At 58.9% G+C, this 68,645-nt stretch overlaps 2 protein-coding genes across 7 annotated transcripts; both read right to left on the minus strand.

The window, feature by feature from the left end:
* Positions 1-9,059: 9,059 nt before the first annotated feature.
* Positions 9,060-28,031, minus strand: MFNG (MFNG O-fucosylpeptide 3-beta-N-acetylglucosaminyltransferase). 3 transcript variants are annotated; one of them, XR_009188360.2, is made up of 9 exons: positions 27,594-28,030; positions 19,272-19,320; positions 18,826-18,928; positions 18,222-18,375; positions 15,914-15,999; positions 14,159-14,324; positions 12,348-12,433; positions 9,761-9,900; positions 9,060-9,179 (listed from the first exon to the last, which is right to left on the minus strand). XR_009188360.2 is itself a non-coding variant. In XM_071219051.1 (9 exons), exons 1-8 carry the CDS (start codon positions 27,846-27,848, stop codon positions 9,828-9,830), a joined length of 972 nt encoding a protein of 323 aa, XP_071075152.1. In that variant the 5' UTR covers positions 27,849-28,031; the 3' UTR covers positions 9,060-9,179; positions 9,806-9,827. The 3 variants fall into 3 exon arrangements, 2 of the variants coding, with proteins under 2 accessions (XP_071075152.1, XP_004481159.2); XM_071219051.1 differs by having other exon boundaries at positions 9,806-9,900; positions 27,594-28,031; XM_004481102.5 differs by having other exon boundaries at positions 9,060-9,900; positions 27,594-28,029.
* Positions 28,032-31,467: 3,436 nt separating this feature from the next.
* CARD10 (caspase recruitment domain family member 10) lies at positions 31,468-55,990 on the minus strand. Of its 4 annotated transcripts, none has more exons than XM_071219054.1 (22): positions 55,843-55,990; positions 55,476-55,727; positions 54,522-54,659; positions 52,901-53,226; positions 49,145-49,336; positions 48,292-48,447; positions 47,456-47,581; positions 46,182-46,373; positions 44,980-45,114; positions 44,871-44,894; positions 44,558-44,673; positions 43,526-43,554; positions 42,763-42,886; positions 37,061-37,220; positions 36,529-36,640; positions 35,813-36,056; positions 35,602-35,671; positions 34,631-34,733; positions 33,488-33,646; positions 33,292-33,407; positions 32,692-32,804; positions 32,120-32,495 (listed from the first exon to the last, which is right to left on the minus strand). In XM_071219054.1, the coding sequence occupies exons 1-22, from the start codon at positions 55,979-55,981 to the stop codon at positions 32,267-32,269; spliced, it is 3,255 nt and encodes a 1,084-aa protein (XP_071075155.1). In that variant the 5' UTR covers positions 55,982-55,990; the 3' UTR covers positions 32,120-32,266. The 4 variants fall into 4 exon arrangements, with proteins under 4 accessions (XP_058164771.1, XP_071075154.1, XP_071075155.1 ...); XM_071219052.1 differs by having other exon boundaries at positions 42,763-42,928; XM_058308788.2 differs by lacking the exon at positions 44,871-44,894 and having other exon boundaries at positions 31,468-32,495.
* Between the last annotated feature and the right edge of the window lie 12,655 nt (positions 55,991-68,645).

The raw sequence follows: 68,645 nt of genomic DNA on the forward strand, positions 1-68,645 counted from the left end.
GGACAGAGGGAGAAGGGGCCAGGCAGCTCATGGGTCATCTTTGTAGACCAGCAGGTCCCAAATTTGGATGCACGTTGGAATCACCTCGGGAGCTTTACAGAATATCTCAGTGTGAGTGTGTGAGACTGGCCCGGGTGGATTGGGCCTTCTGCACCTGTCCTTCCCCAGTCCCCTGGGCCTCAGTTTCCCCTTCTGTAAAATGAGCCTGGGGAGGAAGCCAGAGGAGGGGGAAGCCACAGGCACCCAATCTGGGTTCCAGATAAGGAGCAGCCTGGCTTCACTGCCTTTTGAGCCGGTGATACGCCCATCACTGGAGGAGGCGAGTAGCTCCTGGGTGCCCTGAGATGCCGGACTGGGTGAGCGGCTGAACAAGAGTCCAAGGCTTCATGCTAGGAAAGAGAAGAGAGCTAATATTTTTGTAAACTAGCTCCTAAACTGAGACACAGTGTCAAGTTAATGTGTATTTACTATGGTTTTAACATACCGATTAAGCATTTCTTGTTTATTAACCCTGCATATCATGTTTTATTTGGCGTATGTCTTTATTATCTCATATAAATATTACATTAGTACTGTGAAGAGCATATAGAATTTTCTGTCCTGAGTTTATTTACAGTTCTTCATTTATGTGCATTTTCTCTCCTAAAATAATTTCCTTTGTTGAAAATCGTGACCGATTAAGTTAATTATGAACATATATTAATATAATGTAATTAATGTGGCTATAATCTGTTGATCTATTTTAATGGGTAGAATTTTCCCGATTCTCAGTTACCTTCTCGACTAAGTTGGAGGAATGAGTGGTTTGAGGTAGGCTTTGTTAAAAGCTGCTATTTGCTTGTAAGTCCACCTACGTGTGTAAGACCACTTGTAAGGGTGCAGGTTGAGTTAATATTTGATGTGTGAGATGTTCTGGTCCCTTGTTAATGCTAACGATGAGAGAAAAAGAATTTCCAGTCATAAATTTTCATGACTATACTTCTGGGAAAGAGTTGAGAAAAAAAAATTTTTTATACTGTTTGGAAGGATTGGCATACACGTTGAGATTGGGTGTGATTTCTGATATTAGTTTAATGGTAGTCAAATAGCAGGGCGGGGGGGGGCTCTTTTTTCCTGCTTTAAGTGGATTTTGAAAACATGAATAGATTTGTCATAGCACAGGGTAAAAATTCGTTCTGTTGATGGCAAGTTACTCAATATCAATTCTGTTTTATGAACAAATGCAATTAAGTTGCAAATCCCTCAACAGAGTCCAGTGTTAGGCCAATGTTTTAATCAGTATTAAGAAATGACAGATTAGCATCCCTAAGGAAGAAGAAATCTCTGGCACAATGCCAAAAACATGTGTTGGTTTTAAAGCTGTACCTTCCTCTAACACAGCTGGTGCCAGTATAAATCGGTAGAGCCACTCTCAAGAGCAATTGGAGAGTATGGACTTGAGATGAGTGCACCTTCTCTCTAACCCATCAGTCCCACTGCTAGGACTCTGTGCTCCCAAATACTCACAGGTGTGCATCACACGTAAGAGGCAATTTGGTGTAGCATTGTTTGAACAGCACATGATTAGAAACAACCTGATTTTTTAAAATGTACAACTATTTATTGAAATGTTATGTGGCTGTAAAAAAAGGAATGAGGACGCTCCTTACCTAATGATATGAAACAATCCACTGAAAAGTGGAAAGAGAAAAATGCAGAGTAATATTAATAAAATGCAAAATATTGAGTAAAACAAAAGATGAGTGTGTGCGCGTGTGCGTATGTGTGTGAGTGTCTGCGTTTGCTTGTATATGCATAAGACTGTCCGGAAGTCAGTACAAGGACTTCTTTTAGCCCTGGTTGCCTTTGGAAAGGTGAACCCCAGGGTGGGAGAAGGCCTCCCTGCACTTTAGGGTCTTTTGAACCTTGAGCAGTATGAAGGTGATGGTTTTAAAACATGTCCACAGATTCCTTGGCACTGCCCACATCAAAAGGGAGTCTAAATTCCCTCCCCTTTATGTGGGCCAGTCTTGGAGACTGGCTCCTCATGGAGTGATGGTGCTCCTTCCAAGGCCAGGTCATGAGAGAGGCAGAGCGTCCTGCCAGCCCTCTCGGGAGCCCTGAGCCAGCCTTAAGAAGTCCCGCTCCCTGCACCGCCTACTGGGGAGAGTTCCTGTAGATAGGGAAAGATGCCCGGGAGCCCTAACTGTTTCCCACGTGGGCAGCAGACATAGGAGCAAGTGGACCTTCGGATGACCCTGGCCCCCCGGCCTCAAGCGGCCCCAGCTGACACAGAGTGGAGCAGAGACGGGCTGTCCCCCTGATCCCTGCCCAAACTGCAGGCTTGAGAGCAAAATAAGTCTTGTTGCTGTTTTCAGTCACTAAGTTTGGGGGTAGTTTGTTTTACAGCCATACATAACTGGAATAATCAACCTATTACTTGTGTATTAGAATTTATTTCAAATTAATTTAAAAGTAATTGATATGAATAAAACAGATTTGGACTTCATAAATGTCTCTTGGAAACTGGTAAATTGAATGGTTGTCATTCTCATGTCTCTATAAAGCCAGAAAAGGGTGCAAAGATGCTTTCACCTGACTACTCCAAGAAGCTGTGAGCCGGGGGCTGGAGAGGAGGGGGACGTGGCTCCACCTGGAGGGTTCTTTACCTGTAAGACAAGATGCGGGCAGGAAGGAGGAAGGTCGCTGGGGCTACACAACACAAAGGGACAGGTTCCAACCCGCAGGGCCAAGGGAAGACCAACTCGGTCAGCAGGTCCTTGAAAGAAAATCCAGAATGTGGAGGAGTTGTATGGGCATGGGATGATTTTAAGAGTCTTGAGGAAGAAGTTAAATGGCAAAGCAAGAGAATTTCAGACCAGCGCCATCAAGGAGCTTAGGGTTTATTAGTTAAGCTTAGAGGAATTTAAAAACAAACCCATGACGGCGGACTTGGCCCAGTGGTTAGGGCGTCCGTCTACCACATGGGAGGTATGTGGTTCAAACCCCGGGCCTCCTTGACCCGTGTGGAGCTGGCCCACGCGCAGTGCTGACGCACGCAAGGACTGCCCTGCCACGCAGGGGTGTCCCCCGCGTAGGGGAGCCCCACGCACAAGGAGTGCACCCCATAAGGAGAGCCGCCCAGTGCGGAAGAAAGTTCAGCCTGCCCAGGAATGGCACCGCACACATGAACAGCTGACACAACAAGATGACGCAACAAAGAGAAACACAGATTCCCGTGCCACTGACAACAGAAGCGAACAAAGAAGACACAGCAAATAGACACAGAGAACAGACAACCGGGGTGGGTGGGGGGAAGGGAGAGAAAGAAAGAAAGAAAGAAATCTTTTTTAAAAAGTTATAAAAAAATAAAATAAAAACAAACCCACGGTATCATTCTATTTCCTTCATTGCCCCATCACTCTCTGAAACTCTTGTGTATTTGTTGACTTGTCTATCTTCCTGTATTAGTCAGGGCAGGCTCAGCGCTGTAACAAACACCCAACACCCGGGGGCTCAGCTCTGCACAAGTTCCTCTCTTCTATTTGGTGAATAGACTTCCACGTGGAGACCCTGGGAGTGGCCGTGCTGCACCTGCAGACCTGGCCTGTGGAAGGCTCCCGGACGAGAGGATCTCTGTCCTCGCCGCTGGTTGATGAAGAGGCCTTTGAGACTAAAGGGGGGCAGAGTACAAAGAGTGGAGCACATCGGCCACATGGTCAAGCCCTGTGAGGGAGGCTGGAAACGTGGTCTAGCTGGGAGCCCCAGAAGAAGGGGGGAGGAGCATCTCGGCCCCACTCCCCCAGTGCAAAGGGGAGCTCCCCTGTGCCAGCCCTCATCCGTCTTGTCACGGAGCCCAGTGCCATGCCTGGTGTACAGTGGACCTGCAGAGTCTGTGAGTGGACGGTGCCTGGGCTGGATCCTGGGCACAGGGCTGAGTGGGCTCTTGCCTCACAGATGTCCTGGGTGAAGGGGCATGTTGTCACTTTCATGCCTCAGATGAGCAGCCAAGGCTCTGTGAGCTAAGCAGCAGGCAGGAGGCCCCAGGACTAACCGGGGCAGGCCCAGGGCTCGCCTCTACTGCCCGATGTCTGATCCCCGCACTCCCCTGACCGCCTCTCCAGCGTGTGCCCTCGCTGGCTCAGGGCCTGGTTATCTTCAAGGCCTCTCTCCTGTCAAACCATGAGCCCATGTTTTGACAAGCTGTGGGTTCCTTGGGGCAGCAGCTCTATCTCACTCACCCTACGTGTCCCTTGCCCACCAACACACCTCTGAACACAGTAGGTGCTCAAACCATGTTTAGGAGATTATTTTGCTCACACCAGCTCAGGTTTCATGCCTTTCTCATGCAAGGTATGAGGTTGCTTACAATTTATAAAAGAAATTGAGGGGTATTTATTCTACGGTCCCTTCCCATGTGGAGCTGGAGCTGTCTCCCCCAGCAGGCCCAGTGCCACCCTGAAGCACACTCTTGAAAGAGGAGGATCTCACGTGGGGCAAGGCTGTAGGTGTCACCCATCAGGGTGGGACTGAGAACACACCCGCGCACTTACAGAGAGCCCCCTTGCCCCACCTAGCCCCCGGAAGGAGAGTTGATGGACGCCCCAGGGGCTCTGTCCGTGGTGCTGAACCATGCTGCATCCCGCCTCGTTCTCTAACGCAGCAGCCACTTAGAACCTCCTGGGGAGCCCTTTCTTTGGACACTTGGATTCAGAGGGTCTCGGATGGGGTCCTGGAATTTGTGTGCCAAGCATCGACAAGCACCTATGGTCCTAACACAGCCAGCCTGATACTGGCCCAAGGTAGAATCACTAATTTAAATTATCAGTTGGTCGTCTCAGAGTGCCTGCTCTGTGCCCGGCACTGACCCAGAAATGGTGAGACACAGAGATGCATGGAGCAGGGGTCTGCTCTGGGCAGCAACTTAGAGTCATCCAGGAGGAGAGGAAAGAGGGCGGGAGGAGGGTACCCTCCTGTTGTGTGGATGCTGTGCTGGAAACATACCTCAGCTCTATCCTGCAAGATGTGATAAGTAGGCTGTGAAAACTCATAACCAGAACTCAGGTTTGTCTCCTTAGAGGCCTCCCAGCCAGGTCTGCATCCTGCTCCAGGACCTCCTCATCATTCAAAACCCAGGTGTTGGGAAGTGGATTTGGCTCAACGGATAGAGCATCTGCCTACCACATGGAAGGTCCAGGGTTCAAACCCAGGGCCTCCTGACCTGTGTGGTGAGCTGGCCCACACACAGTGCTGATGCATGCAAGGAGTCCCATGCCATGCAGGGGTGTCTCCCACAGAGGGGAGCCCCACGCGCAAGGAGTGCGCCCCGTAAAGAGAGCCATCCTGTGCAAAGAAAGTTCAGCCTGCCCAGGAATGGCGCTGAACACAGAGAGCTGACAAAGTAAGATGATGCAACAAAAAGAGACACGGATTCCCAGTGCCACTGACAAGAATCCAAGGAGACACAGAACACACAGCGAATGGACACAGAGAGCAGACAACGGGGTGGGGGGGAGAGAAAAATTTAAAAAGTAAAAAATAAAAATAAATAAGAATCTTTAAAACAAAACAAAACAAAACCCAGGTGTTGGATCCCTTGCACATCAAGTCTTCCTGACTCCTGCTGCCCTGACAGAATTCAGTTCCCCCTCCCTGGGTCCCAGAGCTGTGTTTGGCCCTTGTCATACGATAGAAGGTGCTGGGCCACGAGTGCCCCCTCGAGCGCAGGGCTGCGCCTGAGCGCCGTGTGTAGCATCAGACACCAGGACTGCCCCCCGAGGAGGGGCGTGGTGAACGCTCATCCCACCGTACCTACCAGGTACACGGTGTGGGGAGCGGGGAGTGGTGATGGAATACGCCCGATAAATGTGCACAGGGAGAGTGCTACCTGTCACAGAGCAGCTGGGACAAGCGCTCAGAAGCAGCAAACACCAGGGTGGCCCTGGGGAAACCAGGCAACGGGCCAAATGCAAACCAGTCAGGGGCCAGCTTCCAGTCAAGGTCTGCGTCTCCTTCTCTGGGTGTCCAGGGAGAGCAGGAACGGGCATCAGGACAGCTGTGCGTGATGAAAACAGATGTTTTCTGCCTGGATGTGGAGCATGGAGGAGGTGGGGGGGGGGGGGGAGAAGAAGGGAGGGGAAGGGCCAGAGGGTGAAAGAGAGTATCCTCAGCCCCTCTTTTATTCTTTAGTTTTACTTTTTATTGTGGAACTGTTCAAATATGTGCAAAGCGTAGATAGACTAACTTAATGGGTCCCCACCCAGCTTCCACAGCCATCCATATTTTGCCATTCTTATTTCATCCCTCTCCCCAAACACCTCTTTAAAGAAAATTCCAGACTTCATTTCATTTTGCCCACAAATATTTCAGAGTGTACTCTCACAGATGAAACCCTCTGGAAAATAACCCCATACCAGCATCATAGCTAATAAAATCAACCGTTCCTTAATATCCTCCTGCCGAAGGACACAGACCCGGAGAGGCCGAGGAGGGTGGAGTCCAAGCCTGGCGAGCCTCTTCGACCCTCCAAAGTTGCCCCACACGGAAATGACCGCTCTGGAGCCAGGCCGCCTTGACCCTGGCTCTGGCACCTAAAGCCCCACGACTGGAGCAAGGGCCTTCTCCCCCTTGGTGCCTCAGTTTATTTAATCTGTGAAATGGGAATAACAATAATAACTTCCTCAAATGGGTGTGGAGGAAATGAGCTAATTTGTGGAAAAAGTTTGAAACAGTGCCCAACGCCAGGCTTGTGCTTAATGACATACATTTGCATTTATAACTAAATTGGCACGCCTAGCCACAGCAGGGTGATGTTGAGAAGCTAGGTCTCCAGCCTCCCCGCACGCTACCAACTTGTTCCTGGACCACACAAGGCCTGGCTCACGGCAGGTGCGGACGCATCGGTTAAGGGGTTGCTGGGAGGAGACTCACCCTGGGCCCCCTGCCCATTCCTTGCTGGAGGTGGGGTCTAGATGGGACAGAGACAGGCCCCTGCAGAGTGTCTCCAGGCTCCTCGTTCCCAGGCCAGGGCTCCCACCTCTCAGCCATTCTCTGCCCCACCCCCTTAGCACAGGGTCTCCCCTCAGCTGCGCAGCCCAAAGGTCAGTAGCCACCTAGTAACCCTTGTGCCATGCCTTGACCACATCCACAAACAGCCTGACGTGGGCAGGCTCGCAAGCCCCAGGCTGCAGAAGCGAGGGGCAGCCACTCATCCAGGGGTACGGCAAGGCCAAGACAGGTGGGCAACCTTGCCCCCACCTCGACTCCTAGCCCCCGCCTGGGGCCCAGGGGGCTCAGGGCCCGGCTTCAGAACCTCCCACATACACACAAAGGGTTAACCGCAGGCCTTTCCCCCCCCAACCCCCTTCCCCCATCCCTTTCTGGTCCTTACTGGCTCAGCTCCACCCCTCTCCCTCTCCCAGGCTATTCTGGGACAATGGAGGCAGCAGATGGCCCAGTCCTGCTCCCTCCACCCGACCCTGGGGATCTGGGAACCACTGCAAATCGGCTGCAGTTTCTAAAAGCGGGAGGCTGGCAGCCTTCCACAGGCGGGGGCGGGGCGGCCTGGGAGCCGAGTGGCGAGTCCCTCCCCCACCAGGCTGGGGGACCGGGGGTGCCCCCGCCGGGCCAGCATCCCACTGCCCAGCGTTCGTGAGTCCGGGGTGGAAGGTGGCTTTGGAAGAACCCAGGCAGCTGGGCGCTGCACCCGTAGCTGCGTGACCACAGGCAGATAGGTCCAGCTCCGGGCCTCAGGCTCCTCCTTGGAAAGCACTCGGTGGTGCCAGGTGGCCCAGGTGCTGCCAGGACAAGGCCTCCTTCAGGAGCTGGAGAAGGGGCTCTGAAGGGGGCCCCTGGCTGCCCGGGTCACAGCCCCCAGCCCTCAAAGGGCTCTCCTCCCTCCTCCCCCTCCCCCAAGCCCCACTGGGACGCCAGCTCCCACATCCCTGAGCCTCCCCCTACCTGTGCTCCACCAGGCCTGAAGTTTCACCGTTATCACTTCCCTTCATTCATCCAACCCCTTAGGGACTCAAAATCCTACTGACACTTGCATTTGCACAGCAGCTCCCTTGGCTCTCAAATCACCCCTTGTCCTGCGCCTGAGACTGAAGCCCTCAGCTCAGAGTCTCCAGACTGCCTTCTCGGATTCTCTGCCCGGCCCCCAATTCAGGCCCCAAGGTCAGAGGGAAAAAAGGAGCAACTCCCAGCCCACCAGTGCCCCATGGCACACACATGCTCACACTTGTGTCCACCATGCACACACGTGTGGTGCTTAGACACAAATGCACACATGCTGCACCCTGTCCTTGTGCACATGCGTGTGTAGAAAGATCCATATCACACACACACACACGAACATCCTCACACACCCTGACACGCCACGACACACACACACTAATAGTGGTTGCCATTCACTGAGCGCCTCCTTTCTCCCTGCCAGGCTCTGCACTGTGCCCTTGACAAACACTAAATCATTCCACCCATATTTCAATGTGTGAGGGCAAAATTGGCAGACAGGCCAGAGAGGTCAAGTGGCTTGCCCAAGGTCACCTAGCCAGTGAGGGCAGTCAAGCTCCAGGACCCACATCAGTGCCACCAACAGTATCTCAAAGTCCATTCCACAAAAGGGCCACTGTGACAGACAGATCAAAGACCCTATCCCAGGGAGGTAGACTTGGCCCAGTGGTTAGGGCATCCATCTGCCACGTGGTTCGGGCCCCGGGCCTTCTTGACCCGTGTGGAGCTGGCCTGTGCGCAGTGCTGATGCACGCAAGGAGTGCCATACCGCACAGGGGGGTGCGCCCCTTGGGGGGAGCCGCCAAGCGCGGGGGAGGGTGCAGCCTGCCTAGGAGTGGTGCCGCCCGAGTGGAGGGCTGGCGCAGAGGGATGACACGGCTGGGGGAAGCACAGGTTCCCGGGCCCCTGATAGCAACAGAAGCGGACAGGGAGGATGACGCGGCGTGTGTACGCAGAGGACGGACGAACGGGGGGTGGGGAATCGATGGATAAATAAATCTTTAAAAAAAAAAAAGACCCTATCCCAGTCAGGGCTGTATGGAACAGAAAACCTGACCCAGAGAGGCTTAAACAAATAAGGATTTAATTTTCTTACAGATCTAGAAACTGGAGGAGACAATTGTGAATGATTGTCTTGTCCTTTCTTCATGGTAGCAAGGTGGCTGCCTCAGATCCAACCACTGCATCTACATTCAAAGCAGGATGATGGGCTATGAGGCTACAAAACCTTTCCAGAAGCCTCTCTATTGACTTTGCTTAGCTCACTCTGACCAAGCTGGGTCACATGGTAGCCCCTAACAGCAAAGGAAGCTGGGAAAGTGAGCAAAAGTATCACCACTATGGGCAGGGACCCATGATGATCCATCAGCTGGGTCTGGGCCTGCCGAGTTGCCAGACAAACTTGAGCTCTGTCTGCAAGGGCGTGGGGAGAGGGGAGGGAGCAGGACACTGGCTTAGCAGCAGCAATATCTGCTGCAGACCCTGCATCTTGCCTTTGTTCCTTGGGGGTCCCTTCAGTGGTCAGGGATCTGGCCAAGGGAGGCAGGGGCGCATGGCCCAGGGCCTCAGCTCCAGGGGAACAGCTGGGACCTTTCCTCCTCAAAAGTTAGGAACCCTGGGCCCCAGCCCGGCTCAGCCTTTGTCCAGCTCAGCCACTCAAGGCCAATGGGAGCCCCGGCCCTCACCTGCTCCACTGGCAGGTCCCCGGGCTGCCCAGCCCACCTCCCCGAGCTTCCACCCAGAACCCGGATGCCCAGCCAGGGACCACCTGCCCCAGAGCACGGCCAGGGGCCTCAGGACTGCCTCGGACCACCTTCGCCCAGCAGGTCAGCAGGTCAGGGTTCACTGGGCCACAGCTGCGGACACCAGGGCGTGTCGGGGTAGAGGAGACAATGGAGAGAACGAAACCTGCGGAAAGACCAGAAATGGTCGAGAGTCACCCTCCCCCAGCCTCAGCCCGCTGCGCGCCCTGGATTCACCCCAGGAGAAGCGCGGGTCCCAGAGACTTTCGGAGCAGGTTTCGCAGCCTCGCTGCTGTTGAATCGGGGCTGGCCTGTGCATTGTGGGATGGAGCAGCGTCCCTGGCCTCTGCCACTAGATGCCAGTAGCACTCCTCTCCCAAGATGTGACAATCTAAAAGGTCTCTAGATCTTGCTGAATGTCCCCTGGGGGGCAAATTGCCCCCAGCTGAGTGTCACTCGTTTTGAGAGCTTTCCGAGGCCAGAAAAGCCCCTAAGGATGCTCAGTCTTAGCCGGGCTGCCTGACCACAACTACCTGAGTCTCCAGGTGCTCCAGTCCCACCTGTGGATTCTAGAATCTTCAGCCTGGAGAGACTTCAGTACCAATTCTTAAGGCTCATGTGGGGACAGCCATGGCTTGCATACCTCCACTGACAGGAAGCTCACACCACCAGAAGGCAGCTCCTTTCATCGTGGGATTTTGACTTTTTTTTCTATTGAACCTCAACTCCGTTCCTGATAATGCCCAAGATGTTCCACGCAGCCCTCGGCCCCAGGACCCTGGAGCAGTGGTGAGCCTCTGCCCCACCGCCGACAGCCCCCCCGAGTCAGAGCCAAGGGTCCCAGCCCCCCCAAGAGGTGCCACACTTCATGCAAATCCAAAGGTCAGGCAGAGGCTCCCACCAACCCAGATGCCAGCCTGCCCCTCTCCTCTGCACTGTGGGCACCCCGGCCTCCTCGGCTTCCTGGGCCGGGCATCCTTCCCTCCTGCCGCCGGGATTTGCACCTGCTGTTCCAGCTGCCTGACCCTCCTCCTGCCCGCCCTGCAGGCCGCGACCTACATGCCACCTCCTCAGAGAGCCTTCCCCAACCAACCTCCAGACCCCGGTAAAAGTTAGGGCTCTCTTTTGGGGTTTTTTGTGTTTTTTTGTTGTTTTTTCATTTTTTTTCTCTGCCCTCCCTCTTGCCCCCCTCCCGCCCCTGTTGTCTGCTCTCTGTGTCCATTCACTGTGCGTTCTTCTGTGTCCACTTGCATTCTTGTCAGCAGCACCGGGAATCTGCGTCTTTTTTTGTTGTGTCATCTTGCTGCGTCAGCTCTCCGTGTGTGTGGCACCACACCTGGGCAGGCTGTGCTTTTTCGTGCTGGACGGCTCTCCTTACGGGGTGCACTCCTTGCACATGGGGCTCCCCTATGCGGGGGACACCCCTGAGTGGCAGGGCACTCCTTGCGTGCATCAGCACTGCACGTGAGCCAGCTCATCACACAGGCCAGGAGGCCCTGGGTTTGAACCCTGGACCTCCCGTGTGGGAGGCGGACGCCCTATCCGTTGAGTCGGGCTCTCTCTCATACTTCCCTGAGTGCCCACACTCCCCCTTCACTGCACATGTCCCCTGGAATCGCATCCCGTCTCCCTGTCATGGCAGCATCCTGGACCCCTCATCCCCTAGCACCCACTCTGACAAGTCGCTGTCCCTCAGGGGGGCCCAGAGCGCACCCCACCCCATCCTGACCACCCCGAGCCCCTGCTCATCCTCCCTAAGGAGGCTCCCAGCTCCCAGGTCCTCCACATGCCACTGGCCAGGGGCAGGAACAAGAGCAGAGGGGAGCTGCCGTGGGAGGGAGGAGCTCCCCGTGGGTGGAGGCATGCAAGCTGAAGCCAGCCTGCCGCTTGGCAGGGACGCTGGGAGGGGATCAAGCATCATTCCAGAGCTGGAGTGTTGGGCCCAGAGTCTGTGTCCTCCCCACTCCTCCAACCCCGCCCTCCAACCCCAGGAGCACAAGCCACGGTCGGCCTGCGGGGGCGGGGGGACCCGCACATCCCAGGCGGCGCTGGAAGACTGCTCCAGGCCAGCGGGGGCTGAGTTGAGGAGCGCAGATCTCCCCGTGACCTGTCTCGGGGCAGAACTGGAGGTGCCTGCATGGCACTTAAGCCCCCCTTCCAGCCCCTACCCACCTAGGAGAACCACTGAAGAGTACCAAGCAGCACAGAGGCTTGAAAAAGACCAAAGAACAACCCCCACCAGGGTCTGAAGTTCCACCCTCCTCTGAGCATCCTCCTTTGCTCGGGGAAGACATTTCAGTCTTCCAGGGGCTTCCAAGAACCCCCAAGAAGCAGGGCTGGGGAGCCCCTCATCCCTGATGTCCAGCCTCCTTATATTACAAAAGGGGTACTGAGGCCAAGAGAGGGCAAGGCACTAGCCCAAGGTCACACAGCAAGCCAGCAACAAGGCGGGACTGGAAAGCCCCCTCTCGCCACTCCCAGCTCTGCACTTGACATCAGCCCCAGGGACCCCGCCCACTCCCCTCCCCCCCATCCCTCCTCCCCCCCATCTTCGGATGCCTGGACTCGGCCCCCACTCCCCTCCCATCCCACAGTGTCAGACCCCAGACCCACCTGGACGGGTCCTCCTCGGGGGAGAAGGGGCCCTGCAGCTTAATGACATTGAGTTTCCCCTCAAAGACTCCGTAGCTGAGGGTGACCTGGGAGAGAGAAGAGCCGAGCGACGGAGCGTTAGGGTGCCCCGCTGCGGATCGCCACAAGGGGGCAGCCTTCGCGCACGCAGAGAAGGCACAGACAGCTCCCTCCCCGCCCGCCCACCTCTGCACCCGCCCCCCCGAGTGGTGGGCGCTTCACTGAGGAGCCCACCCCCCTCCCCAGTGGCACCTGCAGCCTGTAGGGCTCCCCCCGGAGTTCATTTCACCTGGGAGGCTAGGATGACACCTTCCTGCTACAGAAAGGAAACTGAGGCTGAAGAGGGGAAGTCACCTTCCCAGCCAGCTGCACACCTAGACGAGAACTGAGGTTTCCTAGGACTCGCTTTCGGGCCCTGGGAAATCCCTCCCACCCCGAGCCTCGCGTTCTGCTCCGCAGTGCGGAGGGGAGATGACCCTCAGCAGAGCAAAGGGGGTGGAGACTGTGGGCTTAGGGCCCCCCAGCCAGGGTGCAAGGCCCTCTGCCCTGTCATGTCCACGGGCCGCAGCTAGTTCTGCTCTCTGGGCCTCAGTTTCCCCTCTAAAATGAGGACAATGACTACATGTCAATATTGGGGAACCAGAGAGTGGAAGAGCCCCACCCCCCCGTGGTGCCTGGCACAGTGGGTGCTCAGGGACGACCTGCGAGGGTGCTCTGGTTTTGGCTGCCCCCTGCCCTTTCCTGGCTCCGGCCCCTCCCCTCTCGGGCCCCGTGGTCCTAATGGGACTCGACCCGCACCCCAGCTCCAGGCTAGCCCATCGATTCAGCTGGCGGAGGGCAGGCCAGTGACCTGAGCAGGCCAGCGGGCTCCAGCCTGGGCCCTGGGGGAAGAGAGCCCTGCGGAATCCTGGGGCAGCCAGCTCCCCAGCGTGGGGGTGAGCCTGCCTGAGGATGAGGCCAGCGAGGAGGGGGACGAGCGGGAAGACAGTGTCCCCGGAACCATCTGCGTGGCTAGACCCAGCCAGTCCTGCAAGCCGAGGCCTCAGCGTCTCCTGATGAGCCCGCGCTCTGTCTTTTTTAAGACCGTCCGGGTTGATTTTCTGTCACTTGCAGCCAAAAGAGGTCTGACTCACAGGTGGGCAGAAGTTTCCAGGGACCTGGCCAGCCAGGACCCTCCACGGGGCTGGGAACCCCTGGGTCGATGGGTGGCAGCTGTGAGCCACGCCAGCCTCACCCGGGAGCAGGTCCTTACCTGCCCAGGGTGATGGGGTCCCACTCCTCCCCCAGCCAAGCATTACGCCCAAGGGTCCCATTAAAGACCCGTTCCTTCCAGGTCACATCTGGGTTCGAATGACAAGCGGTGAGCAGGGGACAGGCAAGCTCAGACGTTGGAGAGGAGGCCTATGGGAAGTTCAGAAGGGCGAGCCTTTGGGGGCTGGCCTGGAGGGAGGAGGGGGTGGCCGGCTGGAGAGGGCAGGCAGTGAGCAGGCCGGAGGGAGCTTGAAGACAGCTTCGTCTTGTCCGTGCAGGTGCTTCAGGTGGCATTTGGGGACCATATCAAAAAACTTTAGCAAACACTGGAAGGGGCTGAGTCACTGAGGGCCTTTATGGGGTCCTTCACCACCTGAGCCTCGGTTTCCCCACTGGTAGGGGTTGGTCCAGGACCCACAATGGAGAGCCCCAGTTGGATGTCAATTACCGGGGACAGGGGCAGGCGAGACGCCGTGTTCTCCCAGCCTCACCGTCTCCCCCACGCCTTTCCCTTCCCACCCACCCAGCCACGGCCGACTCGCCTGCTGTGGGAGCTGGGCCGCGCCCAGCAGCTGCAGGGTCTCCAGGTGCGAGTGGAAGAGGGGGCTGGAGCGCAGGCGGCCGCCCAGCTTACACTCGACGATGTAGCCCACGGTGCAGTCGTCCGGCAGCCGGATGAGGGCGGATGTGTCCACGAAGCGAGGGCCGCTGGGGGACAGAGGTGTGCTGTGGCCAGTGGCCCAGGCCCTGGTCACCCAGAGCCCTCCCCGTCTCCCAGGACGCCTCTCCCAGGCCTCTCGCATGAGCACCGTGTGACCCCAGGCAAGCCGGGGACCCGGCCTCAGTGTCATCGTCTGTGAAATGGGGATGCTAATGGCCTCACCCCCACAGGCTGCTGTGGGGATCAAAGGGAGGAACAGTGGAGCTAAGCCCCTTATAAATTCATCCTTTCCTTCACTCCCTTTCTTTTCATTCATTCATTCATTCATTCATTCATTCACTGCTGAGCATCTACTGGGTAGTAGATCTGTGCAGGGGTGAGGCTGCAAAGAGAAGAAAGAAACACTTCCTGCCCTCCGCAGCAGCGCCTCTTCAGGGGAGAGCCAGACAGACGGGCAGACCGAGCAGGAGGGCTGGCCCTAAATCAGGGAAATGCTTCTTTCTGAGGGAGGAACTGAGTCCCAGACAAGGGAAGCTGCCTGCACACACCCATCCGTGCCCCTGGGAGCAGGGCTGCCTGGGACGGCTGGGCAGGTTGCCCCCTGCACAGGGTGCCTGGCCGAGGGGTGAGTGGGTGTGGAAACCCAGGCTGTGTGCCCGCGGGCCGCACCTGCCCAGAGGGCATGCCTTTCACGAATTCTCGAGTAGGAGGGCAGGAGCCCTGGTGGGGACACCCAGGCACAGGAATGACCTCTGGTCGCGTGGACAGGCCTGCTGGGGACACGCTCCCCACTCTGCAGTGAACCCCTCCCCGTGCAGGGCAGGGCAGGATGGCGTCGTTGCTAAGCTCACAGGCCTTGGAGCCAAACCCAGCGGCTAGGTGACCTTGACCCAGTCACACACTTGACCTTGTAGAAACACGCTCCCCTGTGCTGTGATGCTCTTGGTGAAGCATAAGGCCTGGCTCAGGGTCAACCCTCAATACCAGGCAGTGACCACAGAGGTCATTACGATAATAACAGCCCATCGGCAGCAGGCCAGGCCTTTGCTGCTGCTTTTCCAGAACGCCGGCATCCCCCACCCTCATTCTGCATTCCCAGGGCTCCCACTGCCTCCAGACCCCCCTCATCTGGGGCCCTCTAGAACAGAAGCTCAGTGCTCTTCCAGTTCAAAAGCCACCTCTTCCAGGAAGTCTTCCCTCCCTCCCCAACAGATGACCTTCTCCCTCCCCTGAGTGCCCCCACACTTGGCCTGCCCCTCCCCTGTGGCTCCGGCAGGGTCAGAAGGGGCCGGGCTGTGAACAGGAGCTCAGGCTGGCTTGCTCAGCACCCACCAAAGGCCAGCCCAGACATTTTCTCATGTAATCCTTACAACCACCACTGGCTGTCCTAGGATCAGGCCCATTTAACAGATGAGGGGACCGAGGCCCCTGCAGGCCACGTGACTTGTGTTCCTGAGGGTGAGCTTCCCGAGGGCAGGGTGGCAGGCGCTTGCTCACCACTAACCCCGGTGCCTGGCTCGGATGCCGCGAATGAGGGGCAGTTTCTCCCGAGCCGGCTCGCAAGCCCTCCCGCTGCAAAGGCCCCACGCACACCAGCAGCCGCCCACCCCCTGCCCACCTGTGGGTCTCTGCTCACCTGGCCCACGGGACCATCTTCAAAGCCAGTTTGCGGTTGATGCAGAAGCCGGCGCCCCCAGTAGCGAACCAGAACTGTACCAGCCTCTAGGGGAGAGGCCCAGGGGGTGGGTGAGACTGGGGAGTCAGGGGCAACGGCCAGGCCAGCCCTCACCCCCAACTAGGTGGCTTAAAAGCTCATTTCACACCTCTCTAGCGCCTTGCCACAGCCTGGCATAACTATGCCCATTGTACGGATAAGGAAACGGAGGCCCAGCATCACATAGGGATTAAGAACGGTGGGACGCCCATCAGCCCTGAGGCTGTCTGGTTTCCAGTTAAAGGGAACTGTGTTGCATTTGCCCATACTGTCCCCGTTCCCTGGAGAAACGCCTCTGACCCTCTCCCTGTAGTTCTGGAGCAGCTGCCAAACCCAGCACCCGCTCTCCCAGGCCCCAGGGGTGGGTGCCCAGGCACAGTCCATCGCGAAGCCCCGCCCCCAGCCTGTGATTGGCTCACGATGGGCGCGTGGCTCGGGCCAGCCTGGGTCCTTCCTGAGCTCACGCTGCAGACTCTGGGAAGAGGCGCTCCCCAAGGTGGCAAGGCGGGGGCTGCCGTCCAGCCCCCCGCACCTGCCCACACCTGAGGATGCTCTTCTGCAAAAGGAGAGAATGAGGGTCTCCAGGAGCAGAGACAGGCAGGCCTGGGAGCCCCCAGCCTGCCACGTGGCAGTCCCTGGTCTAAACCAGTTTCTGGCCCTGCCAAACATCACCTCCGGCCAAAGCCCCTCCCCTCCTCGGAGAGGCCCCGGAATTCACACGTGAATTCTCTAAGGCTGGGGGGAAACGCCTTATCCTTTCGGCTGCCCTATCTCTGGGTCTAATGAATGCATATGGCTGCCACCTCCCAAGGACGCAGTCGGTGCTTAATCAATGCGTGATGCGCTGGGCTGAGTTATCCGCCATGATGCAGGCTGGAGCTGCGCCCTCTGGGGGAAGGAAGCCTCAGCCTCCTCTGGAAGCCGAGGAACCTCTCCGGGCCTCAAAGTTGCCACCAGTGAGCACAAAGGTCTGCTCCAGTCCTGAAACCCGGTGGCCCTCCAGCCCAGAGGTGGCCCCTGCCCAAGGCCCCGCTTAGCTTACTTCTGCAAACACTGCCCTTCGAGCGAAAGGCCAGGGCTCGACAAGGCAGAATCAGCAGGTTCCCGGAGGACCTGACCCGCGGCAGGTGCCCAGTGAAGGAACTACTGTGCGGGCAGCCCGGCTCCCCGGTGACTACAGCAACGACGACAGCGGTAACAGGACATGCACCCACACCGGGCACTGCCGGAGCCCAGCCCCAAGCCCAGAGCCGAGGGCCATGCCCACCTCCTCTCCCCCAGTCCTTCCGGCACCGGGTCCCACACAGACGCTGCAATGCTGAGCTGGTCCCCCTTTGCAGGCAGGTGACCGAGGCTCAGAAGTGAAGTCACTCGTCCAAGCCCCAGCTGGATCTCAAGCCAGCGCTCTTGCTCCCCTGGCTGTCCCAGCCTCGAGGACACTTTTGGGTTCTGATACACTCCAGGACAGAGTCCTGGGGTTCCGCTGGGAGTGCACCAAGAAGGGCGTTCGTCCACATCATGGGGGCGGGGCTGGGCTCAGCAGGCCGCTGGACGTGCAGGGGACGGACACGGCTCGGAGACGAAGGCTGCACCGAGGGGGACACCGACCACCTCCCCTCACCGCGTCTCATGTGCCAGGTCCCGTTGCAAATACTGGAGAGGTGACTTCATTTAATTCTTCCATCAACTACTCTATGACATGGGGACTGTGTCGCCTCTGTTTGACATATGGAAATTGAGGCACAGGGAGGCTAGATGACCTCATCACAGGTCATGAAGCCAAGAGATGGCAGTCCCAATTTATCAAGCGCTGAGCCTCAGCCTCAGGCAAGCTGCGTGCGCAGCGGCGAGGGACCAGGGCCATGTGGGGACCTGGGAAGCCCTTGGCTCACCTAGAACCAGCTGGCACCCACCTCTAGGCCCCACGGCTGCTGGCCCAGGACCCAGAAGCACGTTAATTAGGCTCAGAGGCCGATCCGCTTCCAAAAAGTAAGCACTTGTGTTTTCTGCTCTTTTTCCCTAATGAAGCGGGTGGCAGACTGCAGGGGAAGCGCCCACAGTGCACCCCGCTTCTGCTCTAGGTGCCTCTGGAGAGGGGACCCTGACCCGTCACTTCCCTGGGGCTAGGGGGCCTGGGCCACCCCAACACCGGGAGCCCTGTGGGTCCTAAGGGCAGGCCGCCTGCCCCACCACCCGGTGGCCGAGCGCCCAGGGGGAAGCAGGGACCCACCGTGCGGTTGCGGGGCTGCGGCTCCGCTGCGTGGATCGGCCGGTTCAGGCTGGGCCTGCCCACGTAGACGTCCCGGGCCGGCGGGAGGGTGGCCAGCAGCCGCAGCAGCGCCCGCGGGTTCACGTAGTTGTCGTCGTCCACGTGACAGAACCACCTGCACGTGGGGTTGAGGAGTCTGGAGGGTTCCCGGGGCCAAGGGCGCTCACCCCAGAACCCCACCCCGCACAAGGCTGCCAGTCCCAGCTTTGACCATGCCCCACGGCGTACAAACGGCCACGGGAGGGGGCGAGGCAGGGCTGACATTTAGAGGCGTCTTCTGCAAGCGAGGGAGGAAGTTATAAGCAGGCGAAGCCCGAGACTCAGAGATGTTAAGACATTCATCCAAGGTCACACAGCCAGCACATGGCAGGGTCTGAATCCAATGGTCTGGCAGCCCACGGCACAGTGCCTGCCCGGGGGCTGGGTGGGTGCACCCAGGCCCCGGGAGGCCCGGCTTGGTCACATTCCCTGCCCAGACCACTTCACTCTTTTGACCTGACATCCTTCGCAGGAGCTGGCCTGAGGCAAAGGCCACTCCTGTCCCCAGAGACCTGGGCACACTCACTTCAGCCCGCTGGCCAAAAAGGCATCGAACTCAGCAGCCATCTTGCAGGACAGGGCCGGGTGGCTGTGCTCTGCCGAGCAGTTGGTGACCACCAGGTGGGGCCCTGGAGAAGGGAGGAGGGGTCAGGGGCGCCAGCCAGAGCCTCCCACCGCCCTGCACCCTCTGGGAACAGAGAGCAGGGCCAGGCCTCAGAGCACCTGGAGCGGCCCAGCCACCACCAGTTTACAGACGGGGAAACTGAGACCCAGGGGCCGACCTGCCCAGGACCACCGAGCCAACTGACAGTAGACTGCGCCTCGTCCAGCGCAGCCCCTCCCCACACCCCGTTTCCAGGGAAGAAGCTGCTCTCTCCTGGACAAAGGGGGCTCCCCAAGCCAGGGGGCAGCCACCCCTGTTTTTCCTGGCAACAGCTGTGCCCCCACCCCACCCAGGCCAGGTCGCGTTACCCAGTCTCTCCTGGAGGCTGTCATCCGGGCTGTCGGTGAAGATGAAGGTCTGGGGAGGAGACAGGGTGTCAGGGCCCAGCCAAGCCCCCCTGGACTGCCCGTCCCCTCTCAGCGATGCACACACGCCCTCTAGCACACCCCTTTAGGACCAGAGGCCTTTCTCAGCCGCCCACCCCCCACAGGGCAGTGCCGCATCTACCCCAGCCCGCCACGTCCCACACTCGTCCCCTTTACACGCTGGCACCCACTGGCCCATATGACACACTCCTGGCAGAATCACACCCGCCGCCTCCCCGTTCCCCGCCACACGCACACTCCAAACCTTCGCAGTCACGCCTGGCCCCTCCGCGGCCACACCCCGGCACCCCACACCGCTTAGGCCGACGGCCCCACTCAAGCTGCACGAAGCGCCCGGGCGAGTGCAGAGGTCCCGGAGCCTCTGGGAAATGTCCCCTCCTTCCAGGCCCCGCGCTCCTCCTTAGAGGCAGAGAGGCCTGAGGAGCAGCGAGCTCGGGGCCTGGCGCCTCCCTGCCCCGCCTGGCCCCCGGCGGCCCTCGCCAACCCTGAGGCAGGGGTTGCAATCTGTCCCCTTCACAGGTGACTGCACTGGGCCTCAGGGACAAAACGAGTCAATCCAAGTGCCAGGCCGTCACTGGAACCCGGGGGCCTTGAACTTCCCCCTGCCACCTCCCAGGCGGGAGAAGCCACTCGAGCCCTAAATAAGCCGACCGCACGCTCCGGACGAGCGCAGACACGGGGCAGATCCCCCAGGGCAGCGCGTGGGCAAGACGAGGCCGGGGTGCGCCGCGCAGCCCCGTCCCCGCTGCCTTCCCAGCATGCTTTGCTTTGGCAGATCTGCGGCCGGAAGGTGAAGTCGCCGTTGGCAGACACCAGGCGTCACCGGGCGTCTGTCGTCCTACTTGCCCCCTTCGTTTCCCTTAGTCAGGGGGGAAGTTCCTTTGGAGCAAGGGGACCGTGGCAGGGCCAGACTCACGCCAACAGCAAGGGCAGCCCTGCGGCCGGGGACCTCCGCCCTCCGCGAGCTGGAGCCCGACTCCCGCCCCTTGCACCGCGGGCATCCGGCCTTCCCCCACCGACCTGACTTCGCTTCCCTCTCCACCCCCCGCCACACAGGGGCCAGAGTGGGTGACCGGGCCCTCCCTGGCTCCATGCCCCACCCGGCCGTGTACCCGCCCCTCCCCACGTGCTCAAGTCCTCCCTGACACCCCCTCTCCCCCCAGGGCTTGCCACCTGCTGCCCCGTGGCCAGAGGGTCTCCTCTCCTGCTCCAGCAAGCCTTCCCCCTGCTTCAGTGCTCCCAAAGCTTTCCCCAGCCGCCCACTGCCCCTCACAGCCCCTCCTCTCCTTAGAGGAGCCAGGGGTGCTGGCTGCCCCCCTGCTAGGAGGTGACAGCCACGGAGCACGCGTAACCATCTGTCAAACTACTACGTTCGATGAATGAATGAGCGATGAATGAACCAGCACACATAAATGTAGTGGTTATTCAGTACAAGTTGTAATGGGATTTACCTAACTGGAACCTAGGTCCTTGGAATCTGAATTCCACCTGTTCATATCCCCGAAGTGAGGTCATACAGCCCGTAAGGCTGGAAATGTCACCCACAAACGCATTTTAATTCAAACAATCTCTTTATGTTATTGAGGCTGAGAGAAATAAGCCATGGGATAAAATTTGTCTTGACAGTTGAACCAGTGAGTAGCTTTAAGGAAAAATAACAATAGCAGCTAGGTAATGAGTCTTCTGGTCTACCAGGCTCAGGGCTGAGGGCTTCTACATGCTGCAGATATTATTGTTTGCCTCATGTCACAGCTGAGGAAAGAGAGGCCAAGGAGGTTAAGTGACTCACCGAGCTAGTGAGTAGCGGAGCTGGGATTTGAACCGAGGCTGTCCAGCCCCAAAGCCCTGCTCTCAACTGGCTCGGCCTGCTATGGGGTGACAGTATAGCACAGGAGGTGTAAGGAAATGGCAAAAGTCAGGTCATGTCAGTGACAGCACTTGGGAAACTCAGCTTTACCTCTCACAGGGGAGGCCTGGTGGTCAAGAGGGAGCGCAGGAGAGAAAGAGGAGAGACACAGACAGAAGTGGCCAGCCGGGGCCGGGGCTAACACCCGTCCAGCCTGACCCAGCGTGTGCCAAGCCTCTGGGCAGTCCAAGCAGGTCCTCCTATCCATCAGGCATCCCGAGGGCCTCCCGTCATCTAGACTGCCCTGCCCAGGGCTGGGGACAACTCTGACCCCTTCCCAGTGAGGAGCCAAGAGGAGACAGCCTCCCCGGACCCCCAGCCACCACTCAGGCCACACCCACGGCCCACCCCTCTCCTCCCTCCAGCTGCAATCTGCCCATCAGCTCGGCCACAAAGCTTTCCCTCCTTTCCAGGAATCAGCCCTTCAGATCACAGCAGTCCCTGCCTTGAGCCTCAGTTTACCCACCTGCAAAATGGGGGTTAGAGGCAGCTGTGAAAATAAAGCAAGATAATGTGTGTGAAAGAACAAGGAAGAGTTGGGCAGTGAAGCTTGGCTCAGCTCCTTGTAACTCAGGGGAAACTGAGGCTCAGGAGGCCAGAAGGAAAGACACCAGGGTTGGGCGCGGGGGGGGGGGGGGGGGAGGGACCAGGCCTTCTTCTAAGCCACTGTCACCTCTCGCTGGACATGGCAGCATTACCTTATTGCCAGAACACTGCCTTGCGCCCTAAAGCCTGTCTTCAGATAACACTAACACCTTCTGTGCTCCCCACTGTCCCTGGGGTAAAGGTCAGCCTCCTAAGTGTGGCCGAGAGAGCCATCATGCTCCCCGCCCCTGCTCAGCCTCATCTCATCATTTCCGGCCCCACCCTGGGGCTTCTCAGCCTGAAGGGCTTTCAGTTCCCCAAACATGCCCTCAACTTCCCCCTCTGGGCCTTTGTCTGTGCTGTGCCCTCTTCCTGGAACGCTGCCTCCCTGCCCTCTGACTCCCAGCTAGGTATCACCTCCTCCAGGAAGTCTTCCTGTCACCCGTCCACCTGCCATTCGCTCCCCAGCCTCCTGTTCCTATGTGGGAGCAACCACGCGCCACAGAGATGATCTCTTGGTCTCCCCCGCCATGGGGCCGGTCCGACTGGTCTCCTTGCCCTGGAACTTGGCTTCCATCAGGGGGCCTGGGCAGTGCCCGCTCTTCTTGATCTGCCTCCCACTGTCACATGCAGCTGACGCTGGGGTCCCTGGATTGCCTGGGGGGAAATGTTGGCAGGCCCGAGCCCAGGCCCCCTTCTCCATCCACCCATTTCCTTGGCGACGCCCTCAGCCTCTCAGCTCTAAACACCATCAATAAGCTAGAAGCTCCCATTCACACTTTTCTCATTAGCCGGTTCTCGCCTGAACGCCCAGCTCCCAATCCCGCTGCAGCAGGACGGTCTCTGGCACCATGGACTGAGTTCCTACCTCCATGGCACGTGGCAGCTCCCCCTTCCCTCCTGCCAGGTCCCAAAACCTGGGAGTTGCCGGTGGCTTGTCTCTTTCTCAAGCCCCACGGACAGCCTGCCTGCCAAGGCGGTCAACCCAACTTTCCAATTTTCGGGATGCTACCTCTCCCTCCACCCCCGCGGCCATTCAACCCCCCCATCGTCACCTCCCACCTGCTCCTCCGCAGTCACCTCCTCCCCGCCCTGCTCCACCCCCCACCCCAAGTCTGTTTCCAACACAGCCCCTAAGGGATCCTATAGAATCTAAGTCAGGCCTTCCCTGTCCAGCTCCCGGCACCTAACAACTAGCAAATAGTGGAACCCTCTCGAGTTTAGAGCCTGGGCCAAATAGGGAAACAATTCAGGGAGTTTGTTGATGAAAACCAGTTCAGAGCTACTCTATATGCTGCTGGGTCCAGTTCTATGACATGCTGGAAAAGACAAAACCACAGGGACAGAGAAAAGAGCTGAAGTTAGCACGGCTTCTGGGGGGAGAGGGAAAGCATGAGTAGGCGGAGCACAGAGCACATCTAAGGCAGTGAAACTATTGTGTGGTACTGTAACAGCAAGTACATGACATTTGTCAAAACCCACAGAACCGGGGAGCACAAGTAGCTCGGGAGCTGAGCGCCTGCTCCCCGTGAATGAGGTCCCAGGTTCAATCCCTGGTACCTCCTAAAAAAAATTTTTTTAAGCCCACAGAACTGAACAATGCAGTGAACCCTAACGCGTTAGTTAATAATAATTCATCAATATTGGTTCATCAACCTTGAAGACATCGTGTTGAGTGCATAAGCCAGACACAAAAGTACAAATATTTTATGATTTATATGAAATAATTAGAATATGAAAATTCATAGAGGGAAGCAGATTTAGCTCAACTGACAAAGTGTCTGCCTACCACATGGAAGGTCCAGGGTTCAAATCCAAGGCCTCCTGGCCCGTGTGGTAAACTAGCCCACACACAGTGCTGACGCGCACAAGGAGTGCCGTGCCTCGCAGGGGTGTCCCCCACGTAGGGGAGCCCCACGCGCAAGAAGTGTGCCCTCAAGGAGAGCCGCCCCACACGAAGAAAGTACAGCCTGCCCAGGAGTTGTGCTGCACACAAGGAGAGCTGATGCAGCAAGACGACGCAACAAAAAGAGACACGGATTCCTGGTGCCGCTGACAAGGATGTAAGCGGACACAGAAGAACACACAGCAAATGGACACAGAGAGCAGACGACTGGGGGTGGGGGGAGGGAAGGGGAGAGAAATAAAAATAAATAAATAAATAAATAAATAAATCTAAAAACAAAGAATTCATAGAGTCAGAAACTAGCACACAGGTTAGCAGGGGCGGTTAGTGGGGAATGGGGAGGCAATGCTGAATGGGCTCAGAGCTTCTGTCTGGGTGATGGAAGAGTTTCAGGAGTGGACAGTGGTGATGGGAGCACAACATTGCACAGGTAATGACCAGCACCAGGGTGTATACTTGAAAGTGGGTGAAATGGGAAATTTTATGGTGTGTCTGTTACAATACAAATTTCTGAAAAACCCATAGAACTGTACAGTACAAAGAGTGAACCTAAATGCAAATTATGGACTTTAGCTAATAATATAATTATAATAATATTGGTTCATCAGTTATAACAAAGGTGCCATACTAATGCAAAATGTTCAGAACAGGGAAAGCTCTGTGCGAGAGGGGGTGGCTGTACGGAAACCCCGAACTTTCTGCATGATTTTTCTATAAATCTACAATGGCACTAAAAAATAAATAATTTTTTAAATGAGAAAAAAGTGCTGGTTCATCAACTGTAACAAAGATGGGAATCCTGTATTTTCTATACAATTTTTCTGTAAACATAAAACTTCTCTTCTAAAAGTCTATTAAGGGGGAGCAGAGGTGGCTCAAGTGGTTGAGCACCTGCCTTCCACACAGGAGGTCCCGGGTTCAGTTCCCAGCACCTCCTGAAAAAAAACAAAAACGAGGGAAGTGGACTGGCTCAATTGATAGAGCATCCGCCTACCATATGGAAGGTCCAGGGTTTGATAACCAGGGCCTCCTGACCTGTGTGGTAAGCTGGCCCACACGCAGTGCTGCCGCGCACAAGGAGTGCCATGCCACGCAAGGGCGCCCCCACATAGGGGTGCCCCACGTGTAAGGAGCGTGCCCTGCAAGGAGAGCCACCCCATGTGAAAAAAGCACAGCCTGCCCAGGAGTGTCACTGCACCCACAGAGAGCTGATGCAGCAAGATGACACAACAAAAAAGAGACGCAGTTTCCCAATGCAATGCAATGCAAGCAGACACAGAAGAACACACAGAGAGCAGACAACGGCGGGGGCGGGGGCAGGCAGGAAGAGAAATAAATAAAATAAATCTTAAAAAACAACAACAACAAAGAACAAGATAAAAAAATGAAAAACCAACTCAGGGAAGTCAGTGTGGCTCAGTGGTTGAGCACCGGCTTCCAATACGTGAGGTCCCAGGTCCAATCCCCGGCCCCCAGTACCTCAAAAAAAAAGTCTATTAATTGATTTGATTTTTAAAAAGTCTATTAAACGAAAAAGCAAAACAAAACTAGTTAGAAAAAAATAGGAATAAATGAGCATGTGGTGGTGGTGTGGGGAGGAGGGGCTGGTGGCTGGGAGGAAAAGGCGGGGAGGGCCCCTTCTGGGGAGCCCTGGCCCGGGGGTCCCTGAGGCTGGTGGCTTCTGTCCCTGAGAAGCCTCAGGCTGGCACAGACGGGGGCAGAGCATGCCTCTGAGCTGAGGGCTGGATTTGGTTTGCTTAAGGAGGGGTCCGACAATGGTTAAAACCTCACAGGCCTCAGTAAAACAAAGGGAGACGCAGAGGGGAGGGGGGCCGGGGCAGCAGGGGAGGGGGCAGGGGACCATCTGCTGCAGAGGAGGGGAGCTGTGGGCCCCGTCACCCCGAGGGCCCTGGGGAGGAGAAAGGCTCCCCTCGAGCAGAAAACACACCGCCCCCAGCCCACCCCCCCAGCCAGGGACAAAGGCCAGGGCACGAGCCCCAGCCTGCCACAAAGGCCCACCTGCCACCAGCCGTCCTTAACCAGCCGGGGCGGGCGCCCAGCGCGGAGTTAACCAGCTCGGGTCCGCTCCCGCCAGCAGAGCGCCACGAGGCCCCAAGGCCCCGGGAGACCCTTTTGTCCTTCATGCACATGGGGAATCTAGGGTGGAAAGGGGGCAGGACCCAGCCGTGGGTCCAAAGGGTGGCGGGCGGTGGGGACCCAGATGGGGGTGGCAAGAGTGGGTCTCCAAGCTTCCTCATCTGAGCATCCTCTCTTTCAACTCTGCCTTACAAGACAGGGTTTCTAGGCTCTGCCCTTTGCACTGGGGTGTAACGCTGACTTCATCTTCTGCCTCTGCTGGACCGTGCCCAGCCTCAGTTTCCTGGCCTGTAAAATGGGGCTGTTGACACCTCCCGCTCGGGGTGCATGCGAGGGTTAAATAGAGTGATCTGCGGCCCCCTAGAAGCTGAGCAGCCAGCAGGTGGTCCCTGGCTGCCCGCTGGCCCCTGGGATGGAGCTCTAACTGCACCCCTGTTCCCAGCCCAGCTGGACGTGGGGAGACAGGGCAGGAGGAGTGACAGGGCGAGGGGCACAGGATGCAGAAGGGCCTCTCCCCTACTTGCCTGGCCCTGCCTCCACCCAGGCTGGCAGCCCGAGGACCCCGCCCGGGGCCTGTCACCCACTGGGCCTCAGGGCGATGCTGGCGAGTGCTTCCTCCTCTCGGCCTTGGTTTCCTCATCCGGGGCAAGGGCACCAAGCGGTGATCAGAGACGAGACAGGAAAGGCCTCGGCCACATGCTCGAGGCCATAAACAGGAAGGACTGCGGGGAGGGCCGGCCTCCGCAGCTTCCGCGGAGGCACCAGGATCTCCCCAGACGGGCGGCTCTGCAGGGCCCTTGGGGAAGCACCTGGGGTGCTGGGGTGCTGGGGCCGGCTGGGCAAGGGTGGATCCCGGGTGGGACAGGTTCAGCGCCAGGAACTGGGGAAGGGGACCCCATCCCCGGGAGGCCCTGGCCTTGTCCTTGGTCTTCCAGGAGCCCCCTCCAAAGCCTCGCGTCCTTCCCCCGAGCCTGCCCCGCCACCCCTCTGCCCGCCCCAGGGGTGGTCCCCACCATCCCGAATCACGGGCAGTGCCTGAGGGCCCGGGGTGCAGGGAGGGGGAGAGTGGTGCACCTCCCGTCACCTCTCTCCTCTGGTGGACACATCTGACGTGGACACTGGCTCCGTGCACGGGGGTCCCTCACCCCACCCCCACCCCCACCTCTTGCCCACCACTGCCTCAGCCACCACCAGCACGGCACACACCCCTCCCTCCCTGGAATCAGCCCCACAGGAAACCAGCGCGGGAGATGCACCACCAGGGCAGCCGAGCACGGGGCAGGGGTGCCAGGAAGCCCACAAGGGCACTCGCCCTGGGCCCCCTGCCCGTGCAGCCCCACTAGCCCCTCCTCCGCCGGGAGCTGCCAGCCTCCCCCCCCCCAGTTCTCCACCCTCCGGGCGGGGGCAGACACGCGGCATGTGGCACCTGGGATGGGGACCGCTGGGCCCCGGAGCCTGCCAGGGTCAGGGCCTCCCGGAGACGTCTGTCCCAGCTGCCCAGCGCCCACCACTGCCCCCAGTGCCAGGCTGGGCAGGGGTGAGCAGGAGGGAAGCCTCCGAAAGAGGCAGAGGATACAGAAGCCCCCGGGGAGGGGACCGGGAGGAAGGGGGAGCGGGCAGCTGAGCCCAGGCTGGGCAGGGGGCAGGCGGCTTCTCCCTCCAGCGCCAGGGACCCCAGCCCAGGGGAAAGGCCACCGGGGGCCCCCAAGCCAGGGGCCACGCCCAGGGCCGGCGGTGGCTCGCTCGTCACCTGCTCCTTGGTCCTGGAGACCCACGTGTCCAGCAGCAGCTCCAGGCGCGAGTGGTGGAAGGCGCGGGTGGTCTTGACCGCGATGAAGACGTCGCGCAGCTGCGGCGCGGGCGGCCCGGGGCTCGGCAGGCTCGGCTCCGGGGTCTCGCGCAGCCCCCCGGCGGCGGGGCTCCAGCGGTAGCGCAGGGACAGCAGCCCCGTGCACAGCAGCGTGAGGAGGGCGCCGGCCAGGCCGCGGAGCAGCCGGCACTGCATCGGCCCTGGGACCCCAGAGAGCTCAGCCCCCAGCTCCCAAACGGACGGGGAGGGGGAGCCGCTCGGGCGGGGGCGCCCGCCGCGGCATCGGGGGCGGCGGGGCGGGAGCGGAGGGAGGTGGCGCTGCAGCCCGGGGGCCCGGCCTCCACCTGCTCCGCGGCCTCCCCGCCTGCCGTCTGGGGGCCGCCCGGCCCCGCCCCGCCTCCAGCGCAGCCCGAGGGGTGGGGCCAGGCCAGGGAGCCCCAGAGGTGGCTGGGGAAGAGGCCCCGGCTGGAGGGGCAGCGCCTGCCCTGCCAGCTGCTGCGGTGGGCGGTGGAACAGCAAATCCTCGGGGCGGGACGGAAGGGAGGGGCACTAGCCTTCCCGCTCCCCGAGACCTGTCAGCTTGGCACCGCGCAACCCCCCTTCTCTTCCCCAGCCCTGCTCTAGCCAGCCTCCCAGCTTTTGTTCACTCGCATCTCCTCCTGGGTGCTCTTCCCCGCGCCCCGCTGTGCTCACACGTTCCCTCCACCAGGCTTAATTCTACTTGGAATAAACTCTATTAAGGCTCGGATTAGGGTTTCCCTCCTCCAGGAAGGCTTCCTTGATGCTCATCCCTCCCCATCCCCCAACCTCTGGGGCTCCCACAGTAGATAATTCGGTTCCTTTAGGCTTTCCAACAGAGCTGGGATATTGTTCCCAGTTTACAGCAAAGGTGCAAAACGATCTCAGATGATCCAGCAACCCTGCCACGGGGTCTCTGGCCCCTCCCCTGGCCCACAGAAGGCTCTCTGAGGACACTTGTTTGGCTGTGGGCCTCCTCATGTCCCAGCCAGGCCAAGAGAGAAAGGGCCTTCTCCAGCCACCAGCTACCTCGCTGGGCTCACGGCCAGGCAGGTCTCGTCCCTCTGCTCAAACCCTGCATTGTCTCCCGTCTCTCTCAGAGCAAAGGCCAAAGGTGCAACACCAGCTGCCACCCCCAGCCCCATCTCCTCCCCTTGCTCCCTCCATGCCACACCCACCACAGGACCTTTGCACTGGCTGTGCCCCCTCTACCTGGAGAGATCTTTCCCCAAGGACCCACATGCCTTGATCCTTCTCCTCTTCTTGGTCTTTACACAAATGCCGCCCTCTCTTTAAGGCCCTCCCTGACCACTTTATCTAACTTGCAACCCCTTGCCCCCTCCTTCCAGCCCCCCAGGCATGTCCCTCCTGACCCCCTTCTCTGCTGTGTTTTTCTCCATAGCACTTTTCATCTTCCAGCATCCTGTGTGTTTTACTTATTGTCTGTTCTTCTCATGACAATGTCAAGGCAGGGCTTTCTTCTTTTCAAATCAATGAAACCCCAGTGCCTAGAACTGTGTCTGGTACACAGTAGGCGCTCAATAAATATCTGTTCATTAAATGCACGAAAGTACCAAATGGCTGCCCTGCATTAGGACTGGGGGGAGGGAAGGAAGCGCAGCCCTTGTGACTCCCGGGCCAGGCCCCTCTCAACCCATCTCTGGGCAGTGTCACCAAGGGACGAGCCCAGGCCTCCTGCCTTACAGGCTAGGGTCCAATTCCGACCAGGAACTCCCTGCTGTGTGACTCTGGGCAAGTTATTTCATCTCTCTGTGCTCTGCATTTATCGTCTTTAAAATGGGGACAAATATGACGGGACGAGGATTATAAAATTAGTGTGGGCTTCTCTGTGCCTTTGGAAAGGCGGGTACCTCACAGGGACCAGACGAAGGTGGTGAGCGGCTTGGCTTAGCATCTTCACTGGACCCACCTGTCCACAGGCCAGACACAGGACCAGGTCCCCGGGGGAGGCTGTTGCCCAAACGAGCAAAGCCTGGTCCCCACCCGGGGACCCCACGGCCCTCCCCGGAGACGGCTGCACAGACACCATCCTGCAAGAGGCACAGCCCAGGAGCAGTCCCTAATGCTGGCAGAACCAGGTGGGCTTCATGGAGGTAGTGTGTGAACAAGCCATCAAAGAACAGATAAGATTTAGGTGGGAAGAGCTGCTCAGCTGGGGCAGGAGAGTCTACACCCAAGAAGTCCCAGGGCAGCAAGGGAGGGAGATTAGCCTGACTCCTGGACAGCGGGCTTCACCCATCCCCAGGGAGCACCCTTGTCACTAGGGTGCAACTACCCAGGCGCCGCCCCACCCTGGGCTTGGGCTGGGGGTGGCCTCCGGCCCCCAGCCCAGGCCCCTCCACTTTCCCTGCTGTTCCCCCGGAAGAGCTGAGGTTCCCTGAGCGGTGGCTGTGTCCGGGCCACTCGCCCCGCCTGGCTGCTCCCCCAGCCAGCACCAGCTCCCACTCCCAACGTCACGCACCTCCACTGCGCTGGGGAGGGTCCTGGGGAGGGGCTGGGGTCCTGCAGGTCCCACGATGGCAAGCGGGGAGGCTGGGGCCGACTCCAGAGGGTCCTTCCACCCAAGCACACGGCCCGCCGCACCCCACACCCCATCCCTGGGAAAGAAGATGCTTCCCTTGGCCTCTGTGACGCATGCACCCTCCCTCCACCCGGGTGGCTCCCGCTGCCCTCCCAGGCGCCCTCATCCCCGTGGCCCCGCCTCTCTCACAGGGCCCTTCACCCACCTCCTTCCACTCCACCCCCTCCTGTGCCCACTTCACGGGACCGTAGCCCTCGCCGGCTATCCAGGGCCCCTTACCCCTGCCCCAGCTTCCCTGATCCCCTCACACCCACACCCCCAATCCCCAGCTCCTCTCCAAAGCTCAGAGCCCGTTTCCACCTGCCTGTCACACGTGGAGGCCCAGGCCCTACACCCCATCTTCCCCGGCCCTGCCCAGCCCAGGAGCGCCAGGGAGCACCCTGTACCGCCTGCTGCTCTCCCTGCTACCCGGCTCCCCCACTCAGGCCCGCCACCACCAAGCTGAGCTCCTGCACGCTCACAGCCCTGCTCCAACGACCGCCAGGGCTCCCACTGCCCACAGGATGCAGCCCAAGCAGCACAGCCCCTCCTGGACTCCCCACCTCCAACTTCCCAGCGTCACCTCCTACGGTAACCCTGGTGGCCAAATCCAACCCATTTTCTGCCCCTGAGCCTTTGCTCTAGAGACTCCCTCCCCCTGGCATACCCCATCCACGCTCCCCTGGAGCAGGGCCTGCCCAACAAGCACATCATCCTCAGGGCCAAGGACGGTCACCTGCACTTAGAAGGCCAACAGCTGCTTCTTGAGAAAAGGAATCCCAGCCTCCACGCTTAAGGGGCTCCTACTCCAGTAAGCCGGCCTGGATTTCCCCCAATGGCGGCGACCATCCCCTTTCCCGTCCAGCTGTCTCAGGGCCTGAGCACACACAAGAGGGTTTGCTCTTGGTCTCCTGGACTCAGCACTCAGCCCCCCACTGAAACCACCCCCCACTGGCCTCAGTGTCCCTCCCCCAGGGAACACTCCTTCAATGATCACGTGGGCAGGGCTGGGCGCGGCGGGGGGGGGGGGGGCCGGCTGCGCCCCCATCAGTCATTCGGGGGCAGGTAAGGTGACGCCAGCACAGATGGCGGGCGGCTCGGGATGAGTCAGGAGCGAAACCCGACCCTCCCCACGGTCAGGTGGGGACCTGAGAGGTGGTGTCAGCCTGATCTGGGGGGGCGATGGGGGGGAGAGGGGAACAGAAGGCCAGCAGCTTCTACTACAAACAGCGTTTAATGTTCCGCAGTGTGCGGCCTCGGAGTGACAGGGCCCTCTCAGGGCCACGAGCCACGGTACATTCTGGTGACAGAGCAGCCGGGCCCGCCCCACCTGGCCCTCCGAGAGGCAGGACGCAGAGCAGGGAGCGGGCGCCGTGAGAACATGGTCCTGCGTGTGCTCACAGGGAGCACACGCGTGTTAGTGTCCAAGTGTCGGGGGGGTGTGACATTTACACAGGAGAGAACCACGGACACAGCAGGAGGCCCGAGGGACACACGGATGGCATGGTGGACCAGGGCAGCCACGGTGTCCACGCAGGGAGGATACACGAGGAAGGGGTCTGCGGGGTCCCCTGCACGCCGGGGGTGGGGCACGTCGTGGGACTGGCGAGCCCAGGAGCAGGGACAACATGAGGCCTCAGCCGAGAGGCAGGTGTGCGCCGCCCTGAGAACCTGGGTGTGCAAACCCGTGCACATGGGGAGAATTCAGACGCTCCAGAGAGCATCCGGGGACAGGACAGAGACCCACGAGTGGGGACACAGACACACAGGTGGGACACAGGGAGGGCCCAGAGCAGCAGGTCCAGGGCAGGCGGGAGCTCCGCCCCACGGGGCTGCCAGAGGCTCGGCAGTGCCAGCCACGGGCTCAGGTGGGAGAGGCCAGGCCCTCAGGTGCCACGTCTGAGAGCCCAGGGGTCTAGGAAGGCTCAGGGAGGGGGGACCCAGTTCGACCAGACACCGGGGCTCCCGCTGGAGGACAGTGAAAGGCTCAAGGAGGCCACAGGCTCGGCGGGCTTCAGGCCTCGCTGCTGCCGCCACCTCCTCTGCGGCGCTCCACCCACACGAGGCGGGCCTGCTCCTGCAGGATGCGGCCGCGCACCACCTTGGCCAGCTCCTCGGCGTGGCTCCAGGCGTGGGGCTGCACCTGCGCCCAGGAGCAGGGCAGCCCCCACAGCACCTGCTCCGAGCCACGGCACTGCCGCAGCAGCTCCGAGTCCCGCCAGCCCGGCCGGCCCAGCAGACCCCTGCCGAGAGAGGGGGCCGTGGTCAGCGGGCGGGGGGACAATGAAGATGCGGAAGCAACAGGGGACAAAGAAACAGAGGATCGGAGAACAAGACCAGAGACACGGGAAGAGACGCAACAGGCAGACCGAGAGATGGAGAGACAGAGAGACGGGGCGCAGGTGGAGAGGAGGATGCTCCCCCCTGCCCCCACCTCACCTGACCTCCCGGACATTCTTCTCGGTCACCTCCACATGGATGACGATGGGGTAGATGTTGTTCTGGACCAGCTCCCGCACGCCCCGCGCGCCCAGCTCCAACAGGCAGTGCTTCTTCTCGGGTGGAGGGGGGCCGAGGCTTCATTTTACCCCCGCCCCAGAGAGACCCCCTCCCCACGCCCTGCCCTCCCCCCCCAGATGCCCTCCCCCAGCCACAGGGGCAAGTCCCGCTCCCCGCCCCGCCCAGGAGGGGCCCTGGCTGGAAGGAAAGCACCGAAGGGGAGGTGGGGGATCTGGGAGATAAACCACGTCCTCCCTCTAGACCTCAGGCTCCTCTTCTATAGATGGAGGTGACCCCACCCCACCCAAGCCCTGGAGCCCCTGGCCAGTGCCCGGGCCCGTGTGGAGTGCCAGGACAAGGACAGGTACGATGCATCGGCCAGCACTCATCACACGAGGTCCACGGGCCCAACCCGCCCCTTTCGCAGGTGAGGAAGCAGCTGCCCACCTGCTCATCCCACCAGGAGCCACGGAACGAGCAGCTCCAGCGCTCGGGCCCCCACCCCGCCCACCAGCTTCTGTGCCCTGCCCAGCACCACACCTTCCCGACAGACTCCTGGATGGTGCGGATCCTGCTGCCCAGGCCGGGGCTGGTAGGCCAGGCCTTGGGGGCTCCGGGGGCTGAGGACGGGCACTGCTCCTCCCCGGAGAGGCTCTCTGCGGAGGAGGGGGAGGCGGGATGAGGGCCCGGGGGCCGGCTGCCCGGGGCCAGCCCTCCCGCCCGGCCGCGGGCTCACCCGCTGAGCACACGTGGAAGTCCACCCGGGAGCTGGGCAGGTCCAGCAGGTTGCGGATCAGCCGGGGCGCCAGGCACTCGGGCAGGAGCACCACCGGCCGCAGGCTGGACACCAGCAGGGGCCGCACCAGGCTGTAGGGTCTGAGGCTCCGCTCTGGCTCTGGGGCGAGGTGCAGAAGAGACGCAGGTGCAGGCTGGGCCTTGGCTCCCGTCCTGGGACGGCCAGCCCCCTCGAGGCCCAGAAACCCAATCACCTGCCCCCAGCAACCTCAGCTCACGGCCACCCACCCACTTCCCGCTAAGTGCTGCTGCTCCTGCACGCCTGTGCACACGCGCACGAGGCAGAGCTCTAGGCGCCTTCCGATCCTCTGCCTCACACCTGCCCCCTACAGGCCATTCTCCACTCAGCACCCAGGGAGGCTTTTAAAACGAGGCAGCTCATGGCACTTCTCTGTTTTCAGTGCACCAGGGACTTCTTCCCACCATGCTCAGGAAAAGGCCCGATGCCCCATGGGGTGGCGCAGCCCTGCCGGGTCAGCCGGGGGAGGTGGTGAGCCGCATGCCCGTCCCAGGCTCTTTCCTGCCTTGCAGGCCTCCAAGCAGCAAGGCCTTTGCACAGCCCAGGCCCTGACCCTCTCCGCCCAGTTAACTCTTACTTGCCCTCTAGAATCCAGGTCACATGCTCCTAGTCCCCCAGACTATCAGGGCCCCCGGCAGGTGCTCCACGGCACCCGGTTCTCCCCCACTGTATGCCTCACACTTGAGAACTGCTTATCTGATTGGCACTTGGGGTTAGCTCCATGAGGGCAGGGACCACCGTGTCCCCTGGGCCGAGTGCAAAGCCTCTGTCCTGTCCTCCAAACACCCAGACCCAGTCACGCCCCTGCGCCTTTGCACGAGCTGTGCCTTCTGCCTTAATAAGCTCCTATTCACCCTTTAAGGTCCCAGGTGAAACACCACCTCTTTTGGGAAGTCTTCCCTAACTAACTACCCCAACCCCCTGCCCCTTAGAGTTGCTAGTCCTTCACCTACGCTCCCCCAGCCTCTTCTCCTCAATCTGGCCTAAGCCTCACTTCCTCCAGTACCCCCCTCTCTGAAGCCTCCTGGCACCTGCCACCCAACACACACACCCCTGTGCACTCACCTGAGCAGGACTCCAGCAGCAGCTGCTCCGGGGAGTCCCCGGCAGGACCCCCCACGTGCTTGGGCTTCACCAGCCGTAGTTGGTCCAGGGCTCGCTTCTTCAGCTGGAAAGGGGGAAGAAAAGGGGGTACCTGAGAGCTCAGTTCCACCCCATTAAGGGAGAGGAGAGCGGACATGGGACTCCAGACACGGGGGGCCCATTGCCACTGCCCAGGGCAGAACAAGCCCCTCCACACTAGGTGCTGGACCAGCCCAGTGCCCCGGGCAGGCCAGGCCAACCACTGGGCAAACAGAGAAGCCAGCCCGTCAGCCAGTCAGATCAAGCGGAGCCTTAGGGACTGGCCCGTCCCTCCCCCACTGCGCAGATGGGGACACTGAGGCCCAGACATGGAGAGGAGCCTAATGCCACACACACTGCTCCCATCCTTCGCCCTGCCAGTGGAAATTCCACTGGGGAGCTGCAGGGTACAGAGGAGACAAAGCTTGGGGCCTTGGACAATGAATTCACAGTATGACCTTGACTATTAAAGAAACCAATAACGGGGACGCTAATTACACCAATTCCCAAGACTTCTCAAACGCCTGCAACGCGTTCGCTCAGCTCCCATTTACAGATGAGGAGACTGGAGGCTGGAGGCAGGATCAGGCGAACGTGCCAGGTCCCACAGCTCTAAGGTGCACGGCTGGGATGCGGGCCCCGCTCCCCTCTTGACCGCAGCCCCGTTTACAGCGAGTACAGACCCAGGACTGGAGGGGCCGTGACTGCTCCTCTGCCCGGTGCTCCCTGGGCCAGGCACGCCCTGAGCACTGGGCACGCTCAGTCTCCCCAATCATCTCAACCACCCGGGGCACCAGGATTAAGTCCTGGCAGAGGAGCAGCCCCCAGGGACTGCCGGAGGACAGGGCCCATGTGACCCTTTTCGACCCGCCCCCGGCCCCCTCCCCAGGCCCCTCCCGCCCCGCCCTGCTTACATTGCTGCGGGGACCGCGGGGCCGGCTGGAGGGCAGGCATTTTTCCTGGACTTCCAGGAGCTGCTGGGCTCTGCGGAGGGAAGGTCACGGCGCGTTTGCAGGGGAGCCCCTCGGCTCCTCCCTCCCAGCCCCCCCGCCCGCCTCAGAGGACGGTGAGAGATTGCAGGAAGAGGGAAGGACCGTCCCAGGCCCGGCTCCCCGCCCCCCTCACCTCTGGTAATTGGGCACGGTGCCCCGGTCCAGGTCGCGCAGCGTGAGGGGGTCGACCCGCGTGCAGAACCACTCCTGCCGCCGCTTGTACGCCAGGCCCACCAGCCGCAGGATCTCCTGGGCCTTCACGCACAGGGCGTGGGGGTCTGCCCGCTCGGGCAGGGGGAAGTTGGCGCGAATGTAGAAGGGCTCAGCGCCCGGTCCCTTGGCCCAGGCTTCGAGGGCCTCGTGAAAGGACTGGCAGGCTAGGTACGGACGGGCAGGAGGCAGCAGGGAGACCAGAGGGTGGCGAGGTCAGGGACCAGCTGGTGGTAGAGCCACAGCCGCGGGTCCTCTCAAGACGCCCCCTTCCCCATCTTAAAGTGACGATCTAGGCTGGGAAGGAACACGCTCGCCCAAGGCCTCCCAGCCCACTAGGGACAGAACCGGAACTCGAGCCCAGGTCTCTGGACTCCTAATCTAGTGCTCCTGCTTACTGAGAAGGGGGCAGAGAAAAGGTATGAGAACAGATAACCAGCCAGGAGGCAGCAGTGGGGGGTCCAAGGGGTACCCTGCCAGGAGTCGGGCGATGGAGGGCTGGGCCGAGGCCTTCTCCCTCTCCGGCCCTTAGTTTCCCGCCTGCACCACGGGATGGGCCGTCTCCCGGGCCACCCTCTCTGACCTTCGGGGAATCCTAGCCAGAGTCCCGTGCCAGCCTCTGCACAGGGCCCGACTCACCCTTCCAGTCCGTCAGGAAGGGGGCTGTGGATGCTTGGGTCCAGGGCGAGGTTCTCTGCTGGGCTTCGGCTTCCAGGCATGCCCCGTCCAGGCCAGCGGCTTCAGCCCGTGGCTGCGGGAAAACCCAGGCAAGGAGGGAAAGAAATGAGCCTCGCCTGACAGGGCAACTCTGGGGCTGGAGGAAGACTGGGGCGTGGGGGTGGCCATGCCTCCTAATTCAGACCCCCCACCTGCAGAGGCACGGGCACACGCAGCCCCGTCAGTCCCCCTCCCATCATGACTTGCCCACCAACACTGCCCTCCCTGGCCCAGTCCTGTTCCAGGGCTGGGATCTGCCCAGATGCTACCAGTCTGCAGCACCCCAACCCTGCTCATGTGCGCAGCTGGAGCGGCGCGGCCAGCAGCCAACCACCAATCCCGCCTCCTCTCCAGCCAATCCCAGAAGCTCGGCCAAGGTATCCTGCTCCACCCACAGAGGGTGGCCAGCCCAGGCCGGGGTACTCCCCGCCCAGCTCAGGGGTAAGGGGCTCACCTCGCGGGAGTCCGCCCTGGCAGACCCTGGCCCAGAGAGCACCCGCCGCACCACGACCCCAGACCAGCTATCCCCAGTGAACGGCAGGCCGTCTGGGCTCTTGTCCTGTGACTCGGGGCCCCCCGGGGGGCTCCAGCCAGACACAGGGATGGCCAGCGACCTGAGAAGGGAGAAGGGGGACAGGAAGGAGGGCCCAGTCAGTACTTTGATTCAGCTGAGTCCCCGAATATGCCACGACTCCCACCCTGGGCCACTGCCCCTGCTGTGCCCTCTGCTCGGAAGGCCCTCCTGTCTGGCAAATTCCGCTCCTCCTTCAGCGCTCAGGTCCAGTCTCCTGCACGGTCGCTTTGCATTTGCCCCACGGCGGCTTTGCACGTCCTCTGTGGTTTCCTCCATGAGAAAGAACATTCTCAGCACAGGCTCCGACTCAGTTCAGCTGCGCACCCCCAGCGCCAGGCACAGGGCCCGCACAGAGCGGACCGTTAATCCGCATCTGCTGTGCTCAGTCCAGGGAGAAAGGCTCCCACTAGGACCCCAGAGAACAGAGGAGGCTCCACCTGGCAGGAAGCACGAGAGAGGGCTGAGGCGGGGGCTTCCCGCGGGTGGGGGGGAGATGCATCCAGGCTGCACCTTTGCGAAGACTTCAAGCACCCTGGGAACAGGCAGAGAAGGGAGCAGCGCTCCCGGCCGCAGGCAGGGTGGGAGCTGGTGAGGACAGGGTGCAGGCCGTGCGGGAGGACCCCAGGATGGCGGCGGCAAGGGCGGCAAGCACTTCCTGGGTGCCGCCCACGGCCAGGCACTGGACACAAAGCTCTTTGCCCTGATGAACTCATGGACCATCCCAGGTAGCAGCGCCCAGGAAAGGCCAGCCGGAGCCAGCATGCGGAGGGCACCAAGGCGGGCGCTGGGGCAGTGGGATCCACTCGCCCCGCCTCGGCAGGGCGCTGCCTGACCCTGGCTGAGGCTTGGGGAGGCCCCGTGGCCTGCCGGGAAGGTTGAGCCTGGCACTGGGGATGGAGTGGGCCAGGGTCGGCAGTGGGCGCCAGCTGGAGAGGCAGCCCATCTAGGGCCCAGGGGCCTGCTGCCCACCTCCCCAGACACGGCCACACAGCCCTCTGCTGACAGCGGGGTCTTAATCCAGAAGGCACCCTGGGGGGCGGGGAACTTGGGCCCCCACCCCCTGCTCTCGCTGTCCCCTCCGTCAAAACAGAGCACCAGGCCTGGGGGGGGCTGGGGCAGGACAGCGACCAGGGCCAGGGCTGAGTTTATTGGCTCATTTAGTCACACCTTGTTGCCCTCCTGGAAGCAAAACCTTGTTGCACTGGTTTTTAAATTTTTTGTTCTTTATTAAATTTTATTCTTTTTTATTATTTTTAATTCCTTAGTTTTTATTTTTTTATTTATGTGAGCACTGCTTTTCAATGGAGAGACTAGGAAGTTTAAGCCTGCCTCCCCCAGGTCCCTTCTGCCACGGCCGTGACCTTCTGCGTCAGGCATGGGTGCTGGGTTTCAGCAGAAGACGAACTCGCTGTGGGCGTGGCCTTAACCCAGTTGGCACCCCTGGGGGAAGCGGTGGCCTGGAGGTCACCAGCAGGAACCCAGGGCCAGCCGGGCCAGCTGCGTCACCTCTAACCTGCTAATCCCATCTGCGCCTATCCACCTCACCACGAAACCAAACCAAACCGGGTAAGTCAAGGAGGCTCTTAAAACGGTGCTGGGTGTGCAATGCGGGCGCAATAAAACGAAGGCGTCTGCTGCCACCAGGTGGGTCCAGGACAAGTTGCCTCTCTCTGGCCCTCGGTTTCCCCACATTTTTTAAACCCACAGGCAACCCCAGGGGAGTGCCCAGGGCACAGCCAGGCACCCAGCTCCCCCACCCCTGCCGCCGGCCTCCACCCGCCCCACCCCTCCGTGCAGCTCGAGGCCCAGGGCCGCCGTCCGCAGGCCAGCCCCGCGCGTCGCAGCTCTTCCCCGGGCGCATGCCAGCCCTGCCACGCCCAGGAGCCCCGGCTCCGCCGCACCCCACTCCCAGACATCCGAGGACCAGGCGCCTCCCCTGGGCCTCCCCTGGGCACCAACGCTCAGCATTTTCAGGGTCCACCTGGGGATGGCCTGGGCAGACAAGCATGCGGGAGCAGAGCGAGGAGCGCAGTTGGGGGACGCTGCCTGCTCCGAGCTCCAGGAACACAATCTGAAGGGCCCGACCCTGCCCTGCCGGGCCGTGGGAAGGACAGGTGGGGTTTCCAGCCACCAGGTGAGGGATCCAGGTAGCTGGAAAAGGCAAGACCCTCACCCTCGACTCTGAGCTCCTGATGGGTCAAGCCCCCTCCTCACCCCCCAGGGCCCTGGAGGAAGCCCTCAGATCCTAGAGGGCTTAGACTTAAGGACACCAGGCCTGCCCCGGCCAGAGGCCGCCCTGTCCCCCAGGAAAGGCCCCAGCCCTGAACCCTCTTGACTCTCCAGGCCCACAGGGGACCCCAGCTCTAGGACCCGGTCCAGCCACTGCTCCAGCGGCTGCCGCCTCCAGCTATACCCTCCAGGGTCTTGTCCCCTTGTTGTGGGTCTCCCTTCTCTGCAAGTCTGCCCTGCTTTGCTCTGCCCGTCTTACCTTCCCTCTTCCCCTTCATCACACATGTGCTACCACTTTCTCCACTGTTCATCTTTCCAGGCCCAACTCGACACTTACCTCCTCCAGAAAGCCCTCTGTGACCACCCAGTCTGCAGGGGGATCCTTCCCCCACTGCCCTCAGCCCCCACATTACAGCGCTGGTCATGCTGCTGACAACAGAGCTGAAGGGACACTTTCTGGTTAAGTGTGCCAGGCACCGTGCTAAGCGTGTCCCAGAGGTTACCTCATTTCATCCTCCAGAAGTAGAGAAGAGGGAAACTGAGGCACAGGGCAGTTAATAACTAGCTGCGGGTTACATGGCTGTGAGTGGTGGCGTCAGGAAATGACCCACACTCTTGACCACAGCCCTACTCTGTGCAAGGACAGAAGAGGCCAAGGAGCCTCTGGGACCAGCCTGGGGAGGGGCGGGGCCTGCAGAGGCAGCACCCCCGCCCATGCCCCTCCCTCAGAGCCCAATGCTCACTCTTCAGCAATCCAGTCCGTCCATCTGTCCATCCATCCATCCTTCAGCCTACCCCAGCACCCTGCCCCCAGGCCCCAGGCCACAGAGAAGGGCAGCAACAGGGACAAGACAGGCAGGCAGCGGCGGGTGGCCATGTGGTGGCCCAGCAGGAAGCACGGGATTGGGAGGAAGGCACGCTGGAACCCCCACCACCAAGTGCCTTGTGACTGGACATACTCCTGACTCTGTCTGAGCCTCGGTTTCCTCATCTGTGCAGTGGGGTTAAAAATACTAGACCTGCAGGGCTGCCCTGAGAGTTCTAGAACACAGCAGCAGGAGCAGTAACAGCTAAGACCCAGCACTGTGAGCCCCCCGTGGTGCTGAGCACTTCAGCTGGAACCCTGGGACCCCACACCCACCCTGAAGTCGGGGCAGGAGTCCCATTTTACAGAGAAGGAAACTGAGGGACTAGAAGGTTAAGCGGCTTGCCCAAGCCCCACAGCAGCCAGTGTCAGATGTGGGAAGGGCGCTTGCTCCTGCCCACCCGGCTGTGACTCATACAGAGCCCCCACCCCCGGGCACTGGCCACGGTCAAGTCCTTAGGCAGCTGGGCCCACCTGTTGCTCTCAGTCCACCCCCCCCAGAAACCCCCATTTCTGTGTCTCCCCCACCCCAATCTGTTTTCTCACCCCTGCTCTCTCCTCCCCAGGCACAGGCCGCACAGCCCCATGTGATCGGGGGCCCACTCCCGCAGCTCTGCCCCCACCCGGCGCCCCCTGGACGGCAGCCAGGACCCCTGCTGGAGGAAGGGAGGGAGGGCCGCGGTGGGCAGGAAGGGAGGCACCTCCACCCCTTCCCGCAGAAGCACGTCCTGCGCAGGGAGAAACAATGTCGCGGGCAGGCTGGCGGCGCGGGGCGGGGCCTGGCCAGCTGCTGGCAGGAGGCAGGAGGCCGCGGCCCTCAGGGCCCAGCACCCCCACATTCCAGCGCTGATGCCCAGCGCTCCCTAAGCCCCGTCTAAACCCCGGATCTGATCAGGTCGCTCTGGACCCCGGCTCAGGCACGTCCAGTCGTGTGACCCTGGACGGGTCACCTCACCGCCCTGAGCCTCAGTTTCCTCCGCTATGATGATGATTACACTCTCCTTCCAGGGCAGAGAGACTCCCGTAAGGCAGCTGGCAGCCGGCCCTGCGTTTAGTAACAGCTAAACCCTCCCAAGCTCTCCCGGGTCGACAGGCCAAAGTCCACACTTTTCCTGCTGGACTCATGAAGCCTCCAGGGGCTGGGCCCAGCCTGCGCTTTCACCTTTCCCCTCGCCCCCAGTCACCACCAAGCTCCCGGCGCGTCCCCCGACACCCACGACACCCACGGCTCTCCCCTTCTCCCACAGCCACCCAGCTGCCCTCCCTGCAGCTCCCTCTCCACGCCCAGTTCAAAGGTCACGTCCTCAGCTCCGCCTCTGCTGCCTCCGAGCTCAGCCAGGAACCACTGGCCACTCCCCGGCGCTGACAGAGCTCTCGGCCCGCACTGCGCTCGGCGTGAATGTGTCGCAGGCTGGAGGCCAGACCAGCTGTGGGCGTGCCCGCGGCTCAGAGCCAGGGAGGGGGGAGGGCAGGGACGGCACAGGAGGGCACCTGTGGATAACAGCGGCACCCACGGGGCCCGGTGCCTGGCAGAGCTGGGTGCCCTGCTTCCACGCCTCCCCCACACTTGCGGAGCGACCCTTTGGGGTGACGGAGGGGTCCGGTGAAGGGTGCTGGTGGTGGTGGCCCAGCACCGTGAGGTAACAGATGCCACTGAAGTGTGCTTTTATGTTTTATGTTGTATATGTGTTAACGTGATAAGAACTAAATTTTAAAAACCAATAGTGATCTATGTATTTTTTTTAAAAAAAAAGATAATAAAATTTTTTTTTAAATGAATAGAAAACATCCACATGGAGAAGAGATCATTGGTGCCTCTTAAAACTGACAAGGAGGGAAGCGGACTTGGCCCAATGGATAGGGCATCCACCTATCATATGGGAGGTTTCCGGTTCAAACCCCGGACCTCCTTGACCCGTGTGGAGCTGACCCATGTGCAGTGCTGATGTGCGCAAGGAGTGCCCTGCCACGCAGGGGTGTCCCCGCGTAGGGGAGCCCCACACACAAGGAGTGCGCCCCGTAAGGAGAGCCGCCCAGCGCGAAAGAAAGTGCAGCCTGCCCAGGAATGGCGCCGCCCACATGGAGAGCTGACACAGCAAGATGACGCTACAAAAAGAAACACAGATTCCTGTGCTGCTGACAACAACAGAAGGAGACAAAGAAGAACACGTGGCATATAGAGACAGAGAACAGACAACTGGGTGAGGGGGAGTAAAATAAATAAAGAAATAAATCTTTAAAAAAAAACAAAACTGATAAGGGGGCACAGAGCAGTGAAGTGACAGCCCAAGTCACACAGGTGATAAATGGTGGGACAGGATTTGAACCCAAGATCTACCTTTGTCTGAAGGCTTTACTGATCTGGCTGCTATATAAAGCAGCGCTCAGTGCTCCCTCCTTTCTCACCCCTGCGCACCCTCTCTCAAGGAGTGAGACCCGCCCCATCTCCCCCCAGCCCCACCTCCACCAGCCCCCGCAGCTGCTGTACCTGTTGAAGAAGTCCAGGCCGCAGCCCCGGGCCAGGAGGCCATCTGGCTTTCCCAAAGGCCACACGCTGTCAGAGGACGAGGATGAGGAGAGGCCAGGGGACCAGGGCTTCAGTGTCACACTCCCTGAAGGGGAGGAGTGGGGGTCAGGGGTCCCGGGCTGGGAAACTGGGGAGAAGGGGAGGGGAGGAGTGAGGGCCAGGGGTCCCAGGCTGGGAAACCGGGGGGAGGGGGAGGGGAGGAGGGAGGGTCAAGGGTCCCGGGCTGGGAAACCTGGGAGAGGGGGAGGGAGGAGGGAGGGCCAGGGGTCCCGGGCTGGGAAACTGGGGAGAGGGGGAGGGAGGAGGGAGGTCAGGGGTCCCGGGCTGGGAAACCGGGGCGGGCTGAGGTAAGGCCTGGGTGTCGGCAGCCTTGAGGTCCCAGGAGCACCTGAGATCCTTGGGCTCAGCGCCAGGCCAGGGCCTGCTGGCTGACCCTCTAACTTCCCAGGAAAGGGTGGAGGGTGGGCGGGACTGAGGAAAAGCCCCCACTGCACGCTGGGACCTGGGTGTGGACCAGGCCTGGGCTCAGGGGGGGAGACATGACTTCACCCCCCAGACAGGCCAAGCAGGGTCCTCCTGCCCCACCAGGGCAGGGGGCGGCCAAAGGAAGGGGACACAGACCCTTGCCAGGTTTCACTGTCCCCAGGGGCAGAGCACAGGCCTCCGGTGGGCTGCAGAGCCACGCCCCAGACCACCCTCCCCACAGAGCCCCCAGGGCTGGTACCTGTGATGTCGGACATGCTGCTGAAGGACCTGGACAGAGGGTGGGAGAGGGCGGGCGGTCAGGCATGGCGGGCGCTCGCCCCCCCACCCTCCTCCTGTCTCCAGGTCCCCCACAGGCTCCTGCAGGCCCCACACACATGCAGGCCAGGCCCAAGGCACGGGTCCCGGGCCCAGGGCACCCATCTCCCCTAAACCCACAGGGCAGGAAGTCAAAGCCCAGACCTCGGCTGCAAGGTGCTAGGAGGCCCTGGCCTGACCTTCCAAGCCAGCTCCAAAAACAAAAGATAAACAAAAACAACAACAGCCAAAAAAAGCCAGCTCCAAAAACAAAAAATAAACAAAAACAACAGCAGCCAAAAAAAGCCGGCTCCGACGCGCCCCTCGGGAGGCCTCCTGGCCCTCTCGCCCGTCTCACACCCACCCTCTCCTTTGAATCGTCCCTCGCGGCTCCGGGGTCTGCCGCCCTACTAGACCATGTCCTCGGTATTGCAGACCCGTGGTGACAGGTTCACAGCCCGTCAAGCCCCTGCTGCTCACGACCTCTGGAGCCCCCACCTCTTGAGACTAAATCAAGGGCAAGTGACGGGCAGAGAAGTGCCAGAGGAGCGGCCACCACGAGGCAGGTCCTTCGCCCTTGGCCTGGTCGGCGGCTGTGGCTGGCTCTTCTGGCCCGTTGGCTGCCGAGGCCTGAACCTGGGGTCAAGCCTCCTGGCCTGAGGTCTCAGACCCTTGAAACGCCATCCGTGTCCCCTAGTCCTGAACCATCAGGCTTCCTCCTGCGTTTAGGATCTTCAAGGTGTGACTCCCTCCAGGGTACTGGGTGGGGGGGGGGCATGCGTGCACTCTGCTCTTTGGCGTTGTCTCGACCTCTGACCCGTGCCCCTCCCACACGTGTGGCCTGGCTTTCCAGGGGCACCAGCTGTTTACAGGCAGTAAAAGTGTCAATCGGCTACCGGGGCAGTGGCTGCCAGCACGGGCCTGGCATCGGGGTCCCCGGAGGCGGCTGCCTGTAGCCTACCCTGGGCCCGTTTACCTCTTAGGGGGTGCAGGGTCCTCCTCGCGCTGCCGACGGAGGATGGAGCCGGCGCTGGGGGGGAAGGGCATGATGGAGAGCCGGTTGATCTCCTTCTCGTTGTCTGTGGCCTCCTCCTGCAACACCGACAGGGCCGGGCTCAGCCCCACCGCCCAGCACCTGCCCAGAGCCACAGCTCCCAGCCCGTGGAGTTCAGCAAGACCACAGCGGGTGAGCAGCCCCCCCAGGTCTCCCGGTACCCAGCCCAGCACCGAGCTGGCTCTGGGTGAGCTCAAATAAGGCACCTGGCCTCCCCGGGCCTCAGTTTCCTCACCTGTGAAATGGAACTGCCCGTACCCTGGAAAACACCCTGCATGTCAGTATTTGTACGAATGTGATCGGCATCCCCCCTCCCCATCCCACAGCAGAGGTGGGTGTCTTACCGAGGTGTGGGGCTCCGCTCCCCCAACAACGGCCATCTCCCCAGCTGCGTCCGGAGCCCCCAGTGGGGAGGGGACCTCACTCAGGCTCCAGGTGCTGCTGAGGTTGGAGCACAGGGAGTGGGAGGAGGCACAGGCCTGGAGAAGGAGGGCAGGAGGAGAAGGTGGGTTGAGGGCCGGCCAGTGCCAGCCCCGGAGCACACGGAAACAAGCGAGCCAAGACCCTGGTCCCCGGGAGCACACAGTCCAGAGAGGGAGACCAACTGTAAACCAGGAAACAGATGGAGAAAACAGCCCCAAGCTGCACGAAGAGCAGGGAAGGAAGGTGCCCGGGGCAGAGAAGCACTGAAGGCCCCACACAGCCCGGGGGCCTTGGAAGGTTTTCACAGAATGTACGGTCTGAACTGCAAACTCAGGGATGAGTAAGAACTAAGAGGGTAAAGTGAGGGAAGAGGTTCCAGGCAGTACATGCCAAGGCCCTGCAGAACTCGGGCCCGGGACTGGAAGTAAAAGGCCCTGATGGCTGAGACCCAAAGAACAGGGCTGGAAAAAGAAAAAAAGAAAAAAAATAAGAAAAAACAAAGAACCGGACTGGAGAGAGTGACAGGTGAGGGGCCCACCCTGCAGGTCACATGGACATGATAAAAGGCTTTGTCACTCCTGAGAGCAAAGAAGCCACCAAAAGTTTTACAAAGTAGGAAATCAGATTCACATTTCCTTCATCCCATTCCTCCAGGCTCCACTGACCAAATGCCTGGCCGCTGGGCAACCCCACAAGAGGAAAAGGCAGAGTGGGGGCAGACACCCCAAAGGCCAGAGTCTGGTGGCCAAGGGGTCCGGGCCTGGCCCCAGAGCTGGCTGGCCATGTGACCGCAGGCAAGCCCCTGACCCTCTCTAGCCTGTGCCATAGGGGACTGGATCAGCTGGTCTCTAAGGGGCTTCTAGGTCCCACCTTTTACCTTCCAAGAAGCTGAAGAAGCTACTGGGGCAGCCAAGCTTCGCCAAGTTACATAGGAAATCTTCAGCCAGGAGCACCCCAGAAACCCAGAAGCCCGCCCACGTTTCCCCCTCACGACGCCTCAGGCCCCAGCCCACACCCACGCCCAGACCTGTCCACTCCCCACGCTGGCCGAGAGCTCCTCCCGAGACCAGCGAGCTCCCGAGCCAGGGCGAGCCCACGGCCTCCTCGCCCAGGCCCTGCTCACCTTGAGGCCAGGGCCGCCCTGGGTTCGCTGCAGCTGCGCCTCCAGCAGGGCCTTGGCGCCCTCCAGGCTGGTGAGCGTGGTCAGCAGCTCGTCCCGCTCGGCCTCCAGGCCCCGCACCTGCTTGCGGTACTGGTCCTTCTCGATGAGGCTCTGCGAGTACTGCAGCTGGACCCGGTCGCGGCTCTGGATGGCCTGGGGAGAGCGGGCAGGAGGGCGTGGGGGGCCGGCCGGAGCCACGCGGGCTCGGCCATCCTGGCCACTGACCTCGCGGGGACGGGCGCCTCCAGCAGGAAGAGCTATCGCTGACCGAGCTCCTCCTGCGCCAGGCCCCGGACCCAACCCCAGCTCCTCGGGTCTGCACAGTAACTCCGTAAGGTAGATGTCGCGATTATTCTCATTTCAGAGGAAACCCGGCACAGAGGAATACAGCCGGCAGGGACAGAGCTGGGATTCAAACCCGGACGGTCTGGTTCGGAGTCCAGGCTCTGCCCATTTCACGAGGATCAAGACCCACTGTGCGCCAGGGGCTTTAGCCACAGCATCCCGGTTAGTGGCGGTGCCGGGATTCATGCCTGGCTGCTTGTATCCAGGCGCTTTTCCCACCGTGAGGACCAGGGTCCCTGAGAGCTGAGCCATGGCCCAGACTTGCCACCCACGGCCTCAGGGCGCAGGGACTGGGAGCAACCTGGAGAAATGCCGATTCCCGGGCCCTGCCCAGGACCTCCTGAATCAGAACGTCTGGGGTAAAGCCCCAAGTGTGTATTTTCACCAAGCCCACCAGAGGACTGCAGACTACTCTGTAGACAACCCCTCTAGTGGGGATGCTGGGATTCCACCGTGGCCCAAGGATAGCATCCCTGTCCTCGCCCGCTGCATGGAGAGCCTCGCGCAAGCAGGACTGGGGGTCTGGAGGACCTGGGCTCGAGGTCTCAGCCTGGCCCCCACCCCAGCCGCAGCAGGAAAGGGCATAGTGTCCAAGGACTGGGAGCCAGAACTCTTGAGAATCTGTTCATTAGCAAATATTTGCAAGCTCCGTGCCAGGATATAAGTGCCCCAGCTCAAGGGAGACAGATAGGGCTCAGGCTGCAAGGCTGGCAGATCTCAAGAGCTCAAGTCCCGTGTCTGTTTCTCCCGGGCTTCCAAGCCCCATCCTAAACCGCTCGGGGGCCTGATCAAGTCTGTTTCTACAATCCTAGTCCTGCCCACTTCACGGACCCCCGTGGAGGCCCAATGCCCGGGGCGGGGCCTTGCGCGCCTGAGCTGGCTGGGCTCACCTGGTCCCGCTCCTTCTCGAGCTCCTCCAGCTGGGCCAGCACGGTGGCCATGCGGTGCTTGTACAGGTCGCAGTCCTTCTGCAGCGTGCGGTGCTTCAGCCGCAGGTCCTCCATCTCCTGCAGGTACTGCGGGCGGGGCAGGGTGTGCCCGGGTCAGACCACAGCTGCGGCGGGAGACCCTGAGCATCCTGGGCCTGTCCAGGGATAAGGGGGAAGCCAACCAGCAGGTGCCCACGGGCCAGAGAGGCTGGGCCCCCGGGTCAGGCGGGCTGAGCCCTGACGTGACAAGGGCTCCCCTGCCCCAGCTGGAGGCCCTGGGCCCCTGACCTCACCTCCCTGGGCCTCAGCTCCTAATCTGTAAAACGGGCACAACAGCACAGTAACAACACCCACCAGCCAACCCATTTAAACTGCAACCAGCTCCCTTCCCCTGCTCTGCTTCTTCCACAATGCCAAGCATCCACTACCCAAAATAAGTGATTTATTATGTGGATGGCATACTGTCTGTCTCCCATTAGAATTTACTCTCCGGAAGCAGAGACCTTGGTTTTATTCACTGATGCATCCCATGGGCCTAGGACGGTGCCTCAATACCTATTTGAGAATGAACGAACGAATGAATGAATGAATGGATGGATGGCTCTTAGCACAGGAACCCAGCACGCTGCTTGCATTACATTCCCTGAGGCCTAGCACAGAGCCCGGCATGCACTGGTACTCGGGGAAGGTCAGATGAAGGGAACTGCTGAAGCTCAACAGGACCCCAAGAGCCGGGCTGTCAGCAGGAGAAGGGGACCAAGGGCGGGGTGGTGGCAGAGGGCGACGGCGGACGCTACCTTGTCCCGCAGCTCCTCTGCCCACTGCAGTTCGCCCTGCACGGCGTGCAGCTTCTGGCACAGCTCCTGCCTGCTGTCCTGCGCCTCCCGCCAGTCATGCTCCAGGATATCCAGGAGAATGCGCTCGGAGCCGGGGGCCCCCGGCCGGCTGGCCTCCTGGGGGTCAGAGTTTAGGGCCGCCTCAGTATCTGGCCCAGGGAGGCTGGGGGAGACCCCGCTCCGGCCCTCGGGCCCCCAGGGCCCCACCCGACTAGCTCTGCCACCTTGGCCAGGGCCTGGACTTCTCGGGGCCTCATCCCTGTCTCCTTCCCCCTCACCCCCATGAAGAGAGGGTGTGGCACCTCCAGCCTGCCCACCCCCCAGGGAGCATGTGGGTGCAAATGTCGTAAGTGGCCCAGGGCCCACTCTGACAGAGCCAGGATCTCATTCTTAACAAGAACCAGGCCGGCTCTCTCTCAGGCTCTGGCCCGCGCCCAGGGCAGCGACGGATGGCTACTTCCAAAGCCTCTCCCAGCCCTGCTGACAGTGGGTGGACTCTGAGCCCATGAGCCAGCCTCCAGGCCCAAACCCCAGCCTGGTACCCCTAACCCCATGACTAGCCAGAGCCCTGGCTCCCATCCCCCCACTCCCTGTGACCAAGGGGCAGGCCGGGACCTGCCATGGGACCCCAATAAGCCCTGGGGTCACCCGGACCACCTTCTCAGGGTCACAAACTCCTCTAAAAATCCAAGGAAAGCTGGGGACCCTCTCCCCAGAAAAATGCTCACACCCAAAATCAGGTGCTCAGTTTCAGGGAGTTCAGAAGCCTCCTGGAAGCCACCCATGCCGGCCCCACCAGCACTTCCCCTCCTACCTGCTGCAGGCCCTCCTGCAGCTCCTGCAGCGACGCCATCAGCCGCTGGTTCTCGGCGCGCAGCTCAGAGACCAGGTCCGCACTGTCCGGCTCTTTTTCCTTGTCCTCGGCCCCGGGGGGCAGCCCCCTGTTCCTTCGCAGCAGTGCACACTCTTCCTCCAGACGGCTTACCTGGAGCTTGAGCTGATCCACCTGCGGCCCGAGACATGGGTCAGCCCAGAGCAGAGGGTAGGGGCACCAGGAGCCACCAGCAAGGTCAACAGGGGGCACCTCCCAGATTCCCAGAAGGGCCTGAGCAAGCATCCTCCCAGGACCTGTCCGTGAAGATGGGACAGACTGGCCAGATGCACCAAGGAGGGAAGGGGACAGCAAGGCCGAGGCCACCCTCCCAAGGGAATCTCTATTTCAAGGGCCTGTGGGCGGATGTGCCGCATCACAAAATGTTCATCTGTGCCCAGTTCTGCCCCTAACTCAGTATGGCCTGAGACAAGTCATGGCCCTTCTCTGCCTCGGCCTCCACATCCACGACCAGCCCAGGAGAGAGCCTTCCTAGGGGAGCACGGGAACCAGGCCATGCCCCTCCCAGCTGCCCCCTTGCTCACACACGCTCATGGAACAGATTTGAGTCTGATGCTCCCTTAAAGAAATCCCTAACAGAGCCTGTCCTTAGAAAGATTATGCCATTGGTGTGCCCACGTCAAGAGCCCCAAGTCCAGGGTTCAAGTTTTGGTTTGTCTACTTTTACCCAGAGCAAGTTACTCGCTTCCCCCAGGCCTCAGTTTTCCCATTAGTAAAATGGGAATCTTCCTGCCCCACCATCTATGCCTCCCAAAGTGTTGCAGGAATCAAACGAGGCAGTGGCTGGGCAGAGGCCTCTGAACTGTAATGGGCTGGATCGAAAGCTGCCAGGACCCATCCAGGGTTACCCTTTCCCAAATCCGTGCAAGGTGTGAAGTCAGACGGTGACAAGAGCAGCCGCAGGTGGCAGGCTGCAAGGTGAAGTCATTGCTGGGAAAAGGTCACGATGACCTCTGGAGCTACACACAGGCATGCCGGCGTCTGGTGCCTGACTGGTGCCCTGGCCTCTCGGAAAATGATTTGCCAGCCCCGTCCCCCCCCACACACACACACACACGCTGTGCGTTCTGGAGGCCGGGTCAGGCAGTTCCAAAAATTCAGTCCACTCCTCCTCCACAAAGGACGCAGAGAGAAATTCATGACTCGGGCATTCCTTTCCACTCACAAAACATGCTTTGTGAATCGCCGGAGAAAGACAGCTAGTTACAAGGGCAAATGTGGTCACACCCACCCAGGAAACCGCAGCCACACACCGTGGCCTCTGGCCCGACCCGCAGCCAGATGGCTCCCAGAACGAGCTCAGGGGACAGGGCACCCGGGAGTGTCCGCTGGACGCCAGGAAACACGGAAGCATCTCATCCCGGCGTACAAACCCACTTAGCCCAAAATTACAGCATCCGCTCTGTAAATTTATGTTGCTTAGAAATAACAGCTCATTAAATTTGCACCTTATAAAACCCAGTATTGAATCGCAGCCACCGGCACACCTGCCCACGGGGGGAGGTGACCCAAGCTGCCAAGACAGGCAGAACCAGCTGTTCTGTTAATATCCACCTGCAACTCCTTTGTGGCAGCAAAGCTCCCTAAAGCTACGGCAAATTTATGGTAGTCACGGCAGTTAAGTTTTAAAGAAAGCCGTATCTATAAATTTTATTTCCCCCTTACAATCTACCTCGAAACTGGGAAAAAGCAGTCATCATCTATGCAGCGGCACATTGCCTTACCCTCACGCGGTCACACTATGTGCGCCCACAGCCAATCTGCAGACACACAGAGGCTCCAAATGTCCTGTTCTCCAATGCAGCCCCCCAGCCGATCCCAGCCGGCCTCACACACACAGGGCATGCCCACCGCCCTCACATGCACGCCCCCGCCAGTCCACAAGTTCCAACTCACAGTCACACCAGCCCGAAGAGTTTCCAGCCAACCCGCAACGGCCGCAGCCTCTCCCAGCCGCCTGCCCAGCAGCTGTCACGCTGTCTTCTCCTTCCAAGAAAACCTCCCAGCAAGCCCCACGTGTGTCTCAGCAAAAGAAGGAACCACCCGTCCAGGTGCTGAGCAGTGCCGAGAGCAAAATCAGAAATTCTGCAGTCTCGGGACCTTGGGAAAAGGCCTTAACCACCTGCTCTGTGCCTCGGTTTCCTCATCTGCACATGGTTAGATGATGCCCCCCACCCCTTACCAGAGGCTGCTGAAAATTAAAGGGCTCTGTGCGTGGAAAGTTCTCAGGACCGTGCTCAGCGTGCAGGCAGTGCTATATGGTTGTTATGTCACCCGGTCACTCACTTTCCTGCTTTAAGGATGAAGAAACTGAGGCACAGAGAAAGCTTGGCTCATGCAGCACCGTAAGCGGCAGAGCCAGGTCTGGAGCCTGTGCCTGTGCCCCCGGCCCTGCCCTCCACCCTTTCCTCTCAATCCGCCTCAGGCAGCTGCCACCTCATGCCCAGCACTGAGGAGGTGATGGACAACAGCCTCAGGCTCACTCACACCAGCGAACCGGCCACCTACACCCTCCACACGCCCTTCACCCTGAGGTCTCAGCACCCCGACCCGGACTCAGGTCCCCCAGACATCCAGCCACCCAGCCACACACAGCCGCAGGCACCCGCAGAGTGGTGCACCCACACCTACAGCCTCACATGCCAACCGTCATCCACCCGGACCCGCCTCTACCCGCAGCACCACAACCACAGACCGAGGCCCGGGAGGCAAGGGGACTTCAGGTTCCTACTCAGAATCCACTCGAGCCCTGCTCAGTATTACTGGAGAGGGCCTACTGTATACCATGGGCCCACTCAGCCCTTGACATGGACGCGCTCGTGAAATCCTTAGACAACTCCCTGAAGCAGTAAAATACCAGTATTGCCCCCACGCTAAGTCGCACTAAGAAAGCGAGCAAACGAGGTTCGGTTTCTCCCGCGGGAAAGGGCGTGGCCTCACTTGCTGCTGGAGAGGATTACAGTGATCTCACCGGATGGGGAAGAGAGCACTGCGTGGTGGGGTCACCAGTGCCGGGCCAGGTGTCCCGGCCAGGCCAAATGCAGGTGGCACTGCCTCCCAGCTGTGGGACCGGGAGCCAGACCCCTTCCCTCTGTGGATTTTGAAATGAGAACGCAGCGCCGGGTGCTTTAGTGAGGAGTAAACAGCAAGATGTGCATAAACTGCAAGGCATGCAGTCAGCTCACGATAACCTCAGAGTGACAACAGCGGGGAACGAGACAGGTGGAGTTCCAGCCCAGGGCTGGGCACTGAGCTATGCGCTGCTCAGGTCTCAAACTCACTGAGTTTCTTGGCCTCGGCACTGCTGACACTGTGGACTGAGGGATCCTTTGTTGGGGGAGGCTGTCCTGTGCACGGAAGGATGGGAAGCAGCACCCTCAGCCTCTACTCACCAGATGCCAGTAGCACCCCTAGTTGTGACACCGAAAATGTTTCAGACATGGACAAACGTGCCTAGGGGATAAACTGCCCCCAGTTGAGAACCACTGGTAAAATCCAGTAAGTGTTATCAACATCCCCTTGTTACAGATGAGGAAACCGAGAGCAGTGAAGTGACATGCCCACGGCTAAAAGGTGGGCCGACGGTGTCTCTGGGAAACGGTTGGCTACCAGGTTGCCGTTCTTTTCTGCCAGGCTGCCCTCTCCCCAGCCTCCCCCCTCTGCCCGCCCAAGGCCTACCGCCAGCTGTAAGTCACGGCTGCGCAGCACCGCCGAGTTCTTCTCTTCACTGAGCTGTGCCAGGCGCATGGCGATCATGTAGTTCTCATCCTTGAGGCGCAGCAGCTCCAGGCTGCTTGCCTCCCAGTCCTCCCGCAGGCGCTGGCAGCGCTCCTGCGCCTGCTGCTGCTCCTGCAGCCGCTGCTCCAGCCCTGCCCGCTCCTCCTCTAGCGCCCGGCCCCGCGCCTGCAGCTGCTGCTCCCGCTGCAGTTGACTCGAGCGAGCTTCCCGCAGCCGCCGCACCTCTGTCATCAGGAACTGGGTCAGGCCCTCGGGCCCCTCCTCATCTGCCAGGACAGGGGAGAGAAAATTCAGGTCAGGCAAAAAAAAAAAAAATGCAGGAAGATAGCATACTGCACCAAAAAATGCAAACCATACAAACATTAGAAGGAAACCCTAGAATAAATTTTGGGTACAGAAGGCCCTCTAAACAAGGTGCAAGATCCAGGAGCTATAAAAGAAAAGATAAACAAATTTATATTAAAAAATCTTTAAACCTCTAAATGATGGAAAACATAGTAAGCAAAGTTATAAGGCAAGTGACTAGAATGAGAGAAAATATTTACAACATCAAAGGATTCAGAACCATAATATATAAAGAGTTCCTACAAATCAAGAAGAAAAAAGGCAATCAACCTAATAGAAGCATAGCAAAACCCACCTATAGTAAGAAAAACTAACAGACATAGGAATATATGCCCAAACTCATCAGTAATAATAGCAATAATCACTAACATTTGTTGACTTCGGTCTTTGTGCTAGAAAACATTAACTTAAGTAATCTTCATGACAACATTATAAGAGGTAAACTGCATCTCTCAATGAAGTACAAATTTAAACAATAACATTGTTGTTTTGTTTTGTTTTTTTACATATCAGGCTAGTGAAAAATGTTTAAAAATGATACTGGGGGCACTCACACTGTTGGTAGGAGGTATGTTAACTTAATGTTTAAAATGCACACCCTCTCTGAGAAATTCTGCTGCTCAGAACCTAGACACATTTACATTTGCACAAAGATACACATACAAGAATATTCTAGGCTTCATTGTTTATAATAATACAAAACTGGAAACAACCTAGATATCCATCAAGAGGGGATAGGTTAAATTAATTATGGCACAACTTCACTAATGAACACTGAGCAGTTATTTTAAAGGCATGTAAGAATCCCCCAACTCAGCTGTTCTGAAAAAAAGCAAAATCTGGAGCAATGCACACAGAATGATCCCATGTGTTTGTTAAAAGAGGTATGTGTATAAAGGCAAAGAAAAAGGAGACTCACCAAACTGTTACAGCAGAGTCAGGTAAAGAAGTGAAGAGTTTCTTACTTTAAAGCTGCCTGAACATCTTGATTTTTGTAAGAAACTATAAACTCATGGATACATGTCTGAAATCATACATGTCTGAAAACCATCTTCAAGGGAAAGAGCAGGCATGTTAAGCACGTGGGCTGTGAACCAGACCATCTGGGTTAGAATCCCAGTCCCATGTTCAGCCTGTGCCTCCACCTGTGCCCCAACCTCCCGCAAGGTCTGTTCAGCATCTGCACTGGCATCTGGAGACACCAGTGACCACTCACCAAGGATCATGGAGCAGCGCTGGGCGGGCTCCTTGCCCGTGAGCAGCGTGAAGTGCTCGGGGTAGTAGAACTCCAGGGCTTCCAGGAAGGCCTCGTAGCCCCGCTTGCCACGGCAGCGCAGGATGTCCATCAGGCGCCCTGGGGAGCGCCGGGGTTGGAGGATGCCCAGAAGTCGGGGTGAGGGCTTCCTCCAGGGCCTGGCTGCTTCCTCCCCCTATGCCCCAGGGCCCGCAATCCCCAGATCTGTGAGCCAGTGACACACACAGGGGTCTGTCCCAACACATCTGGCAGGGGGACCTGTCTGCCGAGGCCCGGAGAGCCAGGGCGCCTCCACGGCACCTGGGCTGCAGCAGTTCCCAACACCCCAGCGCGCACCTGCGGTCAAAGCAGCCCGCCCTTTCCATGGCACAGAGAAGCCCCTCCGCCCCCCGAAGTGAAGGAAAATGCTTCTCGCAGTGGCCAATGCCTGAAATCCCCCCATTCGACCCTCATTCCTTTGCCAGACCCAGTTCAAAGACCCACCCTGTGGGAAAGGGGACCCTCATAAAGCTGAGATGGGTCTGGAGCCCTAAGGAGAAATGACTCTCCAAGGAGTGAGTCAGGCAGGAGCAGGTAGAGCCCTGAGGGATCAAAGAGCACAGGAAAGGTGCCAAGTCTGCCAGCTGTGACCAGGAGGCCCCAGGCAACTACATCCAACCTGAGCTAACTTGGGGCCCAGAGAGTGGGAGGAAACCCAAGACACACAAGCCCCTGGCACTGCTGTGGGTACGACGGGGCGCCCGCTGGGCCACACTGTGGGTTCAGGAGAAGGGGAGACAGCAGGCACCCCACACGGCCCACTCTACGGAGGCGGAGACCAAGCCCAGGCACCAGCCCCCGGGAATGGCGCCAGGGCTCTGGGCGCCCTCGTAGGGCCCGGGAGCACCCCCAGCCACGCCACCCCCGCCGCCTCACCGGTGCGGTTAACGCGGCACGGGAAGCGGTAGGTGCTCAGCACCTCCTCCTCGTCCTGCTCGTCGATGACCCGGCACTGGCGCAGATACGGCGTGAGCTTGGCCGGGTTCAGGGCGCGGGCCAGCCGGTGCCGGAGGCCCTCGATCTTCTCCCACAGCGCGTCCTCCTCCGCCTCGGACCCCGAGCCAGCCGCGGTCTCCTCCTCCGCCTCCCCGGCCTCGGCCCCGCCCGGCATGGCCGCGTCCCCGGGCTCTGCGGGCGAGAGGCGCGCGGGGGTCGGCACGGGCGCCCCACCTCGGGCGTCGCCCGAGACCCTCCCCCGCGCCCGGCAGGCCGGGTCCGCAGTCCCCGCACGCCCGGCACTCACCCCACCGGGCGCAGCCTCCTCGCGCTCCCGGGTCCGCGCTCGGGCGGCGGCTCCGCCGGCGCAGGGGGGCGGTGCCCGCGGCGCCCCCGGCTCCGCCCTCGTCCCCGAGGCCGCCGGGGCTGCCCGGGCCGCCCCACATCGCCGCCCCGGCCCGGGCCGAGCGTCCGGCCGGCCAGTCACCCCGCACGTCCGCCCGCACGCCTCCCTCCGGCCGTCCGGCCGCGCCTCCCCCAGCTTCCTGTTTCCCGCCGGCTCTCCCGGCCTGGCTGCCGCGGGGTCCGGGCGGCCCGCCCACACCTGCCCGGCCTCCGGGCGGGGCTCCGCGCGCCCACACCCTCCCGCGCCCCGGGACACTCCTTCTCCGGGGCTCGCGGGGTCCGTTCCCGCAGCCCCCAGCGCCCGCCCGCCGGGGCGCCTGGCCGCTCACACCTGGCACTGAGGGCGCGCGCACCGCCCGCACACCACCGCGCAAACGCCCAGCGCCACGCCACGAGCTGGGGCCCGACGCGACGGCCGCGTGTCACACACTGTCTTCGCAGCAGCCACGCGGCGCGCGTGTCCCACCAGTACACGTTGTTCATACCAAATGGGCACACATGGCAAAACATCTCACACTATACAGCACACGTCTCTCCGTGGACATCACACCAGCACACACTGTACACCCCATGTGGGAACACACAATATCATCGCCCAGTGTCATACCCCACGGTGCCACGTCACATGGCGCACATTGTACACACCACCACACGGTGCCACGTCATATCACATTGACATGGTTTCACACCACACGGCCCTGGTCACACCAGCACCCGCATCACCCCATAGGACTCACACCACACCCAACGCACAGCGTCCACTCTAGTCCCACACAAGCTACTCATCACACCCTGGGTCACCGTCGTGCTACTCACTGGGTCACCATCGTGTCTGCTCCGTCTCCCAGGAAATGACCATTCAGTGTGGGACGAGGGCTCTGGATACTTCCAAGGGCCCCCGCCGGGCTCCTCACCGTGAGTTCCCCTCTTTCCAAAGCCCTTCCAGAGCCCTGATCAGCTGTGGGGCCACTGGGGCCCTCTGTAGGGGGGAGGTGCCTGGGAGCACTGCGTCCTGCTCCCAGCAGGGCCTGGGACCTCTCCAGACCTCAGTGTCCCCACACAGAACGGCAGCTCTGGCACCCTCCCTCAAGCCTCACCTCAGCCCCCGGGGGGGGGGGGCAGCCAAGGACGTCCTGGCCTCCTTCCCAGAGATGGGCGTCTGAGCCCATCTATATAAAGGCCTGTGGAGAACACGGGGGCCAGGGACCCCACATTTCCCAAAGGGTCAGAATGCTGGAGGGTGGGTCTTCGGTGGTCAAGGTCAAGAAACTTTAAGAAAGGATGCGTCCGAGTCCTACCTCTCCCTTGGGAGACTTGGCAGCTCTCTATGACCAAGACTGGTCTAGACCCTTACCTGCTGGCACCTGCCATACCTTCTCTCTATGCATTAGAAACTGCCAGTGGTGCTGGTGGGGGGGGGTGCCGAGGGGGAAGAGGTATGCTGCTCCCCAAACCCCTTCCCTACGTCCTGAGTGAAGGTGTACGCGTGTCGTCCTTACCCCCCAGTGCCAAGATTTTCAATAACTAAAAGCCCTGCGGCAAAGAAGCTGGCTTAGCCTCGTACATCCGGGTGCCCCTTCCCAAACCTAATTGACCACAGAAGTTTTTAAGGTCTGGCTGTTTGTTTGTTTGTTTTTGTTTAGTTGTTTCCTGTTGATATCCAGGGGAAATGCTTTGGAAATACTGAATTCTAGTGCAGATTCCTCATTTCACTTAGGAGGAAGCCGGGGCCCAGCGAGGGAAGGAACTTGCCCAAATTCACAGGGCGAGGCGGCAGGTGGGAGGAGGCGGGGGCCAGCGCTGCCCTCTCTCTCCTCCCCCAAGCTCGGGGCTCAGACCCAGCAGCACCCTCGAGCTCCCGACAGCAGCCCTGCTCTTTGTGAAGGTTTTTAACTTGTCTCGAGAACAGAGTGGAAGTCTTGGAAAATGTGTCTGTGGTCAATTATATCTTCATCAAAAACCCCAAGCAGCGCCCGGAGATTAGACGGAAACAGAGGTGCCGGCAGATAAGTGAGCCGGGAAGTGAGTGGGCACCGGGGCTGAGCGGGGCCCTCCTGAAGAAGCCACAGCATTCCCGTGGGCATCACACACACATTCACGTGCACGGTCACGCACACTCGTTGACACACACACACTCCCGCTGTGGGTGGTGAGCCAGGGGGGAGGCTGGGGGGACGTACTTGTGTCTCCGCAAACAGTGCTGCCTGGCAGAGCCTTCTCATCCGTCTCCTATCCCTAGGCGTGCATAGCACTTAGGGCGGAAGCTCATAATTAAGCATCATCTTCCTTGTTGCCTTCTAGTAGGTTCCGCTACATTCATCTTCTCCCTCCAGCCTCACCAGGAAGGCAGGGAGAGCTGGGGGGACACAAAGGGCCTGAACCTCACACTGGCGAGCCTGGATCTTATCCCAGGCTTGCCGCCATGCACGCTGACCCTCCCTGGGCCTCAGTTTCCCTGTCTGCAAAAGGCAGGTGGCAAGTGTCCCCAGCTACCATGAACGAGGAAGACTGTCTGAGAACAGAGAGTGGCCCAGGGATCTAGTTCAGCCTTAGCTCTGGTTCCCTTCAGAAAATCCCCTTATCCAGGTAGCTGGCACAAGCGGTGCCCAGTCCACAGCTGCTGGAATTGTCCCCATCTGATGGCGGAAGCATGCAGCCCAGGGGAGCTGTATGGCTTGTCCCCAGCAAGTGGGGAGCAGAGGCACCAACTCAGTGACTGGTGAGCTCGTTGGGTTCCCCCAGCCCCCAGCTGTCAGCCTGCAGTCTAACCCTCAGGGAGCTCTGCAGAAGCAGCCCAAAGTCCCTCTGTGCCTCTGAGGGCCCTGGGCCCAGGCCTGCTCCCCACTCCCCAGACTGAACACCCCTGAGCTGCAGTTCCCCCACCTGAATGGGGCCCTGGAACAGCAGCCCTCTCCCACTTCGGGGGGTCTGCAAAAACCAGATCACGGTCCACATTCCAAACAGACCCACGTCCCTCCACCTGGGCTGAGCCCCGCACCCCTTCCCCACGGGCTTTGGACCACAGTCCGCTCTCCACTCTGCAGCCAAGGCGATGTCTTAAAAAGGAGCAGGTCTTTCCCTGCTTCCCAAAGGCTTCCCACCAAACTTGGAATAAAACGCAAACTCTGTGCCAGGCCTGCTCACCACCCTGCACCCCTCCTCCCACAGCCCCACTCACTCACTGGCCCCCCTCGTAGCCCGCAGCCCGCCAGGTTTCCACCCCAGGGTCCTTGCCAGTCTGACCCCCTTACCTGGAAGGCTCGTCCACTGGCTCCTGGCACAGAGGGCTCCTTCTAGCCCTTCGGGCCTCAGGTCAAATGTCACCTCCCTTGGGACAGGAGCCTCCAGCCAGGCAAAGAGCAAGACTCCCAAGCCATCTGCTCTTTCTTTGTTGTACCTCTCTTGTTTGTTGCCTGCTTCCTCCCCAAGAATGAAATTCACGGGTAGAAGTGTGCCCAGAATGTTCCAGGGGCAGTGAGGATGAAGTAGAGTGAGGGAGGAGAAAGTGGGAGGAAATGAGGTCAAAGAAAAGTTGTGGGGCGGGAAAGGAGGCTGCGCACAAAGACCTTGAAAGTCATTCTTAGGCCTTTGGCTTTCACTTTTTTCCATGGTAAAACTGTTATTATTGTCTTCCCCAAACAGCCACAAACCCCCCAGAGGGATCCACTTTCCTTCCCATGATGCTATGGCCCCAGCACCTAACCTGTTAACTTTTTTTTTAGGATTGAACCTAGGACCTCGTATGTGTGGGGCAGGCGCTCAACCGAGCTACACCCACTCCCCATTTTCTGTTTCCTTTTGACAGCTCCTGATGGCATCCCGGAAATTTGGGGCTTAATTTCCCTCTCCTTCCAGACTGTAAGGGTGGGTGCACAGGCAAGCCTGGGCTCCCCCACCCCAGCCCCCAGACTCACCTAACAGGCCATCTCTCCACCAAGAGTGAGACTGGGTAATATTGCTCGCTGCCTGCCAGGGCCCAGCACAGGGCCTAGCACACAGTAGGTGCTCAATAGGAGACTGGTGAAGAGACCTGGGACCAGGAGCAATTCCTTTTTTTCCCCCACAATGAACGTTACATTAATAAAACATAAAAGAAACAAAAAACATAAGAGGTTCCCATATAACCCACTCCCCACCCCCACCAAATCATTTTTTAAAACTGTATTTTTTTGAAAATATATACATCACAAAAAAAATGTTACACTAAAAATTATGAGGTTCCCATATACCCCTCACCCCGCCACCCCACTCCTCCCACACCAACAACCTCCCCCATCATTGTGTCACACTCGTCGCACTCCGTGAAGACATTTTGGGGCACTGTTGCACTACACAGATAATAGTTTACCCTGTAGTTCGCACTCTCCCCCAGTACATTCAGTGGTTATGGCAGGATATATAAGGTCCAGCATCTGACTCTGCAATATCATTATGGACAACTCAAAATCCCAAAAATGCCCCACGTCACATCTCTACTTCCCTCCCCTGCCCCCGGCAACTACTGTGGCCACTTTCTCCACCTCGAAGCTAAAATTTCTTCTATTATTCGTCACAATAGTTTTATAGTAGAATATCAGTAAGTCCACTCTAGTCCCTATTTTATTCCTCCATGCTGTGGGACCCTGGGATGGCGATGTCCCCTCCACCTCTAGGTCAGGAGGGCTTAGATCCCACATGGATGATGGATTCAGTTCCTCTACTTACAGTTGGAGGCCCTCTCGGTTCTCTGGTGTCGTGTTTGATAACCTTCACCTCCCTGTTAGCTGACCTGGGTAAGACCAACGAACCAGAGAGTAGGAGCAGGGACAATTCCTTCTGATGGTTGCACAACACCAGAGCCAGACTGCCAGGGGTTCAAATCCCAACATGATCCCGCTTGTGAGCTTGGCAAGTTTCTAGACCTTTCTGCACCACCCATGGGAGAGGGCCTAGCCCAGCTTGAGCACTGGGAGATTCCCCTCCCTGCTGCCAGGCCCCCGCGGCACCTCTGTGCAGTCTTCCTTCCCGGGCACCCAAGGCCATGAGGGGTGGGGCGCTGCTGTGCTAATCACAGGAATCAGGGCTGGAAGGGTCATTAAGACCACCGTGTGACGTTAAATGGGGAAACTGAGGCTGAGGTTGTAGCGGTCCTGGGTGTCCTGGGCTCTCCACCACTCAGGGAAGCCAAGGAGGGAAAGAGCGGCAGGAGCAGCCGTCCTGCACAGGAAACCGGGGTCTCGGGCAGAGGCGGGCGGGCGGAGGGCGGGCCTGGCTCACTTTCCCTTTCCTCCGTGGCCCCCCGCCTTGGTAGCAGGCCAGCTCAGCCCCGTTGCAGAGCTGCGTGCAGCCCTGGCCTTGGCCTGGCCGTGGGGCTGGGTGGGGAGGGCTGGGGGAGGACAAGCAAGGCAGCCAGAATCGAAGGTGGGCTTCTCCGACCTGCTGTCCCTCACTGAACCATCACAGCCGTGTCGCGCAGCCCCTCTGGGCCTCAGTTTCCCCTTCTGCATGAGACAGTCTGCCCATCAACTCACAGACCCCCCAGAGGGGTCGCGGGATGTGGCGGAGGGCTGCCGTAGGGGAGTGGCCCGCATGCCAGTGTCTCTTGGGAGCCCCTCCTGAGGAGGTGGTCCCCTAGGGAATGCAGCCTGGGGGCCAGAATTCCAGAGAAAGGCCCTGGGAATCATCCAGCTGAGTCAGCGGGAAGGGGCGGGCCAGGAGGACCTGCCAGCTCTGACTCACCGCCCAGGGCCGCCGGTGCACCTTCCTCTGCACATGCCCCCCTGCCCAGACAGCTGGCCACTTGGACCCCCGGGTCAATCCGCAGCTCCCCAGCTCAGGGCTTCCCTGAGGCCACCTCCCTGGGCAGGGCTTCCAGGCCGGGCTTCCCAGGCCGAGCAGTGGGGACCAGAGGGACCGTGGCTCTATGACAAAAGCGGCCTTTCTGAGCAGGTATTGTGTACTGGGCACATTTTCCCCAAGCGCCTTCCAGGATTAGCTCCTCATCCCTTCATAACCAGCCTGGAGGTGAGCCCTCCTGGTAGCCCCGCGGGGAGCCGAAAGGCATTATGGTTGGTGTCGTTAAGTCTGGGGGAGACAATCTGCCCTGTCTTGTCCCCTTCCCCAGCAGCCCAGGTCGTCACCGGCTCGCCCCTGCCCGTCCCCTGCCCTGTGCCCAGCCCCTCAGGGTGCCCTGGGGTCCCAAACAAACGGGTCCAGCCCTGTCCAACCCCTTCCTACTCTGCCCACGGCCAGAGGGAGGGCGGTGCAGGCGGAAGGAACAGCCAGTGCAAAGCACAGAGGTGGGAAATCTCACCCCATGTTCCCAAAGGGACCCCGGCTCCCCACACTTGCTTGAACTTGCACAGTTCCAAGCCATCAGGCCTCTTTGCCATAGTCCCCGTGACTCAGCCACCCCTCCAGGCGGGAAGATGAGGTGAGCAGCGGTCCCTGCCCCGAAGGCGGTGAATAATCATCCCACTGGCTTCACGGAGGGAGCAGGACCCCGCACCGGGTGCTGAGCTCATCCAATCTCACGCAACCCCTCCAGGGCGGGGCCAGAGCAGAGCCGCCCTCACCCACCCGGATCCTGTGTTGCCTTCAGAGCGCTCCGGGAGAACCGGCAGCTTGGCTGTGGACGCAGAAGGCCGCCTCGAGCCCCGACTCTGCCCCTCCCTTGGTACTGGACTTTGGGGAGCAAAGTCCTTTCTTGGCCTCCTTTTCCCATCTGTGCAGTGGCGGTGGCCTGGACCAGGAGAACTGACCGCCAGGCCCAGGGCCGGGAGCTCAGGTTCTGGAGCCAGACTGCCTGCAGCCAAGCCCCCCTCGGACCTCAGCCCCTGCAACTGCGACGTGGTCACGATAATGGCACCTCCCGCTTTGGGTGTTCCTGGAAAGGGTGTCCCTGTGGCCTGTGCACAGTGTTCCCCAAACGGCTGTCCTCCACGAGTGCCCCTTCCCCCACGCGGCCCCCTGACACCTTTCCAGCCAGCCCCGCCCCTTCTCCCATGCCTGGCTCCTCCACACCCCTGGGTTCTCTGCTCCCATGTCCCCCTCCCCCAGGGGTCTTCCTGGCCACCCCATGAGAAAAGACGGCCTCCAGTTCTTTCTATTCTCAGCCCCTTGTTTTTTTTTCCCTTCTAAGTTCTCACTGTAATCTGTAAACTGGCACTTTATCTGTCCATCCTGGCTAGAATGTGAGCCGCTGCCGGCAGAGAGGGTGCTCGCCTCGGTCACTGCGGCATCTGAGGCTGGCGCACGGCGGGCACTCACAAGATAAGCACAGTGAGTGATGAGTAACAGATTTTAGTCTCCATAGAGTCCCACACTCTGAGCGGGCTCCCCGAGCTCAGGACCCCAGGCCTGAGGCAAGGATAATAATTGCCAACGTAATTGAGTACTCCTTGTGCGTGGGGGACAACTCTGGGTGTTGCACGTAGATTAGTACCGTCACTGCTCACAGCACACCTGTGAGCTAGGTGCCCTCCTATCCCCAATTTATGAATGAGAAAACTGAGGCTCAGAGCTAAGTAATTTGCCCAAGAGCACCCACTGGAAACGGGAGTCTGGCACTGGAACCCAGGCGCGTTGTGGCTCTGGTGTCTGCCTGCCTTTAGACACTGTCCAATACTGCAGGTGGGAAGGTCCCTGGAGGAGGTACGGTGTGGGTGTGGAAGAGTGGGGCAGATTCCTGCACCATAGACAGGGGTGGGCATTCTGGGGCAGCCGGCACGAGCAGAGCAGGACAGTACATCGGGGGCAGCTGGCACTAGTGGAGCAGACAGTGCACCTGGGGGCAGCTGGCACTAGTGGAGCAGACAGTGAACCCTGGCATGAGTGGAATAGATAGGGCATCCTTGCCGGGCATTCTGCTTATCAAACTACCCCAAAACACAGTGGCATAGAGCAACAGCCATCATTTGGCTCATGGGCCGGCAGCAGTACTCATGGGACACAGCTGGTCTCGGCTTACATGGCATCAATAAGGACAGTGCGAAGGGTGGCCGGAGGCTGGACAGCGGGGCTGCTTGGGTCGCATCTAGCTCTCTGTGGTTCCACTGTGCAGCCTCTACAGCATGGTGGCGTGAGGGCAGCCAGACTTCCTAGATGGGTTCCCAGTGCCAAAGACGCACGTTGGAAGAGTCAGAGGAAGCCCTCGCCTTGGAAGGCGGCCAGTGTCACTCTGTCATTCTCTCCTGATCACAAGCCACCAGCCCGCCTACGTTCAGGCCAGGGGCAGGTGGGCATAGACTCACCTCTTGATGTCGGAGGGGCAAAGTTCTAGAAGAGCCTGTACGGGGTGGGAAATACCATTGCAGACATTGTTGGGAAATTCACGTCACCGTGAGTGACTGCGGCTGGATCGAGGTGTCAGCCAAGGAGCCTGCATGGCCCGTGTACAACACGTCCAGGGCTCAGATGTAGGTGGCCTCATGCCTCAGGTTCCTTTTTTTTTTTTTTGTACCGGGGGAGGGGACTGAATCTGGGACCTCATATGTGGAGGGAAGCTGGCGCTCAACACTGAGCCACATTAGCTCCCCTGAGTTGGTTGTTTCATTTATTTGCTGGTTGTTTGCTTTTGTTTTTAGGAGGCATCAGAGATCAAACTCAGGACCTCCCACGTGGGAAGCAGGCACTCAATCACTTGAGGCACATCCGCCCCCCAGATTCTTTTTTAAAGCTTATGTAGGTATAGAACAGCAAGGTACAGAGAGCGTAGGTGTGCAGCTCTGTGGATTTTTACCAGTGAGTGCCACCACCCAGCCCAAGACTCAGCAATTCCAGCACCCCAAAGCCTCCCCCACGGCCCTCCCCATCAAGACCCCCCAGAAGCAACTACTGCTCTGTCTTCTGTGGCCACAGATCAGTTCGGGGGTTCTTAACCTTTCTTGTTCCACGGACCCCGTACTAAGGCCACACTATGCTGTGTATTATTTAATAAATATAGCGCACCCACACCAACACGTCCCCACGAGAATAATGTTTTTTTGAATTTCAGTTCAAGCTCATGGGCCCCTGGTTAGGAACCCTGGATTCCTTTCACCTCTTTCTGTTCTTCACGAATGGAAGCACACAGTGTGTGCTCTCTGGGTCTGGCATCTTTCGTTCACCGTTTTGTCAGTACAGTTAGATTCTTCCATGTAGTTGCGTGTATTTCTAGATGGGTCCTTCCCATGACCGCACAGGGTTCCCTATTCCACTGTGTGCACCCGCTGCTGACGGCTTCGGGCAGCTCCTGTGTGGGGCTACGTGGATCGTGTTGCTGCGCATTCACGTACACTTCGTCCGATAAACGTGCTTTCCTGCCAGCTGCAAACCCAGGAGTGGGACCGCTGGGCCCAGGGGAGGCATGGTTCAGTTTCAGTAGATACTGCCAAGCAGTCTTGCCAAGCGCGTGCACCGTTTTACACTCCTGCCAGTTCCACATCTTCACCAACACTTCACGTTGTCAGTACTTTTCACTTTAGCCCTTCTGTTGCAAGTGAAGTGGAAACTGGTTTGGTTTGGTTTGGTTTTTAAGTAAAAGGGAAGTTTGTTTCTTGTTCATATCAAAGCATGGCAGGTAAACATACTGGTGGGGCTTGTCTTCCGCGCAGTCACTCAGACATCTAAGTGGGTGAGATGCCGCCACCTGCACGGGAAGCTTTGAGATTGCGTGGAGGGATGGCTTTTACTTGGCTGTGTAGTGATCCAAGCGGGGGAGAAGGCGGCTAGAGTCGAGGTTCAGAGGCAAGAGGAAACTGGTTTTTTAAATGAAATCTCACCAAGACCTGCTTTTTCTAAGATAGGTCCTAGGAGAGGCACAGTGAAACGAAATACAAGGTCAAAAAGGAGGCTACAGGGCCTTCTTGCTATTGCTTTTTATCTATTTTCATAGACACATCTAGAGAGAGGAGCGTAGTTTGTGTTTTATTAAATTAAAAGTATCAGAAGTCATCATCTAAAACATGTATGGTTCCTTCTTGATGAAACAACTTGACGGGGGCATGCAGCCAATCAAGAGACAACTCTAAATAAATGAACTCAGAAATGGAGACTTATGGTGGAAAAACAGAATTTAAATGTTTACCAGAGTAAAAAGAATACCAACAATAATAAGTGGGAAGGGAAATGGGGAAAAATGTAAAACAGTTTATTACTTCATCTGGTTTACAAAGAGCTTTAAGAAAATGACTCCAAATTATCTAGGTAAAAGATAATATCGTCAGACTGGACAGAAATAACAAAACCCAAGTATATGCTCCTTAGAAAAGATAATAAAATAAATAATCACTTGGAGGGAGCAGATGTGGCTCAAGCCGATGAGCGCCTGCTTCCCACATGGGAGGTCACAAGCAAACTAAGCGAAAAAAAAAACCCAACTCAGGAGATCTGCCGTGGCTCAGTGGTGGAGTGCCAGCTTCCCACATACAAGGTCTGTGGTTCAATTCCCAGGCCAGTACCTCAAAAAAACAAAAAACCAGGAAAGTTGAAAAGGAAAGGAAAGGAAAGAAAGAGGCACACCACACAGGCAATAACCTAAAGAAGGTTATTGTGGTATTGGTTTTTGTACTATTTTTTGCAACTGTCCTGTAAGCTTTAAATTATTTCAAAATTAAAAGTTAAAGAAAGATTGACAATAGCATGAAAGCTAGAGGATGAACTTGGGACTGGACAACACAGTGGACTCAGTGGTGGATGAGGAGTGTGGTTATTAGTACAAATACAAGAATGCTCTTCCATGAACCAGAAAAAAATGTATGTCACTATTACTAGGTGTTAAAATAAGGTGGCATATGGGGAAAATACAGCTAATGGACCTCACAGCCTATAGTTAACAGCAATACTGTAATATTTTTCATCAATTGCAAGGAAGAGACTAATATTTTCATATTCTTTCCGCATTTATTACAAAAGTAACACACTGGTGCCAAGTGTCAACAATAGGGAGGTATATGAGAACATTGATTTTTTGTGTGACTTTTCTATAAACCTACACTTTTTCTAATTAAAAGAATATGGGGGAAGCAAATGTGGCTCAAGCAATTGAGCTCTTGCCTACCACATGGGAGGTCCCAGGTTTGGTTTCTCATGCCTCCTGGAGAAGACCAGCAAGACAACAAGCTGTTGCAATGGGCAGGCGCAATGAGCTGATGCAACAAGGAGACGCAGAGGAAAGACAATGAGAGACACAACAAACTAGGGAGCTGAGGTGGCTCAAGGGATTGAGCTTCTCTCTCCCACATGGGAGGTCCCAGGTTCGGTTCCCAGTACCTCCTAAAGAGAAGATGAGTAGACACAGAGAGCACATGACAAATGGACACAGTGAACAGACAGCAAGTACAGAACAACAGGTGGGGGGAATAAATAAATAAAATCTTTAAAAAAGTAAATGGGACTGTATAACACCAGAGATCACTGCTGTGGATGATGACTCTGGTTAATAGTATGAATTTAAGAATGTTCTTTCACGAATTAGAACAATTGTATGTCATATTTCAAGGCATTAACAATAGGGTGGTATATGGGAAAAAATACAATTAACGCAACCTATGGACAGTAGCTAATATTTTAATATTCTTTCAGCAATTTTAACAAAATTACCACTCCAATGCTAAATGTCAATTATAGTGGGCTATAAGGGTGTAGCAGTTGGATATTATTTATGAATCCCAAAAAAAGAGAAAAATTATGTTTGTAAACTGGTCTGTTCCTGTGGTTGTGATACCCTTCTTTTTTTTTTTTTTTTTGAACTTTTTAAATTGTCTTTTCTTTTTTTTAGATAAATAGATCACATAAAATGTGATACCCTTTGGTTGAATTAAATTCAAAGGTTTTAAGTTTACTTGATGAAAGATTAGAGTTTTGTATTAGTCAGCCAAAGGGGTGCTGATGCAAAATACCAGAAATCAGTTGGTTTTTATAAAGGGTATTTATTTGGGGTAGGAGCTTACAGATACCAGGTCATAAAGCATAAGTTACTTCCTTCACCAAAGTCTATCGCCACGTGTTGGAGCAAGATGGCTGCCGACGTCTACAAGGGTTCAGGCTTCCTGGGTTCCTCCCTTCCAGGGTCTTGCTTCTCTCTGGGTTCAAGTTTCCTTCTTTCCCAGGGGCTTGCTTCCCTTTCCTCTGTGAGCTTACTTCCCGGGGCTCCAGCTTAAGTCTTCAGCATCAAACTCCAGCCTCAAAACTCCAAACCCTCAAAACCCTCAAAAACCCTCAACTCAGTCCTTTGCCATGCCTTTTATCTCAACGCCCTAATGACGTGGCCCAATCAAAGCCCTAATCATAATGTAACCACGCCCAGGCACAGACCAGATTACAAACATAAACCAGTATCTCTTTTTGGAATTCATAACCATATCACACTGTCCAGGCTTTGATTGGACCACGTCATAGTGTGTGACTGAGGGTTGGGTTCCCGCCCCCTTGGTGGCTGATAGAAATGGACACTCACGTGAAGAGAGAGAGCTCCTGAGATGCCAGAGGAGAGGAGGCTCAAACGGCTAACACCCGGGAGAGGGGTGCCACTCACCTGAGAGTTGGCAGCTGAAGAGAACAGAGCAGCTGAGCAGCTGAGAAGGCCTGGAAGAAACGAGCTCTACGTCAGTCCACAGCGGAGAATGGAAGAAGCTGGCCATGGAGCCTTCAGAGGAAGACGGACGGAGAGAACAGCAGAGACCTCCAGCCATCTTGCTTCAACATTGGCCACTGACTTTGGTGAGAAGCAACCTTGAGTTGGAATCT

This window comes from Dasypus novemcinctus, chromosome 12, assembly GCF_030445035.2.
Source record: "Dasypus novemcinctus isolate mDasNov1 chromosome 12, mDasNov1.1.hap2, whole genome shotgun sequence".
Taxonomy (NCBI): Eukaryota; Metazoa; Chordata; class Mammalia; order Cingulata; family Dasypodidae; genus Dasypus; species Dasypus novemcinctus.

What these genes read in the sequence shown, in the direction of transcription:
- MFNG (XM_071219051.1), bottom strand. Translation starts at nt 27,848, where the DNA reads ATGCAGTGCCGGCTGCTCCGCGGCCTGGCCGGCGCCCTCCTCACGCTG. An exon ending in AAGATGGTCCCGTGGGCCAG is followed by an intron (nt 14,325 to 15,913) that starts GTGAGCAGAGAC and finishes TCTGTCCCCCAG; the next exon opens with CGGCCCTCGCTTCGTGGACA. An exon ending in CCCGAGGAGGACCCGTCCAG is followed by an intron (nt 9,901 to 12,347) that starts GTGGGTCTGGGG and finishes GTCTTTCCGCAG; the next exon opens with GTTTCGTTCTCTCCATTGTC.
- CARD10 (XM_071219052.1), bottom strand. Translation starts at nt 55,981, where the DNA reads ATGTGGGGCGGCCCGGGCAGCCCCGGCGGCCTCGGGGACGAGGGCGGA. An exon ending in GACCCTGCACCCCCTAAGAG is followed by an intron (nt 43,555 to 44,557) that starts GTAAACGGGCCC and finishes CCCTCTGTCCAG; the next exon opens with GTCCTTCAGCAGCATGTCCG. An exon ending in AAGAATGTCCGGGAGGTCAG is followed by an intron (nt 32,496 to 32,691) that starts GTGAGGTGGGGG and finishes CTCTCTCGGCAG; the next exon opens with GGGTCTGCTGGGCCGGCCGG.